The sequence below is a fragment of the Muscardinus avellanarius genome, assembly GCF_963383645.1.
Source record: "Muscardinus avellanarius genome assembly, chromosome: X".
In the NCBI taxonomy this organism is placed as follows: domain Eukaryota; kingdom Metazoa; phylum Chordata; class Mammalia; order Rodentia; family Gliridae; genus Muscardinus; species Muscardinus avellanarius.
The window spans coordinates 47522728-47594816 of record NC_137792.1 but is presented as its reverse complement, the minus strand read 5'-3'; the positions used below and the strand labels follow the sequence as shown (position 1 = coordinate 47594816).

The 72089-nt window shown below is 38.4% G+C and overlaps 1 protein-coding gene across 2 annotated transcripts; it reads right to left on the bottom strand.

The window, feature by feature from the left end:
* Window positions 1-16102: 16102 nt before the first annotated feature.
* RRAGB (Ras related GTP binding B) lies at window positions 16103-46411 on the bottom strand (the record flags this gene model as incomplete). 2 transcript variants are annotated; one of them, XM_080718306.1, is made up of 11 exons in its annotated part: window positions 16103-16200; window positions 17743-17858; window positions 19878-19969; window positions 22504-22626; window positions 24782-24877; window positions 32370-32592; window positions 35015-35081; window positions 36856-36939; window positions 41633-41732; window positions 45214-45247; window positions 46320-46411. In XM_080718306.1, 11 exons carry the CDS (start codon window positions 46409-46411, stop codon window positions 16103-16105), a joined length of 1125 nt encoding a protein of 374 aa, XP_080574432.1. The 2 variants fall into 2 exon arrangements, with proteins under 2 accessions (XP_080574432.1, XP_080574433.1); XM_080718307.1 differs by lacking the exon at window positions 36856-36939.
* Window positions 46412-72089: the final 25678 nt, after the last annotated feature.

The window sequence follows — 72089 nt, the reverse complement described above, 5'->3', positions numbered from 1 at the left end:
AAATACAGATTAGTACAACCTGGAAAGACAGTTTGGGCAGTCCATTTACTGCAGAGCTTAGCTGGTTGTGTTGAGGTCTCAGGTCCAGGTCAGTTGTGAGTCCTGTCTGGATCTTCAGGCTGACCTTTACCTGCGAGTGTTTTACTATACCAAGAAGATCAGTGGGTGATCTTGACCAGAAACAAAAATGAGGAATTGTCTGATGCCTACCCACAGCAAAGCCACTGGCCATTCAGCATTAACCTCATTAGTGGCAGATGGTTAGTGGAAGGCATTAGAGTCTTCAGGTTGCTACGTGTTAGTAAGGCATATCCTGATCACACCTGGGCACTTTCACTTTGCACCTGTGTGTTCCACTTAGTCTTGGGCATTGCCTGTTATGCCCAAGTATAGCTTTATTTCACAATTCCAGAGTCAATGTCACTTTGAGAGTGAATGTCACTTCACTTTGACATTAGTGTAGTTATTTTAGATGTGCTCCATAAAATTTGTTAAGGGAATTTTATAACTCTTTCACATGCAGATACACATAGACACACCAGATATTGACATCTATCAACCATGTCAAACATAATAGAAAATATTTAAAAGAGTAGAAAATGGGAATTAGAGACTGAGAAAAAATTCTTACATATAGAAAAATGTTTTACTAACTGAAGAGATTCCTAAGGAGTTGGGCAGAATCCTGCAGAATATTAGTAGCAGAGTTAGAATTTAGATGCATGATTCCATGGACCTCAGTGTAGCACTATGAGTTTGGATATGACACAGAAATGCTTGTTTCCTTAGGATATCAAGTGGTGTTTACCTATCCATTATCTGCCACAAGGTTTTCCTATTCTTGCTCATAAAGGGCTTAAAGGACAATCCTCGGTGGGAGCAAAGAATGTCCATGACTTCACAAACTCGAAGAGCTGGAGCCATAAGTAATTCCCTCTGTTAGAGCAAGCCCAGAGGATAGCACAGAACCAAAAGAAGGTCCAGAAAAACAGCTTGATCCTTGAAATGCTAGGTATTATAATCATATAAAGATTCTGTTTTTTGGAGTAAGTCATGGTCAACTTAAGGAGATTCAAAGACTCAGTCTGTCACACCTTGACCCCAGCCCCCTTTTTACTATTCCTGATAGGATGAAGTTTGTAACAGGTACTCATTATATTAACTGCTTGCCTCTTATATTTCATAAGTGACTTCAGTTCTTGTTTTTCTGAGTTTTCCATCAATGTACTATTAGTCAACTTTTCAGTGCTACGACAAAATACCTGAGAAAAACAACTTGAATAGAGAAACATTTATTTTTGGCTCAAGTTTCAAAGGCTTCAGAGAATTTAGTCCATTATCAGCTGTTTCCATTGTTTCTGGGCCTGTGGTGAGGGAAAGTATCATGGCAAAAGGGCATGGCAGAGCAAATCTGTGTACCTCATGGCAGCTGAGAAGCAGAGAAGACAGAAGATTCCAGGGACAAAATATCCTCTTCAGTGGAACATCCCTAGTGACCTACAGCCTCTAACTAGTCTATTTCTGAGTTTCTACCACCTCCCAGTAGCACCAGTAGCTGGAAACAAAGCCTTTAACACATAAGGACATTCCAGATCAAAACTTTTAGCTTTTTGCCAGAGGCTCACAAAGGCTCATGACATCTTCAAATGAAAAATGCCTTTAGTCCATCTATAAGAGTTTCCAAAGTTTTAACAGTTTCAGCATTGTTCAAATGCCTAAGTCCAAAGATTCCTCTAAAACTTAAGTCAAGCTTGTGGTTTTAAGCCCCTGTAAAACTTAAAAATTTTTTAAAAATTAAATACTTCCAACATACAGGGGTAGGAATAGCACAAGGTAAACATTCCTGTTCTAAGAAAGAAATGGGGACACAGAAAGGAGGAATGCAATAAAAACCAGACCTAAACCCACCAGGGCAAATGTCTGGCATACAGGGCACATCGTAGCATGTGAATGCCAATGGGCCTAAAAAGTCCCATTCCATGGCATGCAGGCTGCAGGCAATATGGCCATTCTTGATAGCTGGCTCTATGTAAGTCTGTGGCTTTTCTTAGCAGACATTCCATCTTCCTGCCATCTCCAACTTCCTGGGGTCTCCACTGCAGCTTCAGCTTCACTCTCAAATCTCCAATCATTACTCTCTCAAGGGCTACCACAGGGATCCCAACCCTGCCATATACTGGTTGGCCTCCCAGGCCTTCCTTTGATAACTGGGTGAAAGCCTTTGGAGACACATAAATGATACACATGGATGACTCCAAGGTCTGGTGCCAACTCAAGCAGTAGCTAGGCCCCCCTTGAACCATAGTTAAGTGACTACATGGATGAGCACAGTGAAACAAATGAAATGAAACAAATCCTGGAGAAACAATTTCCTTAGCAGCAATGTGCAAGCAGGGCAACTCCATGCTGTTTTCTCAAAAGCCAAGTCTTATACCCTTGTGCCTGAGATGGAAAGGAGTCTGGCCAGGCACTTTACTATTGTCCAAGTGTAAAGTACTTGGTTTTTCTTTAGTAAACCACACCTTCCTTGGCTCCAACTCTATACCTTCTCTCTCCAAATATCAAGTTTTTCAAACATTCCTTCTTCTTCTTTTTTTTTTTTTTGATGGTACTGGGGTTCCTGGAAACCTTTCTACCTCCGGGCTATACTCCCAGACCTATTTTTTTTCTTTTTAATTTGGAAACAGTGTCTCTTAAGCCAGTATGCCTAAGTTTGAACCTGCGTGATTCTCCTGTCTCCGCCTCCCAAGTGCGGGGATTACAAGCGTGCACCACCACGCCCGGCTTTTTCAAACATTTCTGCTGTAGTCCCAGCAACAATCCTAATTTTGAGGCTAGTCAGTACCCTCAGTCATTTATTATTTTCTTAGTTCTGATTTTGAACATTTTATTTTATTATTATTATTATTATTACAGTACTGAGAATTGAACCCAAAGGCATTCTACCTCCAAGCTACATCCCCAGCCTTATTTATTTTTTACTTTTTTTTTGAAACAGGGTTTCATTAAGTTTCTGAGGCTGTTTTTGAACCTGAATTCCTCTTGTCTCAGTCTCCCAATTACTGGGATTTTAGGCATGTACATACATTTTTTAAATTATCTGGTAGAGCACAAAGACCAGAAAAGAATAAAAGCTGAGAATAATAAACTACTTAAGAAGATGAGGAAAAAGATGGCTTTTCTGAAAGAGTAAGTTCAGTTTCTACCTCTGTCTGTCATCCCATCAAAATATTCTGAAGACATGCCTGGTATTACTCATTTTCAATTCAGATTTACCTAGCAGCACTTTTTCAAGTCATAAAGGCACATGTTTGGATAAAGAATAAGGGTAGAGCTGGGCGTGGTGGCACACACTTGTAATCCCAGCACTTGGGAGGCTGAGACAGGAGGGTCGCACGGGTTCAAAGCCAGCCTTAGCTACTTAGTGAGGCTCTCAGCAACTTAGTGAGACCCTGTTTCCAAATAAAATATAAAATAGGGCTAGAAGTATAGCCCAGAGGTAGAAAAGCCTCTGGGTTCCACCCCCAGTACCACACAAAAAAAGAATAAGGGTAATATAGACTAGACTTTAGTGCACAGTATCACACACAACAGGAGATACAGACCACTCATTCATTTGTGCAATAAATATTTATTGTGGCTGGGTAGAGTGGTACACCCCTTGTAACCTCAGCACTTGAGGGGCTGAGACAGGAGGATTGCTAGCTTGACACCAGTGAACAGTAACTTAGTGAGACCTTTTTTTTCAAAATGAAAAGGGCTGGGGGTATAGCTCAGTGGCAGAACATTTCAGGGTTCAATCCCTAGTACCACAAATAAACTATTGAGAGGCTGTTACTTGCCAGGGACTGAACTAGCACTAAAAATGCAATAGTAAGCAAAGCAGGACCCATTTTAGTACTTATGGAACATATAGATGAATGCAATTTTAATCAAAAAATCAAACTAATGAATTATAATTATGTGGCAAGTATGAATTCTATTCTAGAAAGTTAGGTGTGTAAGGAATGACATAGCTATTTCCTTTAAATTTAAGAAAAAATCCACATTTTTGTGTCAGAAGTGTTAGGAGTAAAAGCAATAGAAATAAAAGGACCTATATGGTTATTAAGTTTCTTCATTTAACTTAAAGTGGTAATATACTAATCTAAGTAAACTAAAAAGTTAACTTTGTATAATTTGACTCTCATGTCCCATCCTATCAAAATTATAGTAACATACTTCAATACCATTCCATCCCTTATTCCCTATCCCAACACTGTACAGAAGTGTAAAACAATTAATATGCTCCTCCTCACACTCAGGTTTATAATGGTAAACCTGTATGACCCTTTGATATTAAGATTTTAGGGGATGATCACATATTTGTTTTTAGACTCTGTGTGTGTGTGTGTGTGTGTGTGTGTGTGTGTGTATGAGAGAGAGAGAGAGAGAGAGAGAAAGAGAGAGAGAGAGAGAGAGAGAGAGAGAGAGAGAGAGAGAGAGAAAGGCACTAGGGATTGAAAACAGGGGTGCTGCCTGGCGTGTTGGTGCATGATTGTAATCCCCGCTCTTGGGAGGCAGAGACAGGAGGATCATGTAGGTTCGAAGCCAGCCTAGCTGGCTTAAGAGACTCTGTTTCCAAATAAAATATAAAATAGGTCTGGGAGTGTAGCCCAGAGGTAGAAGGGTTCCATCCCCAGTACCACCAAAAAAAAAAAAAAGAAGAAAGAAAACAAGGGTGCTCTACCACTGAGCTACATCCATGACCCTTTTTATTTATTTATACTTATTTGAGACAGGGTTGCTCTAAGTTGCCCAGACAAACAAGTATTGATTCTCTTGCCTCAACCTCCAGAGTAACTGAGATAACTTGCAGGTGTCACAACGCCCAGAAAAATTTGGTAATTTTTTTCTGTGATACTGGGGATGGAACCTAAGGGCTCCAAGCTACACCCCAGCCCTATTTTTTAGCCTTTTTATTTTTGAAACAGGGTCTCACTGAGTTCCGAAGGGCCTAAGTAGCTGAAGCTGTCTGTGAACTGTGATCCTCCTGTCTCAGCCTCCGGAATGTTGAGATTACAAGCCTGCACCGCCACACCCAGCTTGGTAAATTTCAAGTGCCCTGAAGATAATCCCTGTAGAGATCTCATGTCAGCAGTTGCACCCATTACACAGGCAGTTGTACAGATTATAGGGGCATCTGGAAGGCTTGGAATATGATAGAATTTGAAACCTTTAGACTTTTCTAGATATAAAGGAGAAGAAACTAATTCTTTTATTTTTTCAAAGAATACTGAGACAAGCTGGATATAGTGGTGCATATTTGCAATCCCAGTACTTAGGAGGCTGAAACAGGAGGATCACAGGTTCACAGTCAGCCTCACCTACTTAGTGAGGCCCTTCACAACTTAGTGAGACCCTGTTTCAAAATAAATAATAAAAAAGAGAGTTGGGGTATAGTTCAGAGGTAGAATGACCCTGGGTTCAATCCTCAGTACCATAAAATTAATAATAATAATACTGAGAAAAGCAGCCAAAGACTTTGGTGGGGACAATTGTGCTATAAGGAAAGATAAGGAAGGAGAGTGCTCCAAAAAGTGAGTGGTCAATAGTGCCAGATACTGTTTTTGTTTTAGAATTTTACTGGTGCAATGTAATTATACATCACAGTGAGATTCAACACAATGCATTCATGTATGCACACAATATCTCTTGGTGTGTTCACTCCACACCCCATCCTGCTATTTCACTTAACACATATCTCTCTTCTCCCTCCCCATACATGCTAGTGAGGTTGGTAGTGATACTAAAATATGTTCACTGGATTTGATAACAAGATGGCACTGATGATGTTAATGAGCTGTTTTTGGCTTACTTGTAAAGACAAAGGCAAATTGGAGTAGGCTGAGGAGTGAATAGGAGTTGAGGAATAATGAATAACAAAATTTGGCTGTTAAGAGTAAGAGTTAGGATGCTTCCTGAGGAAGTATAGGATTGTAAGGAGGTTTTTCACCCCTTAGTTGGGGAAGACTTAGGTACTCCAGGGAAGAAAACAGTTTGTTATACCTTGCAAACTATACAGCGGTAAGCTTCTGTCTAGGCCCATAGTACAGAAGCTTTATTCTACTGCACAATTCCAATTATTTAACATTCTTCAAAACATAAAAATATGAAGACAGTAAAATGAACAGTAGTTGTCAGAAAATTGGATGAGAGGGATAAAAGCAAGCGCAAATAGATGGAATATAGGAAATTTTTAGAGCAGTGAACAATTCTATATGATACTGGTAGATATGTGTCATTATATATCTGTCGAAGTTCATAGAAAGTACAAAACGAAAAGTGAACCTTAATGTAATCTGTGGACTCTGGTTAATAACAATTTATTAATATTGGCTCATCAATTATAACAAATATATCATAGTAATGCAAGATGTCAATAAGAGGGGAAATTAAAGGGAGTACAGGAATATGTAGAAATCCTAATTCCTGCTCATTTTTCTGTAAACATATAACTGCTGTAAGAAACATAGTCTATTCTAAAAAAAAAACTTTATCAAAGGCCTCATGACAGATATGGATGTGGGTAGTCTCCTTCCTCTGATGTTAGTTTTTCTTTGATCTATTCTGTCTCATCTGCAACTCAAACTTTGAAGATGACCTTTGGAAAGCATGGCATAACAATCAGGTATTTTGACACCTGCTGAAAAGGAAGTCCGATAACACTGACCCCATTCTGGTACATCATTGCCATAGCCACAAAATGTCACTGATCTCTTTCTTTGGTATCTGTCCAATCAACTACTCTAGGTCACAAGTGAGGGAGCTACAGCAAGCACTATAAGTAGCACAATCACAAGCCATGAGTGCAGGAGATATCTAAAAATAGACAGAGTTGGTCCAAGCTTCTATTCACATGAGACTTTTTAAAAGAGTGAACATGAGACCAGAGTGAACAGTGAAACACCACATAGCCTCTCTTGCTTATTCCTATAAAAATAAGGCTTTGCTGGAGATGGTCTCCTTATGTTGGATCACTACCAACTCTAACTTAGCCTGGATCATGCACCAATCCAACTACCTTAAAATAACACATGGACACCTGTAATCCCAGTACTTCAGAAGCTGAAACAAAAGGATCAGAGATTTGATGCCAGCTGCAGCAACTTAGACCCTGTTTCTTTTTTTTCCCCCAGGTCTGGGGATAGAACCCAGGGGTATTTGACCTCCGAGCCACACCCCCTGCTCTATTTTTATTTATTTTATTTTATTTATTTATTTTTTTTATTTTCTCTTGCCTCAAAACATCATTCTGTATTTTTTTTGGTGGTGGTACTGGGGTTCCTGGAAGCCCTTCTACCTCTGGGCTACACTTCCAGACCTATTTTTATACTTTTTAAAATTTGTTTTTTTTTTAATTTTATTTTATTGGTGCACTGTATTCATACATCACACGTAAGGTCTAGTATTTGATGATAATCTTCCAAAAAAGATTTTCTGAAAGAATAATTTCCTAACATATAACCTTTTTTCATATTTATTTTTATTGGTGCACTGTATTCATACATCATAGTGGGATACATACTTTTGTAGACATACATGCACACAATGCCCAGTCAGCCCCCACCTGATCCCCACCCCGTTCTCTCCCTATCCCCCCCTCCTATGCTTGGCTTAGTAGTTGACATCTAGTATTATAGCAATTGATCCAAAATTAAAAATGATAATCTCACATAACAGTTTCATTTGTCTGATACCAAGCTTTTGATGACTTAAAGATAACATTTCAATATTTCTTTTTGCTTTCTTTCTTACCAGAGAATATTTTTTTCTTTTTTTTAGGTGAAACTATCATATATTTATTTTTCAGAAAAAAATCTATCCTGATATGGAATATGGACTCTAGATACCCAAAACAATCTCGAAGCAAAAACAAAGCTAGAAGATGTATATTTTCTGATTTCAAACCATATAAAGCTACAATAATTGAAACAGTGTAGTACTGTTCTAAAGGCAGATATATAGACCATTGGAGTTAAATACAAGCCTAGAGCTAACTTCTTCCCTATATTGTCAAGTTATTTTTGACAAGGTTTCCACGAAGATTTGGTGGTGGGAATAATAATCTTTTAACTAAGTATTGTTGAAAAATAATAATTACATGGAAAAGAATAAAATTGGACCCTTACCTAATCCCACATACAAGTATTAACTCAAACTAGATAAAAGACCTAAATATAAATCTTAAGACTATAAACTTTTAGGAGAAAATCTGGGTCATAAAACCTCACAACATTGAAATTGGCAGTGATTTCTTGGATATGATTTCAATGGCACAGGCAACAGAAGAATATACAAACTCCCTAAAAAATAAAAGAAAATATTGTATATCCAAAGACAATGTAAACAGAGTTAAAAGTTACTAATAGAATTGGATAAAATATTTCCAAATGCTATATCTGAAGGTATATTAATATTCCAACTAGAAATCCTAAAAATTAACAACAATAAAGGCAAACAATACCATTTAGAGATAGGTAAAAGACTAACATAAATAATGAATCTCCACAGATAACCAATCTTAGTTGTCTGTTGGATGGAAACTCTTGTTTCTCTGGTTCTGGTGAGTGTTACCTATTTCTTCTTTGTAGTTAATCTCTTTGAGTATTTTCTCTAGCGCTGGTTTTGAAGACATAAATTCCTTCAGTTTCTGTTTGTCATGGAAGCTTCTTATTTCTCCATCTAATTTGATAGAAAGTTTTGCTGGATAGGAAATTTTTGGCTGGAAGTTGTTTTCTTTCAGAGTTTGGAATATGTTACTCCAAGCCCTTCTGGCTCTCATGACTTGGTTTGGGAAGTCTGGAGTGATTCTAATTGGTTTGCCTCTGAATGTCACTTGGCCCTTTGTTTTTGTTGCCTTTAAGATTCTCTGCTTGGCTTCCACATTGGTCATTTTGACAATTATATGGCGTGGGGATCCTCTTCTCGGATCCTGTCTAAAGGGAGTTCTATAAGTTTCCTGGATCTGTGTATCAACCTCTTGCTCTATATTTGGAAAATTTTCTGCTATTACTTCCTTGAAGAGATTGTTGATCCCTTTGGTATCACTTTCTTTTCCCTCCTCTATTCCAATTATTCTTAGGTTAGCTCTCTTAAGATGGGCCCATATTTCTTCAATGTCAGATTCCTGCTGTTGGATATCTTTTTCTAGATTAGAAACTATGCATTCATTTTTGGATTGCTCATCTTCTAAGAGCGAGATTCTGTTCTCCATGTGGTCTAATCGGTTGTTTGTGCTTTGAATTGAGGCCTTTACTTCATTAATTGCATCCTTTATCTCTTTTTGGCTCTCTCTGAGTTCTTTTCGAAGCACCTCTATTATTTCTACAGTTATTTTCCTGATTTGATCTTCTAGAAATCTCTGATTTTCTGTTTTATCAGGTTCTGATGTTGTGGGGTTGTGCACATTCATTACTTCAGTGTTATTCCTCATTCCCATGATTTCGGAGGTCTGGGGATAGAACCCAGGGGTATTTGACCTCCGAGCCACACCCCCTGCTCTATTTTTATTTATTTTAAAACAGGGTTTCACTAAGTTGCAGAGGGCCTCACTAAGTAGCTGAGGCTGTCTGCAAACCGCAATTCTCTGGTCTCAGCCACCCAAATGCTGAGATTACAAGCGTGTGCCACCACACCCAGCTTAGACCCTGTTTCAAAATACAAAATAAAATAGGGCTGAGAGTGTAGCTCAGAGGTAGAATGGCTCTGGATTCAGTCTCCATTACATAAAAAAGAAAGAATGAAAGAAAAGAAATGATCCATGTGGCTCTTTTGCCCTGAATTCAATCCCCAGTACCACCACAAAAAAGAAAAAAAAAAGTGTGACTTGACAGAAATGATTACAAGAAAAAGACAGCCACTGAAATTAACATTTTCACTTTTATAGATTTAAGATTTGTTGTTGTAGTGGTAACTGAACCCAGAGGTGTTCGATCTCTGAGCTATACACCGAGTCCTATTTTATTTTTATTATTTTAAAACAGGAACTCAGTTGCAGAGGGCCTAAGTTACTGAGGCTGGCTGCAAACCTGCAGTCCTCCTACTTCAGCCTCCCAAGTACTGGGATTACAAGTGTGCACCACCATGATTTTAAGATCTCTAAGGATAACCCTTCATAAGTTCCAAGAATTAGCTACACATACCTCTATCAGCTCAGTCCAGAGACATGTAAGTATGAACATATGACAAAATCTATTATTTTCCTGTTCCAACATCCATTCTTCCTTGCTCCACAGTGACACAATATCATTTTATTTTAGGAGGTGGAGTACCTAACTAAAAGTTGACATTTCCCAATCTTCTGCCTTCAGACTAGAATTCAATCCCTGGTTCTTCCTGGGTGTCAAGTCTGCCAGCTTTCAGACTGAAACTTATATTACCAGTTCACCTGCTTCTCTGGCCTTTGGAATCAGACTAAAATACTAGTGGCTCCAATGGGTCTCCAGCTTACAGCTGGAGATCTTGGGACTGCTCAGCATCCAGAATCATGTGAGCCAATTTCTTATTATAATATTTACATACACACCCCAAATTGGTTCTCTGTTAGCATCCTAATATAGTTTTCTATTGCTGCTCTAACAAATTACCAGAAATTTAGTGGCTTAAAACAATACAGACTTACTGTCTTATGGTTCTGATGTAGGTTTCACTAGACTAAATGCCAGTTATCAGCATGGCTGTTTCCTTCTGGAGGCTGTAGAAGATAATCCATTTCCTCGCCTTTTCAAGTCCCTAGTGGCTATTCATATCCCTTGGATTGTGATACCCCTGTCTTCATCTTCAAAGCCAGGAACAGCAAGTGGAGCCACTTTTTTTGTGGTACTGAGGATTGAACCCAGGGGCATTTTATCTCTGAGCTATATTCCCAGCTCTATTTATTTTTATTTTGAAACAGGGTCTCGCTAGGCTGGTGAAAATCTCACTACTTGCCAAGGCTGTCCTCAAACCTGCAATCCTCCTGTTTCAGTCTCCCAAGTACTGGGATTACAGGCATGCACCACCACACCTGGCTCTCATAGTCACTTTAATACTATCTTTTCTCCCTTGTCCACATTTAAAGAACCTTGGTACTTATACTTGGCTATTTGATAATCCAGGATTATCACTTTATCTTAAGGACAGCTGATTAGTAGCCTTAATTCCATCTACAACTTTAATTTCCTCTTGCCAGGCAACATAAACTATTCACAGGTTCCAGAGATTAGAAGGTATATATATGAGGGGGCAATATTCTGGCTACCCCAACACCATTGTCCATCACTGTTTTAACTTTATTCATAGCACTGACCTTTCCTAATATAGCATGCTTACTTGGTTATCTTCTGTCTCCCTTACTAGAATATTGTCTCCATGAGCATAAGAAGTTTGCTTTGTTTACTCATGTATCCTGGGCTCCTAAAGTGATATCTGAAACATAGTAGGCGTGGACAAAACATCTTTTGACTAAATTAAATAGGCTAGCAATTTTGTTAGTAAGGGCTACTGGAGGGCCCTGATTACCTTCTTTCATGAAAAGAAAGTCAGAAATCGGAACAAGAAATCATAAATTGGACTTTGTAAAGCATTGTTATAGGTAGGAGATGGAAAAGAAAAAGTTACACACATTCTCTCTCTTTTCAAAGGGCCCCAGAGAAAAACAGACTATAATTATTCATAGTAGCCCAATTCAGGGGGCAAAACTTAAATATGAAATAACTGCTTCAGTTTGACTTAACTCTTTCAGGTTGGAGGGTATTTTTCTTTTGTACTCTTGTTGACTTTGTTTTGTACTTTCTACCATGGAAAAGCTTCATATTCCATGTGCAAAGCCCCAGGGCCAATAGGAGGGAGATAGATTTACAACCACTTGCTTTACTCTCTTCCTAGTAGCAAACAAAATGGAAGACTCACAGCTAAGTACCACATCTGAGTACTCTCCACCCTCAGTAGGCCATGTAACACTAAGGTTTTAAGTGTACAAGCTCTGAAATTAGACTGCCTGAATTCAAATCCCACCTTCACCAATATTACATAACTGCAGGCAAATTTCCTATCCTTCCCCCATCTGCAAAATGTGAAGTGATAGTTCTGACCCCGTAAGTGTCCTTGCGAAGTTTAAATAAGATAATCCTCATAATGTACTTATAAGAGATTTAATAAGTACTCAAAAATACCTAGCACTATTTTCTTTTTTTCTCTTTTTTTGGTGGTACTGGGGGTGGAACCCAGAGGCTTTCTACCTCCAGGCTATACTCCCAGACCTTTTTTTCTATTTTATTTGGAAACAGGGTCTCACTAAGTTGCTAAGAGCCTCACTAAGTAGCTGAGGCTGGCTTCGAACCCGTGCGATCCTCCTGTCTCAGCCTCCCAAGCGTGGGGATTACAAGCGTGTGCCACCACGCCCGGCTTCCTAGCACTATTTTCACCTGACAACCCACCTAATTTTCATGTTACTCTATGGATTCAGCAAATGAAACTTATTGAAACTGGAAAAAGCTAGGGCCCTACACGAATTACTATAAAACTATCTTCATGCTAGCAAAAATTTCCATTTGCAACGTATCACTTATAAAATAGAAGCGTCTCAGTTTTTATTTTGTTTAAGAGTGCTCGTACATTTTAAATTTTAGATGATTTTAAAAACCAGGGGAATAAAACAAATATTTTTCTTGGCATAATGTGTTTCACCACACCTGCTCCCACAGCCACATTTTTCTGTTCCTTAAAGCAGTGGTTTTAAGTATACTCTCAGGACCAGGATTATCATCACTATCTCAGACCTACTGAAGGGTCTGATTCTAAGGGTGGGGTGGGACATGGTGTGTTTATGTGTTTGTTACTGGAGACTGAGCCCAGGAGCATTCTAACTCTGAGCTGCACTTATCAGCTCTTTTTATTTTGAAATAGGGCCTCAAATCTGTGATCCTCCTTTCTCAGCCTCCAAAATACTGGGATTACAGGGATGTATCACTGCACCAAGCGGCAATCCACGTTTTAGTAAGTCTGCTCCAAGTGATTAAGATGCCCTATAGTTTAAGGACCATTGCCTTATCCTTCTCATATAGCTAACATGGCTTATTAAAAGTAGTATTTCATTGTACTACATTAATGTACTTAATACTACAAATTTCACATCTTTTTTTTTTTGGTGGTACTGGAGTTTCTGGAAGCCCTTCTACCTCCGGGCTACACTCCCAGACCTATTTTTACATTTTTATTTGGAAACAGGGTCTCCTAAGCCAGAGCGCAGCTGGCTTCGAACCTGCGCGATCCTCCTGTTTCTGCCTCCCAAGCGCGGGGATTACAAGCGTGCGCCACCATGCCCAACCCAAATTTCACATCTTTAAATTATTATTTTTGTTTTTGGTGGTACTGGGGATGGAACCCAGAGGCTTTCTACCTCCGGGCTATACTCCCAGACCTATTTTATACTTTACTTGGAAACAGGGTCTCACTAAGTTGCTGAGAGCCTCACTAAGTAGCTGAGGCTGGCTTCGAACCTGCGCGATCCCCCTGTCTCAGCCTCCCAAGCACGGGGATTACAAGTGTGCGCCACCACACCCGGCTTTCACATCTTTAAATTAGATTTCTTCTCTCATGTTTTTGTGTGCATGCCTTTACTGACCACCTGTTTACTTCAGTATCTAAGTGGCTGTAACAAATATATCTTGGAACTTTTTTGTCTTTAATAACAAAAAAAGGCTAGTTAGTATTACATTTGGGTCTGTAGTAGTGTCACTCAAAAGCTTATGTGTTGAGAGCATGGTCTCCAGTGCAGCAAGGTTTACCGGGAGCATGGTCAAATGATAATGGGTTTAAACTTTCTCTCTCTCTCCCCTTTCCAAGTGCCATGAACTGAGTAGCTTTCCCCCAACATGCCCTTCATCCATGCTTGTATGTCTTACTACAGGCACAGAGTAATGGGCCTGCCAGACTATAAACTGAATCCTCTGAAATAATTAACCAAGTTGTTAATCATTAAGTTGTTAACAACTGAAGTGATTAACAACTCTTCCAAGTTGTTTTTGTCAGGTGTTTTGGCCACAGTGATGCAAAGCTAACACAGCTGACCATCACCGTAAGAATTAAGTAAAATCATAATCTCATTTTTTTAACTGTAATCCTTTCAATATACTCTCCAAATTATCTGAGGAAGGACTGAACCAAGGGCAAAGATGGAGAAAACATAACTTCACAATTTTTCAATACTTACTAATTTACTGTCTATCTGTATCGATACTTTTACACAGGGTGAAAAACTGAGAGCCATTCTACCTCTGAGCTATGCTCCCAGCCCTATCTAATTAAAAAAAAGACTTTTGAGAGCTGGGCATGGTGGCACACTATACTATAATCCTAGTAATTGGAAGGCTGAGACAGGAGGATTGCAGGTTTGAGGCCAGCCTTGGCAACTTAGTGAGACCCTCTGGAACTTAGTAAGACCTTGTTTCAAAATAAAATAAAATATGGCTGGGGGTATAGCTCAGTGGTAGAATACTCCTGGGTTCAATCCCCAGTATCGGGAAAAAAAAAAGATGTTTGAGTAGTTCCTTGTAAACCCCACCACTATTACCAAAGAGAGTGAAAACATGCCAAACCCATGTCATACTCCTATAAATCTGTCACAGAACAGATCTCTGTTTACTTGTTCTTTTTGTTTTTTACTGGATGCTAAACCTCGGGGCTGGATTACTATTAGATTCCCCAACTGCTGTCAGTATACACTGTGTAGGTAAATTTCCTTTCAAAATTGCTTTCACATTATGATAAAGAATCAGGAAAATTTAGTGAAAACTCTCCCCCTGCAGAATATCGATTCAGCAATGGATAAAATTAGTCCCATGAAGTCCTTTTATGACTTGACATTTTTAGTCTATATAATGTAGGCTGCATGAAAAAGCATGTTCATGGCTGCTAAGTGAAAACTCTACTTATCTCTCAACTTTGAATAATAAACTAAGATAGAGAAAGGTGAGAAACTAGTAGTCTGGAAGAAGTTCGTTATGATGTAAAAACAAAAGAAATGAGGTAAATCTACTGTGTTGCATATTCTCTGTATCCTTCTGTGTTCTACTGTACTGTTAATGAAAACTGAAAAGGTTAGGGTTTTGAGTAATTCTAGTTAATGTTCTCAAACTCCCTTTCTTGAAGTTTACAGTGCTTATCTTTTTCCTTAGGGGATTAAAGTTAAATATAGTTTCTAACTTATAACATGTTTTCTTATTACTTGGCTAAAATAATAAAGGTATATCCCCTTAGATTTTATGGAATATATTAAATTAAGCACTGCTGGACCTCAAAGAAAGAAGACTTTCATCTAAAAAAGCCTATCTATTTTCTGTCCATTAACCTCAGGGCTGGATTACTATCAGATTCCCCAACTGCTGTCAGTATACACTGTCTAGGTAAATTTCCTTTCAAAATTGCTTTCACATAATTCTTGAAAGTTCCTAAATCTTTGTGATTTCCTATCATGTTAAGATATTATACATTTAAATTATTCTGCCTAACTTTCTATCCAACTTTCTTTTGTACTCTTTCCCAACAAGTAGGTCTCCTTCACTAGGATAACTGTAATTCCTTTGCTTTATCTTAGGGCAAAGTTGAAAAAAACAAGGAAAAGAAAAACAGACACTGAAGTCCCTAACAGTAAAACTTTATTTATAATTGAAGTTAAGGAATATTTTTAATGCATGCAGAGAAAACAGTTAACATTCCAAACTTATAGGTTACTATCTGATAAAGAATACAAGAGGATGCTGGGAAAGGCTTTGGCATACACAACTACTGGAACCAGGTTATCAGAACACTTAAACACTATTAAAACCAGGTTATCAGAACACTTACATATATCACCTACTTTTATGTTACACCAACTTCATGGACAGCTCATCTTCTAACTCCTCACTGGCTATTTGAGTAAATAGCATTCAAGGTTAAACGTTAAGACTGGGGAGTAGAGAAGAAATACAGAAGTGGTAAGCATCACAAACATTTCAGGGCCTACATATATGAATACAACATTAAGATTAATTAAGAAACAGTGTTTCAATTTTTTGTGTGAAACAATATTCGGCAATGTTTAGCGCATGAGAAGACACTGCTTTGGTCCATCCACTCTTTCCAGCTTTTCAAAGTGTTTCCTGGCATTGCGGATGTTGATCAGAGTAGCTGCGGAAGCTAAGGGTGGGAGTGGGGAGACACCCAACAAAATAAATATGGGCAGTAAAAGGAATGTTTGACTAGTAAAAACAAATAAACAAAAGAGAGCCAAATCCTTCAATGTATGTCACAGAAAACATACAGGAATAGGTAATCTCATGTTAGCAAGGATTAATTTTTCTTAAGAATATGATTTATTCATATTCTACCTATAAAATTTCCAAAATATTTTGCTTTAGGGTTAATGTAATAAACATTTTCATCTTATGTTATATGAATATATATATATGAATATATATATATATTTTTTTGGGGGGGGTACTGGAGATTGAACCCAGGGCATTCTACCTAGGTTCAATTCTATACCCCAGTCCTTTTTATTTTTTATATTTGGAACAGGGTCTCGCTAAGTCTGAGACTAGACTCGAATGGGATCCTTTTGTCTCAGCTTCCTGAGTGCTGAGGTTACAGGCATGCACCACCATACCCAGCTTCTTATATTTTAATATTAAACTAAAGTAGGAAAAGACAGTAGATGGGAGACAATTTAAACTTCCAGGAATATTCTGAAAATACTGCAGGAAGCTTTATTTCAGTGGTTACAATAGACATGGCTATTGTGATATGGACACACCAAATGTTTCCCTTTATTTTTGTAACAGAAACATGGGGATATGGTACATAGATTAGAGGTTATATGGTCTAGTTTTTAAAAATATGTTTACTATATGGAGCATAAATCGTGGATTTGGGTTCTCTTTTCTTTAAAATTTCTGAATTTAGTAACTTGCTTTCTGATGTTTCAATGAAGAAAAATGTAATGCCCCTAGAGGTTAAATTATTTTTTCAGTTCAAAATACAATTCTATTAAATTAAAAATATATTTACCACCTAGTAATAAAACAGTGTTTTAAAAATTATAGTCAAATATATGTAACAGAAAATTTACTATGTTAACCTTTGTTTTATGGCACTGGGGATTAAAGTCTAGCTCCAAGCTATACCCCCACCCCGATTATTATTTTGAAACAGAGTCTTGCTGTAAGATTACTGAGAGTCCTACTACTTGCTGAGGCTGTCCTTAAACCTGCAATCCTCTTGCCTCAGACTCCCAAGTACTGAAATTACAAGTGTGTGCCACCATGGCCTGCTGTTAACCATTTTTAAGTGTGTAGTAGAGTAAGCCTAAATATTTTCACATTGATGTACAACCATCTCCACTATAAAAATAGGGGCAAGTATGCGAACTCACAGACACATGTGCACATGGTACTGGGGACTGAACTCAAGGGCATTCTACCTCTGAGCTACATTCTAGCCCTATTTTATTTTTATTTTTGAACAGGGTCTCACAAAGTTGCTGAGAGTCTTGCTAAGTTGCCAAGGCTGCCCTGGAACTTGTGCTATCTCCTATCTCAGCTTCCCAAGTACTGGGATAACAGGTGTGTGCCACCAAACCAAGCTGCAATAGTTTTTAAGTATCTAATAAAGTACTAACTCTAAGGTAACTGGTTAAAGAATATATGGCTTTGAAGTTATTTCAGCTAAGTTTAAACTTACGAATGGATGGATCAGACATCACGACCATCACATAAGTATTAGAAGTAAAGATGTCAATGAAAGCAGCAAAGTTAGAGTTTCTGACTTCCATACTCTGGAAAGAGGCAGCTAGTTTGCTACAGAAGAAAGGAGAAAAGTAGTTAAAGAAGATATCATCATCATCATCATCATCATAATTATAATGACGCTCTTATATTTATGTGAAACATTTTTATAGTATTATACCTCAATTTATCATTTCAGTATGATGGTTTCTAAGGAAAGTCAAATATTGAATTTAAATTGGGCGTGGTGGCACATTCTTGTAATCTCAGTACTTGGGAGGCTGAGACAGGAGAATTGTGGTTCACGGACAGTCTCAATTACTTAGTGAGGCCCTCTGAAACTTAGTGAGACCCTATTTCAAAATAAAGATTAAAAAATAGGGACGGGGGTATAGTTTGGAGGTAGAATGCCCCTGGGTTCCATCCCCAGTACCGAAAAAAAAAGAATTTAACATATTTTAGACTACATAGGTTTAACATATTTTAGACTACATAGGTTCCCAAAGTCAGAGATAACCATCCCCAAGAGGGGATGCTAGAAAAATCCAGGGAGGGTGGTAGTAGATTTGGGTGCAACTGGGTGGCACTGAATTAATATAAAGAACTAGTGGGAAGTGCCCTGGGGGACATTGAGTATTTTTTAAGATGACAGTAAATCACGAAGTTTGGGATTTATATGAGCGTGGCTGGAATGGAAAGTAGGTTGGGACTTTATATTTACTAAGAAATGAAAATGGGTTCAAACCCAGATCCGTGTTTAAAATGTTACAAAAGACTTCTCTAATATTTAAGGAGCACCTTAATTTTGAACTTTCTTATCACTGAGATTATTACCTTTAAATTTTTCAACGGTATGTTTTTATTCAAAAAATGATCCTATTTCTTTGAAAACAAATGAGGTAAGTATGTTTGTTTGTTACTTGCTATTTCTTCTTCAAAAATGTTAGGAAAGACGCTCCAGAAAGTCTCAACTCCTGCTAAGGTATAAAATGAGTACATTATCTCCACTGTCCAGGCATCAAAGTTTTACCAAGATAAACTGATACAACATTTCTTTCTCTCTTCTGTATCATTTCTGAATCAGTACCTTAATATGTTTTTATTTTGTTTTGTTTTTGGTGGTGGTGATACTGGGGATAGAACCCAGGGGCCTCCTACCTCCAGGCTATACACAGACCTATTCTAATTGTTATTTGAACACAGAGTCTTGCTAAGTTGCTGAGAGCCTCATTGAGTTACTGAGGCTAGCTTCGACCCTGAGATCCTTCTGTCTCAGTCTCCTAAGAACTGAGATGGCAGGCATACACCACCACATCCAGCCCACAATCTCCTTTTTTTTTTTCAGTACTGGGGATGGAACCCAGGAGCATTGTACCTCCGAGCTACACCGCCAGCCCTATTTTTTAGTCCTATTTATTTATTTATTTATTTATTTATTTTTGGTGGTACTGGGGTTCCTGGAAGCCCTTCTACCTCTGGGCTACACTCCCAGACCTATTTTTACTTTTTATTTGGAAACAGGGTCTCCTAAGCCAGCATGGGCAGCTGGCTTCGAACCTGCACGATCTTCCTGTCTCTGCCTCCCAAGCACGGGGATTACAAGTGTGCGCCACCACGCCTGGCAGTCCTTTTTATTTTTGAAACAGGGTCTCACTGAGTTGTGAAGGGCTTCATTAAGTAGTTGAGGTTGTCCCTAAACCTCGATCCTCCAGTCTCCACCTCCCGAATGCTGGGATTACAAGCATGCACCACCATCCCCAATTTCAAAATCTTAATTACTATAGTTTAACAAAAAATTTTGGTATTTAGTAAAGCAAATTCTTCTTTCTTCTTTTTACAAAACTCTCTGGATATTCTGTTTATTTATTTCTAATAGTATCAAACACCTCAAAAAGGTATTCTTTAAGAATATCTTTTATATGCTTCTGTATGACAAAATGATGTACATTTTAGTCAATTGCAGATTCCCTTTGAGTTTAATTTTCTTTGATTCAAGCAACTATTATGAACATATATAGCCAACTACAGTTATCTGAACTTTTCAGAAATAACAGTATTTTCCCAGAAACAGATCACACAACAATCTCTTACCTACAGCTCAGTTTGAATTGCTTAATAATGTTGCTGATTTTTTCGAATCTATGAGCGTCACGCTGCTCTTTACACTGATAATGAGAAATCACCTGTGAAAATGAACAGTGTCCTTTGAATCCATGCAAAATGCTCATATAATTCTGTGCTACTACTCAAAGCAGTCATGTGTCAGTCTCTTGGTCACCCTCTTTTTCAGGATAGACTTGTCATATGGCTTACTCCCTCTTCAGTCTCATATCCTTGTCAATACTGTATGTGACTTCAATATCCATTTGGATGACCTATTCAGTATTGTTTGCTATAGTTTTATTAGATCATTTTAAGTATTCTTTATATATGGTCTTTGACTTAGGATGATTTGACATTTGACTTTACAATGGTATGAAAGTTATTACATTCAGTAAAAATAATATTCAAAATTTCATAGGCTAGGAATTTGTGGAATGATATTCCTAAGAGTGTCAGCAGAATTAAGCTCCCAGTTAGCCATAAAATTAAAAGGGTAAGCAACAAATACTTTTCAGCATACTTGTACTGTTAAGCTATGATATTTGGTAGGTTAGGTATATTAAATGCATTTCCAAATTACAGTGCGTTTATCAGAATATAATCCCATCCTAAATCCAAGAAACATAGGTATTTTGGTTCACTGATCTTCTTTCTCAATTACTTTAATTATTAAATATTTACCTTATTTAAATATTTACCTTATTTGAATATTTCACAGTATGGTCTTTGATGTTAAAAGGTACAAATGAAAAAGGAGAGTAAAAATTCCCTAGCTGTTCTTGTGATGTAATTAATATATTTAACTTTAATGAAATCCATAACCATGTAGCTTTTGGAATTACTTTTCTAAAAACCTTAGCTAGATGATTCCAACCCCTGAGGACTATTCAAAAATGAATCTATTCAGGATCGACACCCACACTTGCTGAAAATACATTCCCCAAAACATTCATATTTTAGTAAAGCCAAACAAATATCCTAAAGTCAGCTGAATGCAAAGTTTCTAGTAGGAAGCAAAACTGAACCAACTACCAGAAGAATTTTCATAGGGAAATTTCCTAAAGACAATATGAAACTTTCAAAATATAATTTCTTTATTAATGGCAGAACAGATCCATCTTGCTTAACTACACCTCTATAAAAATGGTCAATCACATTTAAATTTGGTCAAGAGAAACAAAGCTACCTATTACTGTCAGTGAGTTATAGAGAGCTTATATTAGGTTATCCTCTATGACCACATGTGGCAGATACTGAAAAATATTGCTGAAGCAGGATTCTGGCATGCCATGCATATTAACATAGACCAGAACAATTTACTTGACTGTTGCTACTCACACCAGCAGGAAAAATAAGCTCAAAGTAGTAATTCCAAGCAAGTAGTATATGCCATAGGGCTGAGGCAAAAAGAGTCTCTAGTTAGGACTCTCTGCCTCAGCTGTACCAGCTAAACAGGAAGGACAGTTCCCCAACACTGCTAAGGTTACAAGTAATGTTTCCACAAAGGAAGAAGAAATGTACACTTTAGATTCTCTGCCTTCTGGTACTATAACATGAAATGAAATCAACATTTAATAGTTTGCTAATTTTACACCAATGTTTATACTAGGTGCTTAATGCTACCATGTTACATTTTAGTCCACATGATAAATGTATGGTATAGATATTATTGTCACTCTTGTACAGAGGGGAAACAAGCTCAGAGATATTATGAAATGCATGTAAAATCACCAAGCATATATAGAACCTAGAAGCAAATTATTTACTGGGAGCTGTTCTTAGAATTACATTTATTAAACTAGTTAGCAATTACTCATTATTTTGCTGTGTTGTGATATCTCAAATTATTTTATACTGCTGCTAGTTAAAAATTTATTTATTGCTGGGCATGGTAGTGCACGCTTGTAATCCCTGTGCTTGAGAGGAGGAGACAGGAAGATCGCGCAGGTTCGAAGCCCATCTCGCTGGCTTAAGAGACCCTGTTTCCAAATTAAAAATATATATAAAATAGCTCTGGGAGTGTAGCCCGGAGGTAGAAGGGTTTCCAAGAATCCTAGTACCACAAAAAATCATTTATAGATATCAATACCGATTTTTGCATCTCCCACTCAGGGCTATACAAACAGTAGGGTCTAATATAAGTGGTAAGTTCAATTTATACAAAAAGTAAAAAGACAAATATGCTTCTTTCCCATTTTGCTTCTCCACCTGAACTCTTAGTTACATCACCAAGTTGATCATTATATATTTTCCATGTTAACAGTTTTTAATTCAGGTTGGAAAGAAAGTTTTCTCAAATTGAAAAATATCGTACACTTTATAATAAAGGTCAAGAGGAAGTAGGAATCCTTTATCACAAATGAATAGTTATTAGCAGAAATAATCTAAACTCTCTAATAAGGTATATATATGCAAAAACCTAAGTTTTACAACTTACTGAGGAGATACCCACCAAAAGACTTTCAGATCACGTGTTGACAATAGTACTTTGTAGAGAAGGCTGTGCATGCTGAAGTAGTGACAAAAGGGAGAAAGTTCTTCCTAAAAGGCGCAAAAGCTGCTGAGTAGAAGAAGGTATAATGTAAAGTATATTTGTAGAACAAAAAGCTCTTACCAGAAATGTAGCTCTCTCAAAGAGAAGTACTTCATCAGCCTCAATAATTTCAGCAAAATTCCTTAGGTTCATTTCAAGCTGCTGAACATTGGGAATCAGCTGATAAACAATGCTGGACCAAGCCTAACAGAACAGAAGCACAGTGTAATTAATCACTAATAGGTAGCCAGTCCCAGACTTTTGAAATGATTAAGTACACTATAACATAGACAGCAAAATATGATGACAAGTGAGTCTCAAATACTGACATTAAATATTACACAAATGAAATGAGAAAACAAAACTAGTATTTGATTTTTATCATTGAGTTGAATTTAAGTTCAAACACTTTTTTGAAATGCTGGAGAAGCTTCTTTCCACTGATAATTAAAAGGAAGCAAGTAATTTAATGCCATCATGTAGCCTTAGAAAAAAAAAAGTTGCAGAGATACGATCTACTGTGCTGAAAACTTCTAATCCAGACATTTGACCAAGCTTTAAGTCCAACAGTGTAGATTGCTTTAAAGATCAGAACCTAATAATGCTTAACATATACCCAAGAATCAATTTTGTGAAATATTATAGCCACATAAACAAATGGCCCCTCCCCTCAATGGTGTAATATACCATCATAAGAGAAACTAGTGGCATTATCACTACCAAAGATTTGTTGTCATCTGTAAAAATTATTGATCCAACTGAATTTTTAAAAGGTCCACCGTGTTTGCTTAAAACTGACTCCATCCAGACGATTATGACTAATGTAAGCAGTTGAAATTAATCACACCCTCCCTCTATTCTCTTAAGGCTTTTTCATTTGTAGTTCCATTATTATACTTCCTTCCTTCTCACTCTGATTTGTCTGGTTAGGTGTATTTTGTTCTTCTCTCCCCTACTAGATGGCAGGAACCTGATCTTAGTCATCTGGGTGTGTCACAACATCAAGTAGATAGGCAATGATTGCTTCTTGATTAAAACTTAATATAAAAATTTAAATCAGCTCTATGCAACATTGATGTAAGAGATAGTAGTGCCATGTCTCTGTTCTAATTAGTTTTATTACTCAGGCATAGGGGTTCAGGTTCCAAGTTCCCAGGTCGGTGTTAATGTCACTGCTGAATTTACCTTGGAGAAGGCACCAAAGCTAACCACAGCAGAGACATTGTCACTCACAGCAGTGTTGTGATTAGCCAATTGTCTTTGGTCGTGTTATGTATTGCCATCCTTCACACCGCAGTTGGTTCTTATCAGTGCGTCATGTCCATCCTTATTCACGGTTACCTGTTCTATGGGAATAAGGCTTTGAGAGAAATTCGGCCCATATTAATCTAGAACAGTACTTCCTAGACAGGTATCTCAAAATGATGTTATAGAGTGAGGCTGGGTCAACATAATATTGGGGAAAAATGAATTAGTTTAAAAAATGGCTATTTTTTTAAAAGTCCAATGGTTTTTCTCCTTGGCAAGTCACGTTTCTGTGCTGCTGGTTGTAGAAACTTGTCAGATGAAGTTGATACTGTGGTTCTAGCTACCAGTGACAGAGATGGATCCTTTGCCACCCACAGTCAGACTTGTCATTGGATACCAGAAGCAGTCTGAAGGAAAGGTCTGACCACAGGAGGATCCAAAAGGAGACAGTCCTTAAATCACTAGATCGGTAGGAAAAAGGGAAGAAGCAGGAACCTATGTACCAATAAGGTAATTTCAGCTTCATCCAAACAGAACTATTGTTATAACCTCTATGATTATTTCAAGCAGTGTGGTATCCATTCCAGCAATGGGAACAATCCTTCTGGTTGAAAGAACACTGGTCTCCAATTTGACATGAAAGTTGAAGCTATGATACTTTAGGCATAACATGTCTCACTTTTAAGAGTCACTTCTCCACTAAACATTTACTGCTATCCAAACTTAGGCAGACTGGCTTATATCACTGTCATGTAGAGGTACCTGAATACTAGACACAACTCCAATCAGCATTGAGACCACAACAGGTCAAAATGGATGATGGCCAGTAAGTAAAACATCCACTATAACAAAGATCAGTGATCAAATTAATCATACCCCAACTGGCTAACTCAGTGTGGCTGGGTAACAATGTCAACCCAACATAAGACCTAAATAAAAATCTCTTAATGTTAAATTTAATATCTTTCAAACAATTTGTTGTAGATTATTTGTTCTTTCAGTATAACAAATCTAGATGGCTATAAAATAGTTCAAAATATTTAGTTTGGTTAATACCCTTACAGCATTTTTTCATGCTCTTAAAATGAGAGAACTCAGGAAACATACACACCTTATATAGCGTTTCATCCCAGATAGATGTTCTGAAACAAGAACATTCCAATGGGCGAGACAAACGCCTCAGATCCTCTTCTCGTTCTTTAAAAATCTGAATTAAACAGTTCAACACACTGATCAGCATAACAGCTCTCCTCCTTCACGGCACATATCTAAGAGGTAACTACTGCAGCATATTTTAATAAGGAGCTTCTGCTCCTTAAGAGGAATTTTTAGTATGTACATTATTTCATAGGCTAGGATGGCAGAAATTATTTCAAGTTGGTCTAAAAGTAATTAGTGGCTACTAGAATTCTTCAGACTGCTTATGTTCTATACTATTGAAAACACTATGTTTAAAATAAAACTTATTATACAAAGGAGTCTTAAAATATATTTATCACTCCAAATGCTCAAATTTGGGTCATATTAAAAGTTATACCTATATCAAGATTATTTTTTATCTGTAATGCTTTTTAATCTGTAATGTTTCCCAAAGCCTCATGCTTTGAAGGCTTGGTTACCAATGTAGCAATATTCAGAGATGGAGTATATTTTTTCTTTTGTGGTACTAAGGGTGGAACCCAAGGGCTTTTCTACCTCTGGGCTATAGTCTCAGACCTATTTTTTATACTTTATTTGGAAACAGGGTCCCAAAGTTGCTAAGAACCTCGCTAAGTAGCTGAGGCTGTCTGTGAACCTGAATCCTCCTTCCTCAGCCTCCCAAATGCTGGGATTACAAGTGTGCACCATCATGCCCAGCTTACCTATATCAAGATTTTATAAATCAAAATATTTAACTTTTCTTTATTTTCCTCTCACACACACATATATGGATATTCATATATATTATTTATCATGTACTGTCCGTATTTTACCATATATACATGCCCTCCCACACACATGCATGCAATTATCTACCCTACTTGAATATGTTTCTATGTATACATGCCCATATATACTTGGGGAAAAAACATAGTGGGTGGGTTGGTAGTAAACATTTACAAACTATGACAGTTATTAAATGTGTCAACCTGGCCACACCACAGTAAGTACCCAGACATTTGCTGAAACAACAGTCTAAATATTGCTGTGAAGGTATTTTTAGAAGAGATTAAAGTTTAAAATAAGTGGACTTTGAATAAAGCAAATTATCCTCCATAGTGTGGGTGGGCCTGTTCTTATCAGTTGACGTTCTTAAAAGGAAAATACTGAGCAAGTTGCAAAGGCCCTTTGCAACTCAGTGAGACCCTGTTTCAAAATAAAAATAATAAGAAAGTAGGGCTGGGGGTGTAGCTCAGAGGTAGAATGCCCCTGGGTTCCATTACCAGTACCACACAAAAAAAGCAAAAAACTCAAGTACTGCGGAAAAAGTAACACTACATCCAGATTACCTTCTGACTCCAACTGCAACATCAACGTTTCTGTAGGTCTCTAGTTGGCCTGCCTTGTAGATTTCAGACTTGTACTACAATCAGTTGAGCCAATTCCTAAAAATAAATTGATCTCTCTCCTTTTATCTTTCAGTCTCTTTCTTGCCCTCTCTCTACATATATACACACACATATATATAGACACACACACACACACACACACACACACACACACATATACACACACACTATATATAATCTATCGGTTCTGTTACTCTGGAGAACCATAATACAGATTTCAGTACTGAGAGTGGTTTCTAGAAGACAGTCTTTAGGATGAGACTTCTCAGTTGATTTTGGTGTTTTTAGAATTAGTTCTATAATCTATTAGATCTAAAGGTGCTAATGACTCTATTTCCAGTAGTGAAAAGAACAATGATAGCCCAGAGAGCACGATGTGGTAACAGATACACAGAATATGACCACCAAATACGCCTATAAAAATCATAGACGGGCGTGGTGGTGCACGCTTGTAATCCCAGCACTTGGGAGGCTGAGACAGGAGGATTACACAGGTTCAAAGCCAGCCTCGGCTACTTAGTGAGGCTCTCAGCAACTTAGCAAGACCCTGTTTCCAAATAAAATGTAAAATAGGTCTGGGAGTGTAGCCTTGGGGTAGACAGCCCAAGTTGCATACCCAGCACCAAACACACAAAAAAATCATAAAAGGCAAAGTTCTGGGTAGATAACTTTCCATTTTTGTCAAAATGATTAGTATGATGAGATTTGTTATTTGATCCTAATTTTGCTGGACAAAATGGGGAAGAAAAAGGACAAACTCGAGATGTGAGTCCCTAGTTCAAGTACTGTATCAATGACTTGAAAGTTTTTACATCTGCCTTAAAAGAAACCTTTAACTCCTAAGATACAGAAATGTTTGCTGAATACTAAACTTGGAATGTTATCCTATGTGTTAATAAATTATAATGCAAACTGAATTCTCAACCTTTCAGGGTATTCGCTGTTAAAGTTGAAGGAACTGAGACAGTTGTGGTGGTACCTACCTGCCTCTAATCCCAGTTCTTGGGAGGCTGAGACAGGAAGACAGGTGGGAGGACAGACTCTGCAACATAGTGAGACCTTATTTCAAAACAAAAAATAAAAAAGTTTGGGGGTTATAGCTCAGAGGTAGAATTTCTCTAGGTCCAATCTCCCTGCCACCCCTCTTTGCTTCTAGACTTATAACTAGACTTAATTCCCAGAAGATTCCTAAAGGTAAGACACAAAATGTGAGCCATGAAGAATAATCTTATACTCCAAAAGTACTGCATAATTTTTTGAAACAATTTCTTGCTATGTTGCTGAGGGTCTCAATAGGTTGTTGATGTTGTTTATTAACTAGTGATCCTCTTGTCTCAGCCTTCCAAGAACTGGGTTACAGGCGTGCACTACCATGCCCATTTTCCCATACCCTTAGTATCCGCTGGCACCCATATTTTTTGGACTTTGGGAAAGATAAGTTGTTGCACCAGACCCCTCCTATAATTAAGACAGGAATTTTATCTAGTGGTCCTATTTAGATCGTGAAGGCAACATATTCCTTTGGGTGTATTACTCCAGTTCATTTACCAAGTAACCCAATAATCTGCTAATTGTGAGTGGGGCACAAAATAGAAGGCTCTGCAACAGATCCAGGCTGCTGTGTGAACTATACTTGGACCACTTCATCCAGCAAATTCAATGATGCTTGAAGTGTCAGTAGCAGACAAGGATGTTGTTTGGAGCCTTTGGCAGGCTTCCATAGGTGAACTATGCATTTAGGGTACCCTGCCATTCTCCACAGATAATTACTTTCTTTTGAAAAACAGCACTTGGCCTGCTACTGGACCATAGTACATACAAACTGAATGCATAATCATGGACCACCAAGTACCATAGGACCTAAGTTGCCCATTGTGAGCTGGCTATTATTTAACCTACTAAACCATAAACTCAGGCATGCACAGCAGCCCTCCACTAGCAAATTAAAGGCATATATATGAGTCTGGGTCCACAGAGGCCTTGGGGTCACAAGTAAGTTATATGAGGAAGTGGCCAAAATGCCAGGGGTCCCTACTCCTACTACACTGCCTTTTCTTCCAGCTGGCCCGTATGACCTCAGGGGGAGTTCCCTACAATCAGCTGGCTGATGTTGAGAAGTCTAGGGCCTGGTTTGCAAATGGGTTTGCAGATATATGGGCACCACCTGGTAGTGGAAAGTCACAGCTCTACAGCTCATTTCTGAAGCATTCCTGAATGAAAGTGATAAAGGTGAAATCCCCCCAGTAGGAAGAACTTTGAGCACCTGGTTGTTTACTTAAGAGAAATGGCCAGAAAAATAATTATGTACTAACTCAAGCTTTTGTCATCAGTTTGCTGGCTGTCCAGGGACTTGGAAGAAACATGACCAGAAAACTAGTAAGAAGGTATGTGTAACAGGTATATAGACAGATCTCTCTGAATAAGCAAAAAAAAAAGTGAAGATATTTGTGTCTCATATGTTCACCAAAGGGTAACCTCAGCAAAGGGGAATTTTCATAATCAAATGGACAAGGTGACCTACTCTGTGGATACCAGTCCACATTTTTCCTCACTCACCCCTGTCATGGCCTATTAGGTTCAGGAACTAGATGGATGTGGAGGTAACCTTGAAAATTATATATGGGCTCAGCAACAGTGATGTTCACTCACCAAATCTTTCCAGGCTATAGCCAACAGCTGGGTGCTAGTATGCCAGCAGTATGAGATGGCACCATTTGCCAAGGTGTTAAGCCAGTTACCAGATGGTGAGTTGATTACACTGGTCTACTTCAATCATGTAAGGACAGTATTCTATACTTACTAGACTACTTCACACAACACTCCTGCCCAAATTACCATCTACAGACTAATAGAATGTCTCGTCTATCATCATGGTATTGCACACAGTATTGACTCTCATCAAAGAACCCACTTCACAGCAAATAAAGTGGAGTAATAGGCCTAGGCTCATGGAACACTGACTTTCTCATGTTCCCCACTATCCTAAAGCAGTTCTGACAGAATGGTCTAGTGGGATTTTGAGGGCTCAATTATAGTGCCAGCTATATGGCAATACATTGTAGGGCTGGGACAAGGTTTTCTATAAAGCTATATATGTTCTATGTCAATATCCAATATATGGTGCTTTTTCTTCCAGTGAGGATTCATGGGCCCAGGATACTAAGGGTGGTAATGGAAATTGGCACCACTTTATATTACTCTTTAGTAATCCACTAATCATTTCAGGATAAGGGGAAGAGTTTTTGTTTCTTGTCCCTATGACTTTATGCTCTTTTGGCCTAGATGTCTCATATCCACAGACAGAAATGTGTTCACAAGGAGATATAACAATTATTTCACTGGAGATTAAGACCATAACTTGGCAACTTTGAACTTTCCATGCCTCTGTATCAACAGGAAAACAAGAGAGCTATGTGCTGTATGAAGTGACTGATCCTAACATTAGAGGGGAAAATGGATTATTACTTCAGAATTAAGTTAGGATAGGGAATGTCAGGAATACAAGAGATCCCTTAGGGCAACTCTTAAGAAATATCATGACCTATAATTAAAGTTGTAGAAAAGTACAACTATCCATTTCAGGCAGTTCTATTAATGACCCAGACCATTGGGTATACTAATGGTCCAAGGGTCACCCCATAGGTAAAAGACTACAACCAGCTGAAACACTTGCTTTATGCAAAAGGAATCCAGAATTGGAAAAGGTAGTCATAAATAATAGCTATGACCACATGGCCAGTTATTCAAATGAGAACTGTAACTGTGTGTGGGAACATACACTTATAATCCCAGTACTTGGGAAACTGAGACAGGAGGGTCGCAGGTTCATAGCCAGCCTCAGTTACTTAGTGAGGCCATGTACAACTGGCCAGGCTCAAAACTGATTGAGCCAATTCCTTAAAATAAATACTCCCTCCCATCTGTCTCTCTCTATACACACATACCCAATTGGTTGTTTCTCTGAAAAAAAAAAAACACGCCACACACACACACGCACACACACACACACACACACACACAGAAAGAGAAATAAATCTTATCTAAAATTAATGTTTTGGAAAGCACTCTAAACATTAATACTTTAAAATGTCCAAGTCTAAATCTTTAATTAAATTAATGACATTCTTAATTAAGCTTAAGGTCCATTAAAGAATATTAATACTCTATTTGAAAGTATTTATATGAGTATTTTTAAAAAAATAAGACAATTCTTCAAAAGTAGAAGTGATTAAAACATCCATAGGAAGTTCTTCGGTATACTACTGTAGGTTTTACTGTTGCAATTTTGGCTAAGGAGTGAAATAATTAAAAAAAAAGACAAAACAACAGCAATAATAACAACAAAGACCTTACAAACTCAAAACCCACATTAAATATATAATTGTATGGGATACAGAGGGGGGAAATAAATTTACTGATATTCAAAATTAGTGTTGTGAGTCAAATACAGAATCCTGTCAAGAAAACCTATAATTTATAAATACCAAAATACTGTAACAGTGGAAGCAATCCTACAATTAGTAATGAAAAAAAGTATTCTTTACTGTAGCTACTAACAAAAAATATTTTAGTCTAAGGATATCCTTAGACTCATACTCCAATCCTAAGAGGAACTGTATGCACCTACATGAACAGTACCTTACAGAATCTGTTTTCCTTAGGTTTACCCTAGGAAAGAGAGGTGACTCTTCTCTTTCACCTCAGACTTTAAAATCAATCTTCTAGTCAAGTGGTGGCAAATACCTATAACCCTAGTACTTGGAAGGCTGAGACAGGAGGATTGCAGGTTCACAGTCACCCTCAATTATTAGCAGTCAACCTCAACAATTTAGCAAAGCCCTTCTCAATTTAGTGAGTCCCCATTTCAAAAAAAAAAAAATAAGCCAGGCATGGTAGCGCACACTTGTAATCCCCGTGCTTGGGAGTCAGAGACAAGAAGAATGCACAGATTCGAAGCCAGCCGTGCCGGCTTAAGAGACCCTGTTTCCAAAAAATAAAAAAGTATAAAAAATAGGTCTGGGAGTGTATCCTGGAAGTAGAAGGGTTTCCAGGAACCCCAGTACCACCAAAATAAATAAATAAATAAATAAAATAGACTATAGATCAGAGGCAGAATGTCCTTAGTTTCAATCCTCAATACAAAAAAAGTCCAATCATCTTATTTCATATTGAGCAAACTAATGCTAGAGTATGTTTATAACTTGCCAGTCCTGGAGTCTCACAGCTAGGTAGAATTTACTCACTCTATCTTTTCTGTCTGTGATAGGCTCTTGAGTCTTCTCCAGGCTATTTTGATTTATAGGTCTCTCTCTTCCCCTCTCTCCCTCCCTCCCTCTCCCTCCCCCCTCTCTCCCCCCCATATATATATGTATATATGTATTTGTGATATTTGGGAGGAAACCCAGGGACATTCTACCTTCAAGCTACACTTCCAGCCCCATATTTGTATTCTTTATTTTAAAACAGGGTTTTGCCAAGTTGCAAAGGGTCTCACTAAGTAGCTGAGGCTGTCTGTGAACCACAATCCTTTCTCAGCCTCCTAAATGCTGGGATTACAAGCATGTACCACCACGCCTAATTTATCTCCCTTTATTTGTACTTTGTGTGTGGGGCAGAAGATGAAGGCTAATATTTCCTAGTCCATCATCTTAGTGACGTAACCCCCTACTGTGTCTTATTTAAATGTGTACTAATTCGTTCATGACAGAAAAGAAGAGGAATATATCAGTGCAATTTGGAAGAACTTGGCATAGTGCCAAGAGGCGTGGTTTATACTTTCAATGGTGCATACCAGTTTCTAAGTCAATTCAGTAACAGCAGCAACTTTCATCTCATTCCTGGTGGGTCTTCTAGCCTTGATAGTAAAACAGGGGCAGCAATTATATTTAAAAGGCTGCTTAATTATGTCACATGATAACATTGCTTAACTAATTCTGAAAATTACTTGCTAAATGAATATTTTTTCCTTACCATGGAAAATGTGTTTAGGAATATGTTTTATTTAAAAAAAAGAAATGACACTATTTCAGTTTGAAAGCGTATTCTGAGACTTTTTCCTAAAAAAAAGAATAATACACATTTGCCTGAACTTCTAGAAAAGGAGTGTAAAGCATATCAAACATTTGGTCCAACACCTTTTCTATTTCTTACCAGGTCCCTTTGATCCTCCTGTACCAGATCCATCTTGTGTACCAAGCAAAATATTTTGGCATCTGGAGAGTTCTGCAGAATGGCCTCCAGACATGATTGATAATAATGCATATCCTTTTCAAGTTCACGGCTTTCCACATCAAAGACATAAATCAGCACCTCCACATTTCGGAAGATATTGTCTCGTTGGCTAGTGAAATAATTTTCCATGAAGGTGTCCTGTCTGGTAGGGAAAAATAATCTAGATAGTTAGAAAATCCTTAATTCAATCTTCATCAATGCAGATGATAGTCTTTCTTTTGGTACTGGGGATTGAACCCAGGATCATTCTACTTCCAAGCTACACCCCTAGCCCTACCTACCTACCTACCTACCTACCTACCTACCTACCTATAAATAAACAAGGTCACTAAGTTGCTGAGGATCTCTCTAGGTTGCTGAAGCTGGCTTTGAACTGTGCTCCTTCTTTCTCAGCCTCCCAAGTACTGGGTTTATAGAAGTACAACACCATGCCCTGCTTCAAAAGATAAACTTAAGGCTTCAAATTAAAGAGAAAATAATAGCAAATAGTTCTAGCCTTTCTTTACCTCTTGAGCCACAATTTGTAGCATCTTCTGCCCCACTCCTTGTGTTCTAAACACCTGACCTCTTCCCAGTTCTTCAAGCGGACACTGTTTTATCCATCAGGGGGCCTTGGCACATGCTGCTTTCTGTTTCTGATTCTACTCCCCTACTTCTTCATTTTGCTCCTTTAGATTTCAATTCAATCCACATTACCTCACAGAACTGTCCCTGTCGTTAATGACTTGGTCCAATCTACTCACCATAGGCTCTTTACAGATATCACATTACATTTGTTTGTGTGGGTTCTTAGTTAATGACATTCATTTCCCTATTCAGAAAGGCAAGCATAATGTCTTGTACTGCTCGCATTGCGTCTCAGCTTCTAAAAGAGCCTTAGATGCTTAATGAACATTTGCTCAATGAATAAGTCAATTGTCTAATATTTTAAACTATATGAAAATGAGTAAAGATAACTTTTTTAGCAGAATTTTGTTCTTTGCTGCGTAGGCTGTGTGCCACTTCCCAAAAACCTCTCAATTAACAACTGGACAGCAGAAAACTGCAGCATTATGTAGTAAAGGAAAAATATGAATTTAAGTTCTAGCTCTGTACCTTGCTATTAATTATATAACTTTGGAATATTTAAGCAAGGAACATGTATTAATGTTCTCAAAGATTAAAGAATCAGAAATACTGACAATGAGGAAGAATTTGTAGAGATAGCTGCTAGGATGTTTTACATCCATCTGCTAGCAGGAATGGAGTCATTTTCTTAGAGGGTATCTGGCTATTACATTATTCTTTCAACAAATATTCACTAAGCACCTACTTTATATTCAACTGTATGCTAAGAGTTGGGAAATAGCAAACTGATAATAATATCTATTTATTTTGTGAGACACTGTTGTATATATTACTTAGTTATCAAAATAACCTCATGACTTGGTATCATTACTGTTTCTATTGTTCAAGAAACTGTGGCTCAGAGAATTTAAATGGTCTCAAGGTAACAATGGCAACAGAGTTAACAGAACTGAAATATAAATCCCAATCTAGCCAGGCGTGGTGGCACATGCTTATAATCCCAGCGCTTGGGAGGCTGAGACAGGAGGATCACACAGGTTCAAAGCCAGCCTCAGCTACTTAGTGAGGCTCTCAGCAATTTAGTGAGATCCTGTTCCCAAATAAAGTGTAAAATATCAAAGTCAATCACTAAGCCAAGCAAGGGAAGGAGGGACGGGGAGGGAATGGGGTGGGAATTGGGTAGGGGTTAAATCAGCGATGTGTTAATGTTTGTACACACAAGTTTTTTTTACCCCAATATGATGTTTGAATATAATGTACCAATAAAAAATTTAAAAGGAAAAAAAATAAAATAAAATAGGTCTGGGAGTATAACCCAGAGGTAGAAAAGCCTTTGGGTTCTACCCCCAGTACCACAAAAATAAATAAATAAATAAATAAATCCCAATCTAATTCCAGTGTCTATGCTCCTAACCACTGTGCATTCCACACTACTGTTTCAGATCAAAGATGCAAATGGCCACAGGGTGGGCATCAGCATCAGCATACAAACACAGTGTGTGTGCATTTGTAATGGGATTTTGGTGAGTGTTTTGGTCATGAGAAAAAGAGATGTCTCCTACTCTTCCAAGAGTTGGTAACTCAGCCAGATAATATGTACTCAGAGTCTGATCTACTGTTCTGAGACTGCCTAATGGCATTTATTGAAACAACTCAGAACAAATCAATACAGTAATGATAACTATGGCATCGGAGTCAGACTATTTAAGACAGAAACCTAATTTATGTGTTTGCAAAAGAGGGAATGATCTATCCTACACTGCACATACCTCCATGAAGCCTGTGTTAGAGCTACTTAAACATAAAGAGGGCATTTTCACATACAGAGGACATTTTCACAATTATATGAAAATCAGGGATCTTTATTAATCACACACCAATTATCTAATATATTTATTACAAGTAACAGTTACTGTAGATATATTTTTATTCTCATTATTCTAGATGCAATGATTACTGCCACTAGCTTCACAAACAAGTAAACAAATAGTACTTACCCACCACAATCCCACAGGTTCAATACCAGGTTTCCCAGAAATCGAACATGAGAATGTTCTACATCAACTGGAAGACAAGTATGACAAATCTAGTAATTGTAGCATGCAAGATGAATTTCAAAATAAGCAAAGTACTAGCCCATGGAATTTAGAAGGACCAAAGTGGAGTGAAATGCTCAAAGCCACAACAAGAAGGTGATTGTTAGCTTAGTAATGTGGTTTAGTGGCAAGGTGGGCACCTAAAATACCCTGAGCTACAGAACCTACTCTCATGTAAGTCATTTTATTTTTTAGTAGTTTAGTACTCAGAGTAGAAACAATCTCCAATTATAATACCAGTGTTAAAATTTCAACTAGTAAGACAGTGACACATACCATTTAATAAATCTTCCCTGCCCCACCTACCCTCACCAACTTCCCCCATGAAAAACTAACAAAAACAAAACACAAAACAAACATAAAACATAACCAAACTAACTCCTGTATTAATTCCTTTTCAGTTAATGATCCTACTTTTTCCCATTTTGGCTTCTGTCCACATTCAATTCACTGCTACTTCTTTGCAATATCTATCAACTCCATTCCTTAATTTGCAACCCACCAAACATCAAAGAAAGCCCTTATCATTTAATGAGTATACTACTACAAGAGATAACTGACCTACCCACCAGAAAGTCTTACCCAATTTACATCACCCTATAGGCTACTGCCAGGCTCATCTTCTTAACACTACTTTGAACATGTCACTCCCCATTCAAAGCACTTTCAATGGCTCCTCCATGCCTATAGGGAGGCATTCAAGGTCCTTCACAATTTGGCTTCCAATCTGCCTACATATTCCCCAATAATTCATATGAATAAAACCTTTCATTCCAACCCCATTTGGCTTATTCACAGTCCTCCCAAACCCTACTACCTCCCCCAATATACATCAGGGGTCGCAAACTTGCTAAGGGGAGCCAGACCAGTACAGATATGAATAAGATGGCCACACAGAGATGATAAACATCCACCTGATGGGATGGTAAAGTGAGCAGCAGTTACTTAGCTCATGCTCATTTGTCATACTGGAATGTTGGCTCAGGGTTACCAGATTTTAATTTTTTAACAGTAGTGGGAAATCCAGAATTTTCTGGAAACTTTTACATGTGATAGTTAATTCCAATTTTTCTAAAACAATGTACAGGCCCCCCCCCCCAAAAAAAAACCCACATCTACAGGCCTTATCCAGCATATAGGCTGCCTGTTTGCGACCTCTGCCTTACATTTCCCTCCCCCTTATCCTTTGCCTGTTCTGTCCTTCTACCTGGAAAGCCCTCCCCACTTTTCTTTCAAAATTATATTCATCTTTTAAGATCCAAACTAAATCCCACCTCCTCTAAAAGCACTGCCTGGCTAACCCCACTTACCATCATCTCTCGCTCTGAATTCATTCAAACATTTATTAAGCATCTACTCTCTGCCAGGCACTAAAAATTCCAAGGAGGAATAATGAAAAATTTTATCCTGAATATTTCTCAAAGTCTAGCAATTCTCGTAAACTAGATCATAGACAGCAAAGCATTATAATATAAAGTGCATGGGCTTTGGAGTCAAATAGATCTTAGTTAAAATACCAGTTCTACCTCTGTGTGTGACTTTGGGCAAGTCACTTAAGCTCTGAGTTTTAGCATCTATTTATATTTTTTAAAAAAAGAAAGGGCATAGAGAATTGACCTCACAGGCTTATTTTGAGGATTTAATGAGCTATCATACATAAAGGCCTGGCACGTAGTAGGTGCTCAAACTACTTCCCTTTTCCCCTTTATTTCCCCCTCCTTGGAAAATGAATCATATCTTACATGTCTTTGTATTTCCAACAGAGTCTACGAGAGAGTAGGTGCTCAAACTGCTATTAATTTGAAGACTATGTATACGGTCTAGTACTAAAAAAAAAAAATGGAAAGAAGTGCTACTGAGAAAGGGAAAGACAATAACAAAAGAAGTGACAGGATTCAGTGACTTTTTAAATATGGGGCACATGGGAAAGATAGATTTCTATTCCCATATGACAGAAATTGTTCTCATCAAGTGACCAATGGCCCCATTACCAAATCCAGTGGACTTTTTAGTCCTTGTCTTACTTTCTGCAGCATAACACTGTTGACTACTCTCTTCTCAAAAAAATCTCTTCTCTTGGTCTCCTTTATACCTACAAACTCTCTAAAAGATCCTCCCTCATAGGCTCCTATTCTTCTTTCTGTCCCTTAAATGCTGAAGTTCTTTGGGACTCCATCCTTGGCTACCTTCTCATCTAAGTATTCTTCCCCAAAGCAAAATAATCTATTCATATTATTTCATTTACCATTTGGAATATTGACAACTCATAAATAGGAAGCTTAATACAAAAATCTCTCCTACATTTCTGACTCATATAATACCTCTCTCCACTTGAATAAATTACAAATATCCCAAACTCAATACATCCAAAAGTAAGTCCTCTCCTCTTTCTCCCCACCAAATCTATTCCTCTTTCAGTTTTCATCTCAGTGCATTTAACTAGCTGCCTGAGGCAAAACCTTAATTTCCTTCTTCAATCCACTCTTCCCCTCACATTCTCCTCAAATCTACCATAAGGTCTTTTTTTTTAATCTCCCTCTTACATATATTGCACATCCATTAGCTTCTCACCATAACCACTATCATCACTCTATTCCAAATCAAGCCACTGTCCCCTCTAATCTAGTTTACTAAAATAGTTTCCTAATGGCCCAACCTGTTTCTACCCTTGCCTTCCTCAAATCTATACTCCATATTACAGATAGAGGGCTCTCTCTAAAACATAGATTTCTATTCCATTCTTCTTTACAAAGAAAAAGAACATGTCTCTCTGCAATATATATGACTGTATACATCCAGAAAAGAAAGGACTAGAAGGGTAACCTCAGAACTAGAACTTGTCCTTAGGAAGTAGGCCTAAGAGTGAGGGAGAGAATAGACTTTCTACACTTTTGTAATGTTTGAATTCTTCACAAGTATTACTTTTGTAACTAAAACTGAAAATCAGAAAAATGAAAATATAAATCTGATTAAGCTACTTTTCTATTTAAACCTCTCTAGGGGCTGTCCTCTACCCTCAGTTCCAACTACACTGTTAACTTGGGTTTACACTGTTAACTTGGCTAATAAGTTACTTTATGATCTAACCCCCACTTCCTACTTCCCTCTTAGTTTCATGTCCCTTTTAGGGCCTTCTGGTTCTCCTAATCATCCTGCCCTGCTGTCATGAAAGCAACTGCAAAGAACCAAGCACAGAGCATTGGGGAATCACATACACTTAAGGGCCAGAAAGAATATTATGATAAAGATTATTATTTTTTTAAGCAGGGAGGAATGGTTAAAGATAAAGGAAGAAAACCAGGGTAATAAAGCATTAAATAAAAGCCAACAGAATAGATAATTTTGAGAAGATAGGAAATCTTGGAGCCGTCAACAGTGTTTAAGTCTAAATACTTCATAATCATATTTTATCGACAAATTTACTATTCCAACAAACACATTTAACGTCCCCCTGATAAAGCAATAACACAATTATTCTGTATCCTTACTTCAAATTTCAAAACACAATAGGCTTTAAGTATAACAAAATTAAACTGGACTTTTGCATGAAATGACAAAGTAGGAAACTACTAAAACATTAAAGTTAATGTAATATTTTAAAAGAAGTACTATTTTACTACTCTTAAAGAAAATTAGCAATAGCAATAGAAATATCGAGTAAAAGCAATGCACTATAGGTATTATGAACTAGTCTATACATTTTGCAATAAAACCCAGACCTTTTTTCAGCAATGCCAACTAGCTAAAGATGATATGCAAAAACATTAAGGCCAACATAGTACTTTTAAGTATACTTTTATTACCTCTAAGGAATTACTAACAAAGTATTATCACTAATGCTCCCACTTGAGATAGCTTGAAGGGCAAGATCCCATGCACAGTGCCTGACACACAGGAAGCTCCAGAAAAATACTCACTGAACAAATGTAAATGACCTGCTTTAATGAATAGGATTCATATAATTTGCAACATTCAGTTCATAATGATACTACTAAGCAGTTTTAATAATTCTGTACTTCTGGTTGTGAGAAAATTCATTGGACTCAGGGTAATGAATCAACTCTGCTAATCAGCTAAAAGAAGACACATCACTGGAACTAGATAAGGGTGCTTCAATAAAGTGTGTAGAATTTAAAATATGAAGAAAGAGAAGTCTACCAGGAATTTTTAAGAGCAATATAAGCTAGAAAGGCTGTGGTATAATCAATAAAGTGTGAACATGATTGACATTCCAGCTCCAATGCTTACTAGATGCCTAAGATTAATTTCTAGGTCATATTTTTGTCATCTCTTGGAACAAAGTTAATATGAGAACTAAAGTAAATAAAGCAAAATACAAAAGCTTGGCAAATAACAGTTTTTCAGTAAATATTAGCTTCCTCTAATCTACCGGAACCATAAAGGTACTAGGCCCAGCTATTTAGCTTAGAAGAGAAAGAATTTTAAAACTATCAAATTAAGACAGAGAGAAATTAAGACAGGTAGACTTCCCAAAGGCCAGATGTCTGCTCTCTAGGCATAACAGGCCATAAGATAATATCTAGGCCATTTTTTGCCAAGATAAAACTTAGATAAAAACTAAATGAAATTCTTAGTAAATGTACAAGCTACACAGAACTTAGAAGGGTAATTAACATATCAGATGAGAGAATAGTTAAGATGAAAATAGGATTCAACTCTTTCTCTATAAATAAGGAAACTGAGGCCCAGAAAGAGAGCAAATTGTCTTAAATTTCAGAGTTGACAAATATAGAGTACATAAACTGAACATGGGCTAAAGCAAAATTGAATTTAGTAACCATTTATTCTTGTGTTTAAAATATCAACTGCACAAGAACCAGAAAGATGTGTTTTAATAATAATAATATGTGAAGAGGAATTGGAAATTTTATATGGTACTAGTAATTGAACCCAAGCGCTTTCTACACCTCCTGTACTATTATTTTAAATTTTGAAACAAGGTCTCACTAATTTGCTGAGGCTGGCCAAGAACCTGTGATCCTTTGTCTCAGCCTCCCAAGTACTGGGATTACAGGTGTGTGCCACCACGCCCAGCTGGAATTAATAATTTTTAATATGACTTGGTATATAATGAAAATCACTCCAAAAAGGGAAGGTGGGGGTTTACACTGTTAAAAGCAATGTAATTTTCAGAATACAAGATGTAACAGGCCGACTGCCCTGATCAGATCATACCTACATTCAAGATCCAAAAGAAAAATGCAGTTTAAACAAGTCCTTAAAATTACTTCGAAATTATGCCAGGTAAGGAAAAAATGGAAGAGTTGGAGATGTTTAAATTAAGAAAGACAGGATTTGGGGAATGGGATAACTAGGATAAACTGAGATATTGAGCAACCTCAAATATTTGTAGAGGCTTAGAATAATAGAGAACCAGCTAACCAAATGCTTTACTTAAGAAATAGCAATCCTTCACTGTACTCACTCCAAGCCCTTTAAGAACAGAAATAAGGTTTCTTTCTCCTTTGTATTCCATGGTCTGTAATTTAATGTGTTTAACAGATGTTTAATGTTCTTGAAACCAGAGTGAGACATTATTGTTAGTGGGTAACTTGTCCCAAAAGCACTCAAGGTGCTAGAAACTCAAATCAGGAATCTCTGAAGACCAGGTAAGGCAATGCCTTCCTCACCTATGAACCAAACACCAAGGCAAAATCCAGAAGTACTTGGACGCTGCAGAATAAAATGGCATTACAGCTCAGAGACAGGAGGACTCTCCCAGGATTCTAGACTCAATGTCCTGGCACCCATGCTAACATTTGAACTATGAAGAGCAATAAGATATTTTCCAATTATGATGAACATCTATATGATCTAGAAAGAGAAGCAGCAGAGTATAGATCAATCTAATCTCTCTTCTTCCCATCCCAGTAGTTTATCTTTCAATGAGGACAAATACTAAGTACTACTTTTTTTTTTTTTTGGTGGCACTGGAGGTGGAACCCAGAGGCTTTCTACCTCCGGGCTATACTCCCAGACCTATTTTATATTTATTTGGAAACAGGGTCTCGCTCAGTTGCTGAGAGCCTCACTAAGTAGCTGAGACTGGCTTTGAACCTGTGCGATCCTCCTATCTCAGCCTCCCAAGCACGGGGATTACAAGCGTGTGCCAGCACGCCCGGCTAACTACTACTTTTAAAAGTCTTACATTTTATTGTTAACACCTATAAATTTCCCTTGGTATAACAATTAAAAAACAAACACTTCCCCCAAAACAAACAAAAGGGCCCTTTTGCTTCTTTCAGAAATAGCAGGATAAACAAGAAGTTAGACAAGGGCATCACATTTTGTAAGCAAACCAGAAAGGAAAGAACATCCCCAGGAGAGTGAGCAGAAATAATTAGACCATAGCTCTCTGAGGAGGAATGCAAAAAGGGGAAACATGCTCCAAAACAAATCCCTCAACCTCTGCATCCCCATGTTATGCAACCAAAGTGAGTTATGCAGATTATTAATAGTTAAGATCACCTCACTTCACAATAAGGTAATACATCTTACTTGTTGCACCAAGTCGACGTGTGTCTCTGGCAATATAATTTGCAAAGATAATGGACCTCATGCTGGTCTTACCAGACCCACTTTTACCCATCAACAGCACCTAAAGACAAAGTGGCAAAAAAGAAAACAAGTTAGCAATCTAGAACAAATTCAGGTTAAAAGGATCCATTTCTCTCCTGAAAGTACAGTACCAAAAACCAGGTATGAACGCTTGTCACTGATTATACCATTCCCCAAGCCAGTGGTGAACGCAGACATACCTAGCATTCCAGGAGCCAGGTACTTACCTGTCATAGGTCACACATCCTTTTGGCTGTAGAACTGTGGTAGATTTGTAATATTAATATGCAATATTAATATACTTAGAAGTAGGTTAGAAAAATACCATCTTGAGAGAACACTAAACCCTATTCTCTCATAATCTGTTTTATGCCCTGAACTATTCATCAAGGGATTATGGTATATCTGAACGTTTTTCCTCTTTCTGCTCAAAGTCAATCTTTCAGCCTTTGCCTCTGATCTCATCCATTTCACTAACCTCTATGACTTTGTTTCATTAATTACTCTATCTCATTTAGTTTTTTACTTTATTTTTGCAGGTCTGGGGATGGAACCCAGGGGTATTCTACCTCCAAGCTACACCCCCTGCCCTATTTTTTTATTCTTTATTTTGAAACAGGGTCTCACTGAGTTGCTGAGGACCTCACTAAGTAGCTGAGGCTGTCCGCGAACTGTGATCCTCCGGTCTCAGCCTCCCGAATGCTGGGATTACAAGTGTGCGCCACCACGCCCGGCTTCATTTTGTTTTTTAAAGCAAGTTCTTAAACTACACATAAGACTCTCCTTGAGCTAGTCTATTTAGTATTACTCTGTCTTCATCTCCTGCCTCTCCTGGCCTGCAACTTTTAGCGTCTAGCAACACTGTGTTCCAGCCCTCTGGTGAGTCCTGGCTCTGTTTCACACTGTATTCTCTGCCAATAATCTTCCTTGCTTTTTCTTTTTTCAACTAAATTTCACTTATCCTTCAAGACTTGGTTTAGTAATCCTCTATCCTCTAACCCCAAATCCCTAGACTGACTCAGGTGTCTTACCTCTGCCCCTCCCCTTTTGCAAAGGCCATAATGTGGTACATTTACTCATTTGGGGATCTTTCTTTCACAAGACTGTAACCTCCTTAAGGGAGTTAGGAAGGAGTTTTCTTTATATCTCCAGTGCCTAACATATAATAAATGATCAAAATATGTTCTTCAAAAGAATGGGCAAGCTATCAAAACAAAGGTACAAAGCAGGAGAGATTTTAACAGTGAGAACTGTCCAGTGGAAAATACTTCCTTATGAAGATAAAGTTTCCTTGTTAATATTAGCATTTAACATAGAGAAAAACACCTGTTAAAAATACTGCATATTCTTACACTACAAGAAATTGAATAAAATGGCTTTTAAAAGTCCTTTCAAGCAGGGCTTGGTGGCACACAATTGTAATCCCTGCACTAGGTAGGCAAAGACAGGAGGATCATGCAGGTTCGAAGCCAGCCGCGCTGGCTTGGGAGACCCTGTTTCCAAATAAAAAAGAAAGTATAAACTAGGTCTGGGAGTGTAGCCTGGAGGTAGAAGGGTTTCCAGAAACCCCAGTACCACCAAAAAAAAAAAGTCCTTTCCAGCCAGGCATGGTGGTGCACACTTGTAATCCCAGCATTTGGGAGGCTGAGACAGGAGGATCACAGTTCATGGACAGCTTCAGATACTTAGTGAGGCCCTTTGTAACTCAGTGTGACCCTGTTTCAAAATAAAGAATAAAAAATAGGACTGAGAATGTAGCTCGTTCAGAGGTAGAATGCTCCTGGGCTCTATCCCCAGTACCACAAAAAAGTCCTTTCAAATCTAAAATTTATATAATATAGCTCTAATTACCGTGCTTTTCAAGGGAAAGAAATACATGTTTTACCTTCAAACCCAAGATATTTCCTAAAAATTTGGATTACAAATATAAGGAACAATAGTGAAAATGTACTACTTTCAGCCTTGATTCAATCTAACAATTTTGCCAAGTAACTTTATCTTACTAAGTAAATGCCACTGCTGAGACAGTGTAAAGCTGGTATAAAAAAGTTTTATTTTTAATTTTTACTGACAAACAGCTAATATTTTTGTGTGTGTGGCACTGGGGATTGAACCCAGGGACATTCTACCAGTTTTACCCCCTGCCCTATTTTATTTTTGTTTTAAAACAGGGTCTCACTAGGTTAATGAGAGTTTCACTATTTGCTGAGGCTGGCCTCAAACCTGCAATCCTCCTGTTTCAGCTTCCCAAGTACTAGGATTACAAGCATGTGCTATCATACCTTGGCTAAAATGGTTCCTAAGTGTTTCTGGGATACAATATGCTATTTTGCTACATGTATATATTGTGGAATCATTAAATCAAGTTAATTTTTGTTTTAAATTATGTAGAAATATCTGATATTTTAGGGTACTGTTTTTGATAGCAATTTTGTCTGTGTGTATGTGTGTGTAGCACTGGAGATTGAACCCAGATGCATTCTACCTATGAGACTGAGTTATACCTCCAACCGTATTTTATTTTTTATTTTATTTTATTTACTTATTTATTTATTTTGCCATTGTGGGGTTGAAACTCAGGGACATTCTACCTCTGAGCTACACTCCCAGCCCTATTTTTTATTCTTTATTTTGAAACAGAGTCTCATTGAGTTGCAAAGGGCCTCACTAAGTAGCTGATAGCTGAGGCTGTCTGCGAACTGCAATCCTCCTGTCTCAGCCTCCCAAATGCTGGGATTACAAGCCTGCGTCGCCATGCCCAGATTTTATTTTTTATTTTGATACAGGATCTCACTAAGTTGCTAAGGCTGGCCACAAACCTGCAATCCTACTGTCTCAGCTTCCCAAGTACTGGAATTACAAATGTATGCCATCATGCCTGGCTTGTTAGGAACTTTAAACAGTATCATCAATATTTCCTTTGCAAATTAGATTTAGAGAACTGAATTATTAGGTGAAATTAATACTAAATAAATTTCTTTTTAATAAAAAGGTCTTACCTCACCTGCTTACATAAGATCTAAAAAGTTAATCATTAGGTACTAATATAAACTCTACAGGCATTTACTCATACTTCTCAACCACCCTTTGAGATAGGTAATATTATCACCATTTTACTAATGAGTTCACTGAAACAAAATTTTAAGAAATTTGCTCCACTGTTGCACTCTTAGTGATTCTGCCTAAATCCCAAGGTGGGGCACAGAACCATAAGAACACAAAGGAAAAAGTGTCCAATTCCAGCTGAAGAACTGATGTAAGTAAGACCTTACATCGATTCCATTTTGAGTTGGGTTAGAAATAAATATGCAGGCAAAAGCCTATGTATTATGTGTATATCTGGCTTAATTCATATGTACACATTAGAAAAATTAAATCTGACAGCAAAGGAATGAGAGTCAGAAAAACCATGCAGAAGGTTCCTGTAATATCCCAGAAAAGGTATATTTATACTATATATTTTCCAAATAGTAATCTCTTACCTTTACCTTCATATTTCTGATGTACCTATCACATCTTACCTTTTTCTTCATGGCTGTATTTGGTAGCACCCACCTGCAGATATAAACCAAAAGACAGAATTCCCATGATCCAACTGCCTTAGAAATTTAAAGAAATACTAATAACTGTGGAGGTGAAAAAAGAGCATGTTTAATACAATAGCTGAGTATAGCTCTGTGGGAGTACTCAGCTGAGTAGCTCTCATTTTATTAAATTGTAAAACTGGGTTTATGTTCCTATAACTTAACTAAAAGCTCAAGAGATAGCCCCTACGATATATTTAGAAATATAAATGATTCATTAAAATTCAAGATTCAACTTTTTGTGATTTTAAAAACTTAATGATAGCAACATGTAAAATGCATTAATAAATCTAGAAGTATTTTTATACTTGAATATTCTTTTTTAAAAAAAAATTCAGTTTTCTATTTTTTTTTTGTGGTACTGGGGGTGGAACCCAGGAGCCTTCTACCTCCGGGCTATACTCTCAGACCTATTTTATATTTTTTATTTGGAAACAGGGTCTCTTAAGCCAGCTGAGGCTGGCTTCGAACCTGTGCAATCCTCCTGTCTCAGCCTCCCAAGCGCGGGGATTACAAGTGTGCGCCACCACGCCTGGCTCAGCTTTCTATTTTTTAAATCTGGAAATATCTTTGGTCCTTATGCTGTTTTTCCAAGCTGTCTTTCCATTATCAACAGCACAAAGCACAAATAACACAAGTATCAAAATCAGGTACAAATCAGAACAGAATGTACTTAACACCACTGGTCTCTGACCAGGAAATACCAATCTTCTTCCTAGTCTTAGCCCCAACATGGTGATGCCAAACCATCTTTACTGATTATTTAAAGCAAGCAAGCGCGCGCACACACACACACACACACACACACACACACACACACACACACGGATTATCAGCCCCATCCCAAGGGCTGTTTCTTCCCAGTTAGAACCAGTCCCCCTTTTCAGTTTACCCTGTCATCAAAAGCATGTTTCTGATCAACCCTACTGATAAACGGAAGCAATTTATCTTGAGAGTTGGGGGGTGGTGTGTTCTAATTTACAATATGCTCTACGATTAGAACACCCTCCCCTCCAGGTTTGACATAAATACCCTTCACCCACCCAAGCGAGCCTTCCGGTTCCCCTAGTGGAGGATCCATTCTCGGCCCCAGATTCTCTTTCTCCATCTTTTTCTCCGAGTCAGATTCTTCCATCGTGCAACAAGTCCTTTCCAAAGCCGCAGTTCTCTCTCTCCTTTTTTCTGGTTCACCCCCTCAGCTGCCTATTCGCATTGCCTGCGGCCCTTAGGCCTGCTCAATTCCCGCCTCCGCCTTTGTCCACTGGGGGGCCGCTTTGCCCGCAGTTACCTTTAAGCCCCGAACTTGGCCTCGAGGCTCGACCAAGCCGATCAGCTCAAAGGCCAAGTGACTCGGGTGCAAAGGAAAAGACGGAAGAATTGAGGAAAGGAAAGGTGGGCTGGGGAGTAGTCCGGACTTTGGGCCTTACTCCCCAAGGTCTCGGAACCCAAAAGTGACTTCACCCGCAAAGAGGTGGGGACCGCGAAGGCGGAGGTGGCAGAAAGAGCCAAGCCGTGCCGCAGGCGCTAAGCCGGGAACGCCTCGGCCGGCGGGAGGCGCCCCAGTCCGGTCGCTCGGTAGAGTCCGCCGGCGGCGGCGGTGGCGGCGGCTTCAACCTAACCGCCCGCCCTTCACCAGCCCAGGTACCTCACCGCAGCCACCCTGCTGCAGGCCGGGATCACGTGGGCACCTGCCGTAAACCCCAGCCTGTCACGTGACCGCCGCTACCCAAGGGGCGGGAGGGCTGGGGAGAATACCATAGAGACTGCTCTGGGAAAGCCAGAGTGTCGCCTGTCGCAGTCACGTGGTGTGGACTAGCACTTCCGTGCCACCCGCTGGGCAGGGCGTTGGGAGCCGGCTGGCTCTTTAAGAACCAGCTGGCCTGGCCCCGCCCTCCTCCTGCGGAAAATTAAAGGATACTTGCAATTGCAACGCCTCCAACCTAGCGGTTTTTGCTGCTGCTTATTCTTAAGGTTTCCTGGTGCAGAAAGCCAAGCGTCGTCTTCCTGCTTTTTTGGTTAGTCTCTGTAACCGAATATGTCGGAAAACACAACTGTGACCTCCACATAGAAAACGCTCAGTTATTATTGCTGGGGCCAGGGATTCATCCCGGGTTTTGGTACAGACATTCATTTCCCTACTTTTTTTTCAGTGTATTACAATTTTTAATTTTTTTGTGGTACTGGTGTTCCTGGAAACCCTTCTACCTCCGGGCTACACTCCCAGACCTATTTTTTATACTTTTTTTTTAATTTGGAAACAGGGTCTCCTAAGCCAGCACAGCTGGCTTTGAACCTGCGCGATCCTCCTGTCTCTGCCTCCCAAGCGCGGGGATTACAAGCGTGCACCACCACGCCCAGCTAAAATTTTTGATGAGCACGTAATACTTGTAATATTTGTGGGTGTATGCTGTGGAAAATAAATTCTCATATAAGTAGTTAACATCTAAAGCCAATCACCAAAGGACTATTGGTAGGTTTATGCAGACTATTTGGATATGGAGACTGCCAAAAAACAAAAAATGCTTCCGAAGAATTTAAAAGTGTTGCTTCCGGAGAGCAGGCCAGAGGATAGGAAGTGATGGGACAGCTAAATTGCTCCCTTAAATTGCTCTTTATAGAATTTTGGTGTCTCCCTGCTGCCACAGGTTTCTCTTTCCCTGTCCTCCAAGCCGTCTATCCTTCCTTTTAGTTTCTTGACAATTCTTTTATAGCTTAAATCATAGGAGACTCTTTCTCTGCTTTAAAACATTATTATAAGCCTGGCGTGGTGGTGGTGGTGCACGCCTGGAACCTTAGTACTTGGAAGGCCGAGACAGGAGGATCACAGGTTCAAGGCCAGCCTTAGAAACATAGTGGGACCTCGCCAGGCGTGGTGGCGCACGCTTGTAATCCCCGCACTTGAGAGGCAGAGACAGGAGGATCGCGCAGGTTCGAAGCCAGCCGCGCACGCTGGCTTAGGAGACCCTGTTTCCAAATAAAAATGTAAAAATAGGTCTGGGAGTGTAGCCCGGAGGTAGAAGGGCTTCCAGGAACGCCAGTAGCACCAAAACAAAACAAAACAACAACAACAAAAAAAAACATAGTGGGACCTCGTTTCAAAGTAAAAAGGCTTGAAAGCAGAATGGCCCTGCGCTCAATCACCAGAACAACAACAAAAACAACAACAAAAAAGCATTAGGCAAAAATCATATGAACATAAGTACCTTCAAGGCCTGGCCTATAGCAACTTCATCAGCTGCATTTCTCAACCCGCTAGCATGATCTCCCTCAAGCCTCATAAGGAACTGTTAGTGTTGTGTCAAAATGACAAGAGGCCAGAAAAAAGAGAAAAGGAAAAACAAGGAAGGAGAGAGATGAAATAGAATAGGGAAAGAAATGAGGAGATGGAAAGAGGGAAGTATGAAAGGGGAAAGGATAAACTAGAAATATAGGGGTAGGAGGAAATGAGTTGAAGAAAAGGGGTAGAAAATTATTTAGGAGATAAATTAAGGATTGATTCCAAATAATGGTAAATAAAATTGTCGCTATAATGAACTCCTGTATGGTCTAACTATTGAGATACTAGTTTCCATTCAAACATCTTTGGCTACTTACTTTTTACATTTTCATTAGATAACTTTTCATAAATGGGAGGTGAAGATCATTTTATTTTTCTCAAAATAATTTTTAAAATTGGGCATGATATGCATGCCTTTAATCCCAGAACTTGATGGGCTGAGACAGCACCTTGGTTAGATCCTCAGCAACTTAGTAAGGCTCTGTTTCAAAATAATAAAATAAGAGCTGGGTGTGTAGCTCAGAGGTAGAATGCTCCTGGGTTCCATCTGCACTATTAAAAAACAAAAAAAAACGTTTAAATTTTTATTAGGAATTCTTCTCACAAAGTGTTAAATAAGCTCTTTTATTCATGTATTTTTAAACATTTATTGAACAACCATTATGTGCCCAGAATTCCGATGGACACTAGAGATACAAACATCACTCTATTGCAAAGCCCTTCCTGTCAAATGTTCCTGTTCTAAAACTTCATCTCCACTTTGCACACATGCATGCATGCACACACATACAAACACATTTGTCCAGATCCCAGTGCAGATATTTTCATCCGTCCATCTCAGGAAGAAAAAAAAGTACTAAGATCCCTAACAAAGATGTCACTAAGATTTCAGTTATCTTTTATTCTTTAAATTCAATCCAGTTACCTTTATCCAAAAGCACACCTGAGTCTCCAATAGTCAAACTGATAATCATAACTTACCTGTTCTTCTTCTTCACTCTCCCCTTCTTCCTTTCCCATAACTCACCACTGATACCAGAGCCTCATGAGTTCATTCCCACATCAATGGCAGATCTTTTTCTCCATTCCCATCCCTTTTCTTAAATATCATGAAATATTTTTTCTGTTTTTAAACTTGAGGATTTGATGAATGAAAACCTTCTGGAGGGACTTATGGTTTTCAGTTGTCCATGTAATGAACTTAGAAATCAGCACTCTATGCTAATGAGAACTAAAAACTAAATACACTGAAAAAATCAAGAATTTGTCTTATATCCATTAGAGAAAGGAAGTTACATGGCAAAAATTCTTCCCCTCCTAAATGGGAGAGACACATGTGTAGATACATAGAATGGGAGCTTTCTAGAGGAGAAAACTTTAATGGAAAAGTACACAACACACATAAAAAGATAGATAATGTAAGCAGGGAGATGGAAGTTTGGAAAAAATTTAAGATGCTAGAGATAAAAAACATTAAAACAAGCCAGGCTTGGTGGCACATGCTTGTAATCCCTGCGCTTGGGAGGCTGAGACAGGAGGATCACACAGGTTCGAAGCCAGCCTCAGCTACTTAGTGAGGCTCTCAGCAACTTAGTGAGACCCTGTTTCCAAATAAAGAATAAAAAATAGGGTTGGGGGTGTATCTTGGAGGTAGAATGTCCCTGGGTTCTATCCCCAGTACCACAAAAAAAAAATCAAAGATACAGAAAACATATTAAAAGAAGCCAGTGGCAAAACATATCTTAACTACTGAAGAGAAGATAAAAATTAGATCCGACTTAGTCAGGCGTGGTGGTGCACGCTTGTAATCCCCGCTCTTGGGAGGCGGAGGCAGAAGGATCACACAGGTTCGAAGCCAGCCTCGCTGGTGTAAGAGACCCTGTTTCCAAATAAAAATATAAAATAGGTCTGGGAGTGTAGTCCGGAGGTATAAGGGTTTCCAGGAACCCCAGTACCACCAATAATAATAATAATAATAATAATAATAATAATAATAATAATAAACATCCAACTTCTCAGAAATCATGCAAGAAAAAGGTGGAGAGAAATGGTGTTGAGAGAAAACATACGCTGACTTGGGGTTGAGAGGGGGGAAGAGGGAAACTCTCTAAAGCACATGATGTACTTAAACATATCAAATTCAATCAATAAGCTAAGCATGGGGAGGAGGGATGGGGAGGGAACGAGGTGGGAAATGGGTATGGGCTAATTGGGTGATGTGTGCATGTGTGTCTCCACCATCGTTTATCCCATTAAAATGTATGATTTCAATGCACCAATAAAGAAATTTTAAAAATTCAATACTTTGTGACATTATCTTTCAAAAGTGAAGGAGAAAGAAATCTTTTATCGAGCAAGCAAAATTAGACGGAATTTGTTGTCAGTAGATATACCGTGCAAGAAATGCAAAAATAAATTCGTGTGAGGGAAGGAAGATGATGTTTGCTGGACGTGGTGGCGCACGCTTGTAATCCCCGCGCTTGGGAGGTGGAGACAGGAGGATCGCGCAGGTTCAAAGCCAGCCGCGCTGGCTTAAGAGACCCTTTTTCCAAATTTAAAAAAAGTGTAAAATAGGTCTGGGATGCCCGGAGGTAGAAGGGCTTCCAGGAACTCCAGTACCACAAAAAATTTAAAAAAAGGAAGATGGATGATATAGTTCAGAAATTCAGATCTATATCTAGAAAGGGAGAGAATCAAAGAATGAGCAAATTAAAGGAAAATAGAAAAATGTTTTACTTTTCTTGTTTTAATGGATCTAAAAGATAACCATATGTTCAGAATAATGACAACAATATATTTAATATGTATACTTATGTAATGTATGCATGTACATATACATATGTATGCTTGCATATGCGTGTGTGTGTATTTGTGTGTGTGTGTGTGTATGTGTGTGAAACAAATGCTACAAGGGCTAGAAAAGAGGAATTTGGATTATTTTGTAATAAGGTACATGCACTACCCATGAACAATACAGTGTTGCTTAAAAGTGGTCTTGAAAATGGGCAACTGAATTGAATAGACATTTCACAAAAGAGGAGACGCAAGTGGCCAATAGATACATGAAAAAATGTTCAATAACATTAGCAATCAAGGTGATGCAAATCAAAACTACACTGAGATTCCATCTAGCCCCAATCAGAATGGAAATCATGAAGAAGTCATAAACAATAAATGTTGGTGAGGCTATGGGGAAATAGAAACTTTTCTACATTGTTGATAGGATTGCAAACTAGTCCAACCACTACGGAAATCAGTGTGGAGAGTCCTTAAAAAACTAGGAATGGATCCACCATATGATCCCACCATACCACACTTGAGGTTCTTGAAGCCAGAAAATACAATAATATATGCATACCCATGTTCATAGCAGCACAATTCACAATAGCCAAACTATGGAACCAACCTAGGTGTCCATCAAAAGATGAATGGATTACAAAATTATGGGAAATACACACAATGGAATTCTACTCAGCAATAAAGAAAAATAAAATTGCATATTTGCAGGAAAATAGGGGGACTTGTAGAACACTATGGTAAGTGAGATTAGCCAATCACAGAGAGTGAAGAGTCATATGTTTTCTTTAACATGTTCAGGATAGGAAGTAATTGGGATACAAGAGAGACTCCAAATGATGAGAAGAAACCTCAGGGGAGGCAGGGAGGAGATATAAGGATAAGAGTGGCAGAAAACATAGGTTCCTTTATAGAAATACTACCACAAGCACACAAAAATAAACTTTCTAAATGTAAATAAAAAACTTGAATTAGTCATAAATGTATGTCTTACTCTATTTTCCATTGCTATAGAAAAATGCCTGAAGCTGGGTAATATACAAAAAAGAGATTTATTTCATTCACAGTTTGGAAGATCTCATGGCATATAGCATATATGATGACAAGGAGCCAAAGTCACTGGGGTGGAGGAATCAGTTTTATTAAATTAATAAATTTATTTAGTATAAATAATAAATTAATTTATTAAATCAGTTTTATTAAAAATTAAAAATGATCATTTTCATTAAAAAGTAAAAAACAGAAAAAATATAATCAACATGCTAATAAAAAAGAATTTGCAATCATAGGATGTTCAACTAAAACCAAAAAAAGTAAAAATATGAAGGCAAAAGCTGGAAAAAAATTAGGACGAGAAATATCAAGGAGTAAAAATATATGTTAATCCAACTGTATAAATATTGTTTCATGTGTGTGTGTGTGTGTGTGTATGTGTGGGTGTGATACTGGGGATTGAACCCAGGAGCATTTTACCTCCAAGCTACACTTCCGGCCCTTTTTAATTTTTTTGCTAAAGGTCTCACTAAATATTTGAGGTTGGTCTTGAAACTGTGATCCTCCTGTCTCAGCCTCCCAAGTACTGGGATTATAGGCATGCATCACCACACCTCCCCTGTGTGCCTTCTTTCTTTTCCCTTCCTTCCTCCCTTTCTTCCTTTCTTCCTTCTTTCTTTTTTGCTTCATGCTCAAAATCAAACACAGAGCCTTACAATGCTAGGCAATCGCTTTAACACCAACATTTATCCTCATATCCCCTCAATAATTATTTTAAATGTCAGTGTTCCAAATACACTAAAATAAAGTGTAAGAGTGGAACAAGACACAAATATTTATTATCTATTGGAAACACAGTTTAAATACAAAGAAAAATAGCTTAAAATAAATTGGGAAAGATTTACCATGGAAGCATTGTTAAAGTTTACAAACTATCTGAGGTGATCAGTAAATTCAATGCAATACTTGTCAAAATCCAAGAGGCATTTTTATAGAAATAAGAAAAATAGCTCTGGGTTCGATCCCTGGTTCTAAAAAGACAAAAAAAAAAACCCTAAAATTTTTATGGAATAAAAAATACCCACAGAGCTAAAGCAATTTTAAGCAAAAAGAACAAACCCATATACACCACACTTCCTAATTTGAAAATACATTTAAAGCTATGGTAATCAAAAAGAGTATGGAAGAGCAGAGGTAGGATGTGGAGAGAAATACTCTAAGCTATGTGCATTAAGCTTTTTTTAGTGTGTGTAGTACTGGGTATGGAACCCAGGAGCATTCTACCTCCTAACTACATCCCCAGCCCTATTTTTATTCTTTTTTTTTTTGGTAGTTGTTGTACTGGAGATGGAATCCAGAGGCATTGTACCTCTGAGCTACACCCTCAGCCCTATTTTTTATTCTTTATTTTGAAATAGAGTCTTACTGAGTTACAAAGTGTCTCACTAAATAGCTGATGCTGTCTGAAAACCATGCTCCTCCTGTCCAGCCTCCCAAATGCTGGGATTACAAGTGTGCAGCACCATACCAGGCTCTTATTCTTTATATTGAAACAGGGTCTCACTAAGTTGCAAAGGCCTAACTAAGTAGCTGAGGCTGTCCATGAACCATGATCCTCCTGTCTCAGCCTTCCAAATGCTGGGATTACAAGTGTGCACCATCATGCCCGGCTGTTGCATTAAGTTTTTATCACATTAAATGTCACTGCGATGTATAATTGCATGCAGTAATTTTTAAAAGTATGGTATTTACATAAAAAAGAGAGAGACCAATGGGACAAGATAGAGAGCCCAGAAATAATCCTACACATATATGATCACCTGATCTTCAGCAAGGGTGCCAACAATACACAATGGAGAAAAGATCATCTCCTCAATAAATAGTATTGAGGAAACTGAATATCCACATGAAAAATAAAGAAATTAGACCTTTATCTCACAACATAGAGATAAATTATGCCAAAATGGAATAAAGACTTAATCATAAGGCCTAAAACTATTAAACTCCCAGAAAATATCTTTTAGTCAGTTTTCCATCACTTTGACAAATACCTGAGGAAATTAACTTTTAAGAAGGAAAAATAGCCAGGCATGGTGGTGCACGCTTGTCATCCCAGCATTCAGGAGGCTGAGACCTGAGGATTGCAGTTCATGGACAATCTCAGCTAATTTGAGAGGCCCTTCGCAACTCAGTGAGACCCTGTTTCAAAAATAAAAAAGACTATAAACTAGGACTGGTGGTGTAGTTTGGAGGTACAATGCCACTGATTCCATTCCCGGTACCGCAAAAAAAAAAAAAAAAAAAAAGGAAGCAAAAATATATTTTGGCTCTCAAAGGTTTTAAGTCCGTTATCACCTGGGCTTCATTGCTTCTGGGCACAGTGAGGAAGAACATGGTGGGACCACATAGTGGAACAAAGCAGCTAACCTTATGGTTGACAGGAGACAGAAAGGAAGCCAGGCGGAAGAAACAAAATATACCCTTCAGGCTAGGCATGGTGGTGTATTCCTGTAATCCAAGTACTTGGAAGGATGAGACAGGAGCACTGCAGGATCAAAGCTAGCCTCAGCAACTTAGCAACACTCTTAGCATCTTTGTGAGATTCTTTTTCAAACTAAAAGATAAAATAGGCTGAGGCTGTTTCTCAGATGTAGAATGTCCCTGAGTTCAATCCACGGTAACACACACACACACACACACACACACACACACACACACACGTCATGATCCAGTGACCTACCTCTTCCAACTAGACTCCATCTCCTAAAGTACCTCCAAATAGCATCACCAGCTGGAGAACAAGCCTATATGAGGTTTTGGGCAATATTACAGATCTAATCTATAATAAAAATATGGGAACTTCTTAACATTGACCTTGGCTATGACTGTCGGAACATCACATCAAGAAGCATAGGCAACAAAAGTAAAAGTATAGAACTGTGACTACATGATGACACCAAACTAAAAAGTTTCCATGTAGCAAAGAAGCCATACAAAAAGGTAGCAAACAATTGGAGAAAATATTTGCAATGCGTATGTCTAATAAAGGACTAATTTCCAAAATATTTATAGACTCTTAGAATTCAATATCCAAACAGACACAAAAACAATTTAAAGATTGGCAAAGGATAGAGAAGAACAAAATCATGTAATTTGCTGGAAAATGGATGGAACTAGAAAATATTATGCTAAGTGAGATTAGCCAATCTCAGAAAGTCCAGGCCCGTATGTTTTATCTCATACGTGGATGCTATAGAGAAAATAGGAATCTAAAAGGACTTCAGATAAATGTTAGGAGAGAGATCAATAAAAGAGAATAGTGTGAGGGATTCAGGGGAGGGAGTGAGGAAGGTAAAAAGGAAGATAGCGGAAGAAAACAGTCCAAATAAGGTTATACATGAAGGTATCACTAAGAATCTCACTAACAGGTAAGGGAAGAAGGACAGAAAAGTGGGGTGGGTTGTGGATGGTAATACACCTAGTATTGTGTACATATATGAATGTATTACTTTTAATCTCGCTATGGTATATAATTACAATGCACCAATAAAAGTATAAAAATAAAAATGAGCAAAGAAACCAAACATATATTTCTCCAAGTAAATGTACAAATGACCAACAGGTACATGAAACGATGCTTGCCATCTCTAGTCACTAAGAAATGCAAATCAAAACCACCATGAGGTATTAACTTAAACCTCTTAAGGTGGCTAGCATCATTAAAAAAAACATATAATAACTATTAGCAAGGATGTGGAGAAAACGGGAATGTATATATTATTGGTGGGAATGGGAATTGATGCAGACTTTAATGAAAACAGGATGGAGTTTTCCCCAAAAAATAAAAAATAGAAATATCTTATGATCTCATTATTCCACCCAAATATCCAAAGAACTGAAATCAAAATTTTGAAGGCTTGTCTGTACTTGCATGTTCATTGCAGCATTATTCACAATAGGCAAAACATGGAAACAACACAAATGCCCATTTGTGCATGACTGGAAAATGTGGTTTATACATACAATGGAATTCAGCTTTAAAGGAAGAAAATACGGCGGGCGTGGTGGTGCAAGCTTGTAATCCCAGCTCTTGGGAGGCGGAGACAGGAGGATCACACAGGTTCCTAAAACAGCCTTGCTGGCTTAAGAGACCCTGTTTCCAAATAAAAATATAAAAATAGGTCTGGGAGTGTAGCCCGGGGGTAGAAGGGTTTCCAGGAACCCTGGTACCACTAAGAAGAAGAAGGAGGAGGAAGAGGAAGAGGAGGAGGAGGAGGAGGAGAAGGAGGAGGAAAAAGAAGAAGAAGAAGAAGAAGAAGAAGAAGAAGAAGAAGAAGAAGAAGAAGAAGAAGAAGGAGCTCATTTCTGACAATCTAAATGACCTATTATGGAATAAATGTTTCTTTATGTTACAGAAGATAAAGGTGGAATGAATACTTCCTAACTCACTCTTTGAAGCCATCATTACTTTAATATCCAAACCAGAAGCAGACATTTTAAGAAATCTACAGACTATTAGCTCTCATGAACAGAGACACCATGTCATGAACATAGACAAAATGTCAGCAAAACTAATTAAGGTATGAAACACATACCACATATAAGTGGGATTTATCCCAGATATGCAAAGCTGGCTCAGTATTTGAAAATGAATTCATATCACATCAGCAGTCTTAAAGAATAAGAATCACATGATCATATCAATAAATAGACACAAAAACATTTGATGAAATCTAGCATGCATTATGATAAAGTTCTGAGAAAACTGAGAATAGCAGGGAACTTCCTCCTCTTAATAAAGAACACCTACACCTGAGCACTGTGGCACACACCTGTAACCTTAGTATTTGGGAGGCTGAGACAGGAGAATTCCAGGTTTAAAACCAACCTCAGCAACCTAGCAAGAAAGACCCTCAGCAACGTAGTGAGACACCTTTTTTTATTTTATTTTTTTGCGGGTTTGGGGATGGAACCCAGGGGCATTCGACCTCCGAGCTACACCCCCTGACCTATTTGTATTCCTTTTTATTTTGAAACAGGGTCTCACTAGTTGCAGAGGGCTTCACTAAGTAGATAAAGCTGTCTGTGAACCACGATTCTCCAGCCTCAGCCTCCCGAATGCTGGGATTACAAGCGTGCGCCGCCACGCCCAGCTCAAGACATCTTTTCAAAATAAAAAATTAGCTGACTGTGGTAGCTCACGCTTGTAATCCCAGCATTCGGGAGGCTGGGACTGGAGAATCGTGGTTCACAGACAACTTCATCTACTTAGTGAGGCCCTCCGCAACTTAGTGAGACTCTGTTTCAAAATAAAGAATAAAAATAGGGCAGGGGGTGTAGCTTGGAGGTTGAATGCCCCTGGGTTCCATTCCCAGACCCGCAATAAATAAATAAATAAATATAAAAAGGGCTGGAGGTATAACTCAGAAATAAAATGTCCCTGGGTTCAATCCCCAGTACATCTCCCCCGCCAAAACCCTCCAAATACTTAAAAAAATCTACAGCTTAAATCATAATGAATGGAGAAAAACAAATTTTCCCACTAACATCAGCAACAAGGTAAGAATGTCCACTCTTACCACTGCTTTTCAATATCATATTAGAAGCCTGAAGACAAGATAAGGAAAGAAAGAAAATGTATACAAATTGGGAAGAAAGTAATAAAACTATATGTTTTCAGAGATGGCATATAAAATCTGAAAAACAAGCAAAAAAAAACCCTCCTGAAATTAATAAATGCTTATAGTAAATTGCAGAATACAGGTTAATCTACAAGTCAATTACTCTGCTATATATCAGCAGTTAATAAGTGAAAGTTGAAATAAAATCCTATTTTCAATTACATTAAACCCATAAAATGAAATACTTAGGTATTAATTTAACAAAATATGTACAAGATGTATATGAAAAACTCTAATAAAAGATAGCAAAGAAGAATAAACTTCTTACCATATTCATAGATAGGAAGACTCAATATCTATGTTAGAGTTCTTCCCAAGTTAATTTATAGATTCCCTTCAGTCCCAATCTGAATTCCATCAAGGTATTTTGTGGAAAATAAAACACTCTAAAGTGTGTATATGGAAATGCAAAAGATCCCAAATAGCCAATTCACTACTGAAGGATAAGAACAAAGTTGGAGAAATTACAGTATTCTGCTCTGTAAAGCCATAGTAATCATTGTTATATTGGTGAAAGAGTATACAGTTAGTAGAACGAACAGAGATCCCAAAAGATTCACACAGCCTTAATTAACTGACCTCTGACAAAGGAGCAAAACAGACATAATAGAGCAATGATAGTCTTTTCAGTAAAGAGGGCTGGAATAGCTGGCATCCACATGTGATAAACAAATGAATAAACAAGAGAATCTAGATACAGCCCTTATGCCTTTACAAAAAGTAATTCAAAATAGGTGATAATCCTAAATGTAAAACAAAGAACAATAAAACTCCTAGAAAATAATAGAAGAGAAAACCCAGAGGGCTTTCCTTATATCTGACATCTTTTTATATACAACAAAAAGGCACAATCATTCAACATAATAAGAGCACACAAATAGGAGAAAAGCCAAGATAGCAGAGGGTAGGTAGGTGCAGATCTCGGCGCCTTCACAGGTTACACTCAAAGAAGTGAGATGGCAGCAGATCAAAGAGGTGGGTGAATGACACAGAGTATGAACTAATTCACAATATTGGAAGGTCAGAGGTTTAGAGTAACTCAATAATTCAGCTTCCTGGAATATAAAGCAGGAAAGAATTGCTTAACCGAGAGCTAGTACTATACTGTGTCTGTGGGTGAGAGAGATTTAAAAAAAAAAGAGCCAGGTGTAGTGGCATATGCCTATAATCCCAGTACTTGGGAGGCTAAGACCAGAGGATCACAGGTTCAAGGACAGCCTCAGCAACTTAGAGAGAACCTGTTTCGAAATAAAAAAAAATTCAAAAGGGCAGCAGGTATATCTCAGAGGTAGAATCCCCCTGGGTTCAATCCCCAGTACCGTTACTAAAAAGGGTGGAGGTGGGGAGAAAGAAGAGGAAAAACTCACAAGCTTATATCTGCAACAGTGGTAGAAGAGAACCTGGGATAGGAGCTGCTGAGCCACCTGCTGATTAAGAGCTGCTCTGCTTTCCTCAATGTGCTGGCAGAAAACTGTGGAAGTTAGCCATCTTACACTGCCTGCATTTTAGATTACAGCTCGGGAAGAGATAAATCTCTACAACTCCATCTCAAGTGGTTAATAATTAGGGAACACTTTTGAAGCCTGCTGGCCAAACAAGCTATAAATTAGCAATTTGTCAACTCAAGGCTTCTGAGTACTGAGACCCCACCCCTTTTCATCTGCAATGGGAAAGGGTGGAGCAAAGTAGAGCATGCCACACTTCCAGGGAGCTCTGTGCATAGGGATCAGTGAACACTCTTGCTGAGCTGAATGCCTCTGCTAAAACTGAGTAAAGGGAATGGAATGCACTTTTGTGTCACTATCATGAGCCTACATTGAGCATGTCGCCAAGGAGTGGGAAGGAGGGAGGAAGGGAGAGGGAGAGAGAGGAGAAGAGGGAGAGGAAGAAAGAGGAGGAGAAGGAGGAGATAGAAAGAGGAGGAGGAGGGAGAGGGAGTGAGGGAGGAAGGGGGGAGAAAAAGAGAAGGAGTAGGGAGGGAGAGAGAGAGAGAGAGAGAGAGAGAGAGAGAGAGAGAGAGAGAGAGAGAGAGAAAGCACCTCTAATGCTGGCAGACACAGTGAGCCCCTTTGACAGTCAGGGCCAAGCTTGGGACCCTGTGTGCTACTGCAGACCTCTCACAGTGTGTCTTTATCTGCGAAGACTGAAGAACTGCATGTACCTCAGCTGTGCTTGGCTTCTCCCAGGTATGGCGGAACCTGATAATGTGCACATGCCAAAGGGGACAGCAACAAAAGAGTGGCTCACACTTCTGATGCCAGCACCCACTGCAGGTGCCTCAGAAAGGGAGGACCAAGTCTGGGGTGCTGCAGTGCTTCCGATGCAGACCACCCCCATCCCCAGCATGTCTACTAGTGAGGTGGAAACTAAAGCAGGTTGTCCCTTTGAAGCTGACAGCAGCTGAGTGCCTTAGGCAGGGAGGGTTGAGCCCGCGAATAGCATGCCCAGCTGCCACTAGCTACCACCAGCCACTGCTACTCCACCTGTTGCCAGCAGCCTCAGGCATCCCAATCATAGCCCTGAGCTCAACTTGGCTGCTACTCCAGAGCCCCATTGCCAGATTATCCCATGCCTCTGCTGTATGCAGCCTAACCCAAAGCGCAGAAACCCACAGGGGCAGCCCTCTCCTGTTTTTATATAAAACCATGAAACTATGAGGGAAAGGGGGTCTCATTTTTGTGTAGTACTGGTGAGTGAACCCACGGGGCATTCTACCTCAGAGCTACACCCCAGACAACCTCTACCTTTATTTTAATTTTTGAAACAGTTCTCTCTAGGTTTTTGAGAATTTCTCTATTGCTGAGGTTGGTCTGGGACCTGTGATCTTCCTGTCAGCCTCCCAAGTACTGGAATTACAGGCATGTACCACTATGCCATGTTAGAGTTCTCTATTTTTAAGCATATCATTATAGAGAAAACTGAATCATTGTATGATTGTTGTCACAATTGCTGATTCACTGCTTTATTGTGTCCTCATATGTTTTTATCTGGATCCAAGTAACATTAGATAGTCTAAATTAATTTGATTTTTCCTTTATACCTCTTCTGCACTTTCATTCCACACAATTCTATCACCCCATTTATTCTTCTATCTCCCTTCATCCCCTATCAACTTTATCCATTTTAATACTTTTCTCCCTTCCTTTACTTTCTTTTTGCCCCTTCTTACTGTATACTATGCTTAACATATGAAATATTTGAGCCCGTTTTATATTTATCACATAATTCTCTCACTGGTCATCATACTTATAAAGAATATTAGCAAAAATTTTGCAAATCTATATTGAATTATGGTCTGCTTTTAAATTACCACTGTTGGGGACTTCCGGGAAGATGGTGATGGAGAAAAGCGGGGCTTATGCGCCCCGCTAACAACCAATCTCTATTACTACAAAATCAGCGCATTTCATAGTCAGAAAACACCATCAGCAGAGAAACAAAAAATGTAATTACAAGGGACAGAGAAAAAGAGGGCTGGAAAAACAAGACACCAGAAAGAAACCAGACCGCAGTGCTGTGGCCAGAGCCACGGCGCAGAGTGGCGGGTGCCATCTTTCCTTGCAGCACCAGGCCCCAGAGAGGAGGGGGACTCAGAACGGAGCTCAGAGCCACAGAGGAGATACGCTGGTCTCACGGCTGAGGATGCGGCAGCAGCGCCTTACTGCCGGCGGCAGTGGCGAATTCACCGGACGGCATCAGACCAACGCACTCAATAGCCCACCAGGGTCCAGAGAGGAGCGGCAGACAGCGAGCCGAGGTGAGCTGCTGCAGAACAACCGGGTGGAATTCGGCAGATTTTTCAGTGCAGGGAGCATCTAAAGCTCCTCAGTACACCCTGCAGGGACTCAGAGCAGAGCGCAAAACCAGAGAAGAAATACGCCAGCCTCACGGCCGAGGACGTGGCAACGGCGCCATATTGCCACCAGCAGCAACAGCAGCAAATTCACCGAGTCCACTACAGCTCTATCTGTGCACTCAACAACAGTGAGTCAAATTGCGGCCTCTAAAGGAGAAATCCCAGTACAGCACCCCCAGGGACTTGACCCAGTGGCAGTGGCAGAGATATCACACCATAGGAAAATGCCAAACCTGCCCCATCCCTCGGTCTAAAGCAGCCTCAATTGACTCCCTGGGTCTGAGACTCTGCGATACAACCCAGTAAAGGAGTAGTGGGGACTGAAATACCACAGACATGAGATCCAGAGTACCTTAAGTGAAGTCATAGTGACCCAAGGGAAGAACCCAGAGAAGGCACAAACTTCCAAAATCTTGGGAAAGAGGAATAACAATGGAGCAATGAATGCCCACAACCTGACAACATCAGAACCCGATAAAACAGAAATTCAGAGATTTCTAGAAGATCAAATCAGGAAAATAACTGTAGAAATAATAGAGGTGTTTAGAAAAGAATTCAGAGAGAGCCAAAGAGAGATAAAGGATGCAATTAATGAAATAAAGGCCTCAATTCAAAGTACAAACAACCTATTAGACCACATGGAGAATAGAATCTCGCTCTTAGAAGATGATCACTCCAAAAATGAACGCATAGTTTCTAAATTAGAAAAAAAATCCAACAGCAGGAATCTGACATTGAAGAAATATGGGCCCATTTTAAGAGAGCTAACCTAAGAATAATTGGAATAGAGGAGGGAAAAGAAGGTGAAACCAAAGGGATCAACAATCTCTTCAAGGAAGTAATAGCAGAAATTTTCCCAAACATAGAGGTTGATACACAGGTCCAGGAAACTTATAGAACCTCCTTTAGACAGGATCAGAGAAGAGGATCCCCATGCCACATAATTGTCAAAATGACCAATGTGGAAGCCAAGCAGAGAATCTTAAAAAGGCAACAAAAACAAAGGGCCAAGTGACATTCAGAGGCAAACCAATTAGAATCATTCCAGACTTCCCAAACCAAGTCATAAGAGCCAGAAGGGCTTGGAGTAACATATTCCAAACTCTCAAAGAAAACAATTTCCAGTCAAAAATTTCCTACCCAGAAAAACTTTCTGTCAAATTAGATGGGGAAATAAGAAGTTTCCATGACAAACAGAAACTCAAGGAATTTATGTCTTCAAAACCAGTGCTAGAGAAAATACTCAAAGAGATTAACTACAAAGAAGAAATAGGTAACACGCACCAGAACCAGAGAAATAAGATTTTCCATCCAACAGACAACTAAGATTAGTTATCTGTGGAGATTCATTATTTATGTTAGTCTTTTACCTATCTCTAAATTGTATTGTTTGCTTTTATTGTTGCTATTTTTTAGGATTTCTAGTTGGAATATTAATTACCTTCAGATATAGCATTTGGAAATATTTTATCCCATTCTATCAGTAACTTTTAACTCTTGTTTACATTGTCTTTGGATATACAATAGTTTTTTTTTTATTTTTAGGGAGTTTGTATACCCTTCTTTTGCCTATGCCATTGAAATCATATCCAAGAAATCACTGCCAATTTCAATGTTGTGAGGTTTTATGACCCAGATTTTCTTCTAAAAGTTTATAGTCTTAAGATTTATATTTAGGTCTTTTATCTATTTTGAGTTAATATTTGTATATGGGATTAGGTAAGGGTCCAATTTTATTCTTTTTATGTAATTATTATTTTTCAACAATATTTAGTTAAAAGATTATTATTTCCTCCACCAAATGTTCGTGGAAACCTTGTCAAAAATAACTTGACAATATATGGAAGAATTTATCTCTAGGCTTTTATACTCCAATGGTTTATATATCTGCCTTTATAACAGTACTGCACTGTTTCAATTATTGTAGCTTTATATGGTTTGAAATCAGAAAATATACATCTAGCTTTGTTCTTTTTTCATATTCCACATTAGGATAGATTTTTTTCTGAAAAATAAATAAATAAATGTATGATAGTTTCACCTAAAAAAAATTTCTCTGGTAAGAAAGAAAGCAAAAAGAAATATTGAAATTTTATCTTTAAGTCATCAAAAGTTTGGTATCAGACAAATGAAACTGTTCTGTGAGATTATCATTTTTAATTTTGGATAAATTGCTATAATACTAGATGTCAACCACTAAGCCAAGCATGGGAAGGAGGGATGGGGAGGGAACAGGATGGGGATCGGGTAGGGGCTAATTGGGCGATGTGTGCATGTATGTCTACAAAAGTTTTTTTATCCCATTATGATGTATGAATACAGTGCACCAATAAAAAAATGAATTAAAAAATAAATTACCACTGTTACTGGCAAGTATTCCCCCTCCTTCAAAGTGGCTCTGTAGGCTGAATTTGATGATTTGAATACTCTAACAGTATGCAGTGATGCTAAGATATACTCCTAGCCAAGGGCTTAATGCAAACAGATAACCATCTACCAAAGGCCTCCCACTTAAAAGAGGAAGAAGAATCTGTCTCAATAGAAGGGCAAAAACAGGGCACCAGAAACAGGAGAAAACAGGCCAATAAGACACTTCCTCCAAAAATCTATACCCCTCCATTAACTAAATCCACAAGAATAAAAATCACAGATAAGAAATTTTAAAAGTTGGTGATTACACTAGTCACTGAACCAAAAGAGGCTCTAAGGAATGAACAAAACAAAAACACAAGTGTGAAGGAAAATTTAAATAAAGAGATAGAATGAAAAAGAAGAAAACAAATTCTGGAAGTGAATTAAGCAATAAATCAAATGAAAGTTCAGTTGAGTGGGATTGTAAATTAGTTCAACCTTTATGGAATTCAATTAATGGAAACATTATATGACCCATTAATATCTCTCTTGAGAATATTTCCAAAGGAATTGATATCAGAATATTATAGCACCACATGTATATACATATTTATAACAGCACAATTCACAACAGCCAAACAATGGGACCAGCCTAGGTGTCTGTTAACAGATAAATGGAGTAGAAAACTGTGATATATACATACAATAGAATTTATTCACTCATAAAGAACAAAATTATGTCATTTTCAGGAAAATGATTGGAACTAAAGACTATTGTTAAATGAGATTAGCCAGACACAGAAAGTGAAGGGTCATATGTTTTCCCTCATATGTGGAGTCTAGAAATAAATTGAGATATGAACGCAACTCCAGGTAAAGGACAAGAAACCCAGGGGAGCAACAGAGAGGGTCTAGTTAATGAAGGGTGGTGGGGAGACTTGATGAAGAAAACACTTCAAATAATGCTATGTACATATATGAAATTGTCAATGTCAACCTCGATATCATGTATGGGGAAGGGGAGGGAGTGGGATTAGATCTGGTGGGAAGCTCACCACATGATGTGTGCATGTATTTTCTTATTATTCTGAACCTCATTACAATATGTGATCACAAGGTACCATCACGGGTCCAGCCTGTCAGCGGTTGGGCTGAGCGGAAGGAGAGTGCTCAGCCCCACCCAGCTCAGCTAGAGCCGGGAGTCAAGCAGGATCTCGTTTATTTCTCTCAGGCAACCCAATTTAAAGCAAAAAACCGCACGGGGGATTTCCAACAGGAAACTATTCTAACCTATCAAGCTCTTGCATGTGCAAAGCACATAACTTGCCAATCATTATCCAATGCATGAGGGGTTCACGAGCACGGAAGCATTATTTGAGCCAATAAGGCTCAACATGACCAAATTGGGCTAGTGGGGGCAAGGAGAGTAGTTACGCCCTCCATATCCGCTGGCCGCTACATGTTGCCGATTCACTGGAAGTTCTGTCAGGCGGTTGAGCAGACCCCAACAGTACCATAAAAGTATATTAAAGTATATTAAAGAAAAAAATCAAATGAATGTATCACCAGTACTTTAGACCATATAGAAGACATATTTTTAGGCTTCAAAAGCAGTGCATATGATCTTTACCACATAGTTAGCGATTAAGAAGAGAAATTAAGAGATCATGATCAGAATTTTCAAGAAATCTGAGACAATTGTATGAGACCAAACCCAAGAATCATCAGGGTCAATGTCAAACTTTAGACAAACTTTTCAGTGAAAGAATATTAGAAAAAATTCTAAACCTGGGGAATGAGATGGACATCCAAATATCTGACAAGAACAACTTAGAGGAGGAAAGGTTGACTTAGGTCACAATTTCAGAGATTGATTCCATTGCAGTCCAGCAGAAAGTGTTGGCAAGGCATGCCAGCAAAAGGCTCCTCAGCTTATGGCAACTGAGAAGCGACCAGGGATAGATATAGTCCCCAAGGCAATACCCTCAGTGACCTATCTCCTCCAGCCATCCAGTAAGCCCATTCAAATTATTACCCCATCAACAGTTTTACTCACCGATGAGGTTAGATTTCTGATTCAATTATTTTACCTCTGAATATTTCTGCATTGCCAACACATGAACTTTTCTGGGGAACATTCCATATTCAAACCATAACAATATAAGTCCCACCATCATGTATAATTATAATGTACCAATAAAACTCATTAAAATAAATTAGTGATGAGGCATGAACCTAAGGGGAAATTAGCATTTGATGTATTCTTGATATCAATGTTGATATCAGTGTTGTGGAGGTAAAGTCATTTTCTGAGAATGAAGGAGATAAGGCTTATAGAAACTACTATGCACACATTTGGGGAATAAGATGATAAACTGTGTAAAGAAACAAAACAAAAGGAATTCTAGTTAGTTTTGACAGAACAATTAAGGTTGTAATTTATAAAAGCATTCATCTATGATTGTATAGATTTTGGTTCAGAAGTAACTAATAAACCAAGTATAGATTCTGGTAAGACAAAATGTAGGCTTGGTTTCTGAACCTCTACTAAGGCCTTTTTTAAGGATGGGTAGAAAATAAAAATAGAAATAAGAAGCAAGGAGGTTGAGGATTCTTATCTTCCTAATAAAGTAGATTCTGGTCTGGATATGGAGACACATAAATACCTCATAGATTTGATGAAAAGAAGATAGGCCAAGGTATGGGGTATCTAGAGGAGGTAGGACAAGAGGTACAGGGGCATTCTACCTCTGAGTTACATTCCCAACCCTATTTTTTAGTCTTTTTATTTTTTTAAACAGGATCTTACTGAGTTGTGAAGGGTCTCGCTAAGTAGCTGAGGCTGTCTGCGAACCGTGATCCTTCGGTTTCTGTCTCCTGAATGCTGGGATTACAAGAGTGTGCCACCATGCCTGGCCTATCCCTTATTCTGATGCTCCTATTTATTTATTTAGGATTGGGAATGCTTACTCTGTGCCATTGTACATAGGATGTATATAAAATGTTTTTATTTTTACAGAAGCTCACAGCTAAGAGTTTGAGTCTTAGAGCCTTTGGAGTTTTTGATCAATGCTGGAACTGGTAAGACTATGGGAACTCTTAGAGTGGGAACAAATGCATTTTTATTATGAAATGGGCATGAACTTTTTTGGGGCCAGGAGCAGAATGTTAAAATTTAGATATGGACCTTCCACAGAAAAGCTCATTCATGTGTTGGCAGTGCAAAAGGATTCAGAGGTGAATCAGGGCTCTAACCTAAATAGTGGATATATCAATTGCTGGACTAATAATATGAATGGATTTACTAGGAACCTGGCATGAAACTCTATCTATCCCTGGTTCCTTCCTCTATCTCTCTGCTTCCTGGTTGCTGAACAGCTTTCCTCCTCCACACCCTTCTGCCATAAATTTTTCTGCCTTGAGGCCAGCTGACCATGCACTGAGCCTCTGAAATCATGAACCAAAATAAACATTTCCTTCTCCAAGTTGTGCTTGTCAGGTATTTTGGTCACAGCAATGAAAAGGTAGACTGAAACATATACCTATTTGCTGTTCAAATAATAGAATTCTAGAACTAAAAAATAATCTGCTAAAGTATTCATTTAAATTAATGGATCTAATAAGGGGTCTTATAGATATTTTGAAATGATAATTGAGGCCATCTCATTTTTTCTTTATTTCATCCAAATAACAAAGAAGATAGATTTTTTTATCTCTAGTAACCACAAATAGATAAAAAAATTGCTAGCGATATTGGACATGTAGTCAAGAGTGCATAATTTTCTGTGCTGCAATCAGTAACCCTAAATATTTTTTGTGTGGGTCTGGGGATGGAACCCAGAGGCATTCAACCTCTGAGCTACACCCCCTGTCCTATTTTTTATTCTTTATTTTGAAACTGGGTCTCACTGAATTGCAGAGGGCCTCACTAAGTAGCTGAGGCTGTCTGCAAACCATGATCCTCCTCCCAAATGCTGGGATTACAAGCGTGCACCACCACACCCGGCTTAGGAGGCACTTTTCAAATGTCTTCTCCCTTAATTTTTATAGTAATCCTTGAAGTTAATGTTAGTTTTATATTACAGGAAAAAAGAAAGAAACTTTGGAATCACTTGCTTATGCTAGCAAAATAGCCCTTGGATTTCACCAAGTCTTGGGCATTTATTTGCTTTTCTCCATTATACACCTAGCTCTAGTCCATAACAAACTAATCCTTTTTGGGAGCAAATACTCCCATTGATCACAATTTGTTTTCAGAAATGAGTTCTCCTAAGGCACCAGGAAATTTATCATTAATTCAAGTCAGACCATTTTGTCCAGGATAAATACCTGCAGGTTTTTTGGATGGGAAGAGATTGGCTGGCATCCTCTGGTCTCAGCCTCCCGAATGCTGGGATTACAAGCCTGCGCCACCATGCCCAGCTAAAAGTCAACTTTTTAAAACAAGATAATGTTCATTTAAAAAGTAGGTTTTTTTTTTCTTTCAAGTGATCAGGACGTTTTCTGTATTAAACTTAACTTCTAGCCTGTCAAGATTGGGTTTTTTAAAGATCCTTATGTAATGTGCATATATACAGAATTGTTTCTCCTTTCTGACTCTCTCCTTGGAAATTGTGCTTTAACTTGTTTCTGACATAGATTATGGTACCTCTTCACTTTTAGAAATCCCTGATTCACTTTGCAACTCAGTGAGACCCTGTTTCAAAATAAAGAATAAAAATAGGACTGGGAGTATGACTCTGAGGTAAAATGCCCCTGGGTTCCATCCCCAGTACTGCAAAAAGAAAGAAGAAAAGAAGAGGAGAGAAAATAAGAGAAAAGAAAAGAAAAGAAAAGAAAAGAAAAGAAAAGAAAAGAAAAGAAAAGAAAAGTAGTTGGGAGTTATGGGGCACGCTTGTAATCCCAGCATTTGGGAGGCTAAGACTGGAGGAATCGCAGTTCACGAACAGCCTCAGCTACTTAATGAGGGCCTCTGCAACTCAGTGTGACCTTGTTTCAAAATAAAAAATAGGTCAGGGAGTGTAGCTCAGAGGTCGAATGCCCTTGGGTTCCATCTCCAGACCCACACACACAAAATAAAAAAAAAAAAAGAAAAAGAAACGAAAAGTAAAAAAAAAAAAAGAGAGAAAAATCCCTGTTCAACATTCTCTGGCAGACCAAATCCATTCATTTACCAACCAGACAGAGCTGCCTAATTTTGTCATAGGACATAAAGCTGAGGATGTTCTAGATGGCTACCATGGGCAGTGCCACCAGTATGTTGTTTTAAGATAGCTGGGATGAAAGCCAGTGCTGGGGGTACCTGGGATACTGGGCTTCGGGGACTGGGCTGGGGATAGAGGAAGCTGTTGCTTAGTAGAGCCTGATAAGTGGCACAAGAGAAGCTGCCATTGCTGTGGCCACTGACCGAAGGCTTCCTCAGACATCTGCTCCTCCTCCACCGCTGCTGCCATTTTGACATCTTGTTTTTAAAAAATTGACTTTTTGTTATAAATGACCTTTTTCTGGAATGTCTGAAAAGTAGTTAATGCTTTTTGGAATTGAAATAATAGGTAATTGAAAGGACTTCCATAGTATTGACTGTAGAAGGAGCCTCTACAGTATTGACTATATTTATAAACTACTGGCAAGGGACCTATTCATTTGTTATATACATGCTCTCAGTTCTTTGGGGGCCATGTCCTACATTTGCATGGGTGGATACATGCATAGCCTAGTCAACTCACTTAATAAAGATCTTGCACTCTTATTGATCCTTAACCTCAATTCCTGTCCACTTTTCAGAGCACCATCTTCATTGACTTAAGCACTTAACATCTTCCACCTAACTACAACTTGCTTCTTTGGGGAGAGTTGTTAGTCCATTTGCCCTCTAGTTTTATAGGACAGGAGAGTGTAAAAAGCCAATTACTTTATCTATTTTCTGTAGGGTTCAGGTACACTGGCTAAGGCAGAACTCAAAATCCAAGGCTCTGTCAAAGTCAGCTATCCCGGAGCTAGTACTAATACTATGTCATCACTGTGCTCATGGATCAAGGGTGGTGACTGAGTAGGGTAACCAACTTGCAGATGCAGTTTGCCTCTGATGGAAAGTGCATTGAAGAAAATTGTACCATGAAAAAGCAATATGATCATTTCATTTCTGTCAAGGGAAGTTCTTTAGTATTGAATTCAAGGTTTCCTTATCCTATAACTTTAAACAAAAGTTTGTTTGCACTACTGTTTTGAACTTGTAACTAGAAAAGCATGTCTTGCACTGTTCAACCTTGTGAGTGATCACTTTAACAACCTCCAGATTGTGTTCTTTTCCCCAGTTGTATATTTTGAGACATTCAACTATTATTGTCCTAGTTTTATTTTAATGTACTAAATTATGTAGTTGTTTGACTGTCGAGTTATTTTAAGCAGCTGTTGTCTTGGGCTTTAATTATTTAAAGTAAATTCAGGTATGATTTAGGAAACTATCCCTTTTTAGGTGGCAGGTTGACATCTGCATAAAACCGGTGGTTTTGAAGTACCTTAGTTAAATAAAAGCACAAGGTCATCACATTTTTTATCTGTCCAATATGACATGATTATGCATCCTTTAGGTTAACCTTACTAAATGAAATTTTTCTTATCCATTTTTAGTATTTTCCCTTTTTAATATTGTCCTTAGATTTTGATCAATTCTATGTCTAACTGAAACTCCATTTACAATGTAGTATATTTTCAACAAAACTTCCATAAAGTAACATCCAAGTGTTTCATGGTTTGTTGGGAAGGTCATTTTATTTATTTTTTTTTATTTTGAAACAGGGTCTCACTGAGTTGCAAAGGACCTCAGTAAGTAACTGAGGCTGTCCTCGAACTGCGATCTTCCTGTTTTAGCCTCCCAAATGCTGAGATTACAAACCTACACCACCATGCCCTTCGCAACTCAGTAAGACTGTTAAAAAAAAAAAAAAAGCCGGGCGTGGTGGCGCCGCTCGTAATCCCTGAGCTTGGGAGGTGGAGACAGGAGGATCGCGCAGGTTCGAAGCCAGCCTCGCTGGCCTAAGAGACCCTGTTTCCAAATAAAATATAAAAATAGGTCTGGGAGTGTAGCCCAGAGGTAGAAGGGTTCCATCCCCAGTACCACCAAAACAACAATTTAAAAAAAGACTAAAAAATAGGGCTGGGGGTGTAGCTTGGAGGTACAATGCCCCTGAGTTCAATCCCCAGTACTGCAAAAAAAAAAAAAAAAAGCATGTAAATATTACTTAACTGATTCTTATTAAGGGCAGTTCTCAAATTGATGTTACAAATGTAAACCCCAACTAGGGACTGATGGGTGATACTATTAGAACATTATCCTTTAGCCATCAACCATGTTTGCTTTTCTCTTCTGCTTACCACAAAAAGGCCTAAATGAATACAGGAAAAAATAACTTGAATTCATTGACAAGAAAGAAGGGCAGTATAAGAAAAAGACTATCAGCCGCATACCAGGTCTATCAATCTTCAAACACCTACACTTTTATTGATGTGGTAAGTGGTTAATATGTCCCCTAACCCAATCTATTTTGAGCCACCCCCATAAAATGATTAGTAACAGCAGATGTTGTGCTGTGGGACTAAAATGTCCCCAAATACCTCATATATTACCCAGAGTAGCCATGTTCAGAGATGAGACATGGCTAGAGGTGAATCCCTATGGAAGGGGGGCACAGAGACATTGTTTTCCCAGACCTGGCCACTACAGCTTTTGCTCTCTGACCCGCCCTCTCACTGCTCCTCCTCCCCCACCATGATAATGAGATGATCTCTCTCTCCCTCACCCTCTCTCTTTCTCTGCTTCCCACAAGTATGCTCTGAGGATCTACTTCTGGGGCTCCTG